General features: G+C 35.9%; 1 protein-coding gene across 2 annotated transcripts; it reads left to right on the top strand.

The window, feature by feature from the left end:
• The first annotated feature begins 41,714 nt into the window (after window positions 1–41,714).
• Window positions 41,715–59,974, top strand: LOC141719894 (uncharacterized). 2 transcript variants are annotated; one of them, XM_074522264.1, is made up of 4 exons: window positions 41,715–41,880; window positions 41,985–42,047; window positions 59,019–59,496; window positions 59,587–59,974. In XM_074522264.1, the coding sequence occupies exons 3-4, from the start codon at window positions 59,026–59,028 to the stop codon at window positions 59,866–59,868; spliced, it is 753 nt and encodes a 250-aa protein (XP_074378365.1). In that variant the 5' UTR covers window positions 41,715–41,880; window positions 41,985–42,047; window positions 59,019–59,025; the 3' UTR covers window positions 59,869–59,974. The 2 variants fall into 2 exon arrangements, with proteins under 2 accessions (XP_074378365.1, XP_074378360.1); XM_074522259.1 differs by lacking the exons at window positions 59,019–59,496; window positions 59,587–59,974 and adding exons at window positions 57,838–58,214; window positions 58,292–58,931.
• Window positions 59,975–72,089: the final 12,115 nt, after the last annotated feature.

Below are 72,089 nucleotides of genomic sequence, written 5' to 3'. Positions count from 1 at the left end.
TTTCCAACCATAGTTCATAGGATATGAGTTAGAACCATGTGTCACAAGTTAATTCAAGTCAGGGCGTTTTCTGCCCAGAAAAATAGGGGAATCTTGGACTTTTAGCTTAGGCCCAAGAAGGCCCAAGCCAGACCCTTGAGCCACATCAAGTTTATGAGATGCCCTTAGGTCAGGAGAGTCTTGTGTAAAAGTTTTGAAGAAAAACTTGTAGTTTAAGAGTGCCTAATGCACTCAAGAAACTATAGTTGTCATTCTGAAATTTGCACCAGTGAGCAAAAGGCACAAGTGAGGGTCAATAGGTTTTGGATAATTTAGGAAAGGCACATCGAGTTAGGAAGCCAAAATTTGAAGACTTTGTCTAGTTTAGTGACCAAGTGACTTAAGATGTGAGTCGAGATCATCCAAGCCTAGTGTTGCATTATGGTATATATGGTGTTATTTGGTGTTAATATATGATATGTGAATATGTGGCTATGTGTGTACTTTTGTAATTTAAAAGTGAATAAAAAATTAAGTGCGTATAGGCCTAAGTGTCATCCGTGTTTAATTTCAAGTTGTAAATAGGTTAAGATGGTAAGAATATATTATAATGAGGATTATTATTATTATTATGTAGGATCTTGAGACGAGGGAAAACTTGTCATAAAGGTCGAGTGAAGCTCCAGTTGCTCCTACCAGTCAGACCAGACCAGCCTTTCTCAAGGCAAGTGATTCAACTTGACCTTCGTATTTACTATAAACAGTTCATATATATATATTGATGCAATTATCCTGAGTCATTTGATATGTTTTAAATCAAGCATATCTTTTGTTTATCTTTGAATTATATAGAAATGCCATGAACCCTCGAGTATGTATTGCAAGTAGTTCAAAAGCCTTTTCATGATAGTTAAATGCCATGATAAAATGAAGAGTTGATATATTACTTGATTGATCCTCTTGATTAACATGCTGATGATTCCTAAGTATTGATATCTCATCCTGATACTTGAATCCCTATAGAACCTTACCTTGAACCCTGAAAGTCAGAAACTTATCAAAGTGATCCCTCATTGATTGATACCCCTCTTTCTTATCCTAAAGCTTGACAACTCTGATATATCCTGAGCTAAAGAATCATTTCTTCATACCTTAACACCCATAATATTCATGAAGCTTATCTTCTTGATGATCCAACACCTATACCTTGACGAGAAACCATTGCTTTAAGCCCAGTTTGGCATTACCCCTTTATATTATCCATTAGTCTCACTAAATTTTCCTGTCCAAGTTCTGACATATGAAAACCTTTTGGTTACCCTAATAGAGTAAAATTTTGTAAATCATGGCCCTGAGATTTAGTACCATATTTCCCATGTTTCGAGTTGATCTATAATCCCTTAGTAAAAATGTTTACTGTTAAAAGAGATTTTGTTATAATTCGGCATCAGTTTTTGAAATAAATAAAATATGGGTTTTCAGTCCCAAAGGGGGATAAATGTTTTCTTTGAATGGTGGCTCTGGACTGAGACGCGAGTCCTTTCCACATTTATATTAGGCTTAAAAGTTGCCTAGGGATTCCCATTAATGTTTTAGAACCCAGCGAGGTTCAGGATTACTTCACGGCTGATCACCGGCTGTAATCCGTAGCGTCATAAAATGATTTTGATTAAGACATGATTTTGAAATTGTTTTGATACAAGTAAAAATGATGCCATCACTCATAGTTTTATCCCTCGTTATCATTAGTTATGTCTTTCCATTGTCATTCTTTAATGAATATCTCGATTTATGTTTTGTATCGTACTGTTAGCACTTGTTGAGCATTTGGCTCACTCCTTGCTTTACCCTGATATTACAGCTAGCAGCTATGGTTAGATTCAAGAAGACTGCCCGTAAGACCTGTGATGCTGATGCTTATGTTCGAGCTCAGGTAGAATAAGTGATAGTAGTTTGTGTGAGGACTCGGTATTTATAATCAGTTGTAATAGATGGTAGTGTTGGGCTGTTGCAAACCCTAAACTGTAAGATCTTGGATTTGGTTGTGTTATCTCTTTTAAAATTTTGTAATAGTTATATTTAATTTGCTGTTTAAGTTGGGGGCGTGACAGAAAATAACATTAAAATAATTAAAAAAAATCTTAATTACAGACACACGCACATAATGCACGTAACAGAAAATAGAATAAAAAATGCGGACTGAACTTGCAAAACACCAAAATCGACCTACAACATCACCTCAATAGTTCAACAGAAGCAACACACACATGATGCATACATACACACACGCGTGCGTGTATGGATACCGTAACCAAAACTGAATCAGGGCGGCAAAGTCACCGAAAGGAAGAAAAACGGCGACCAAGAAGCCGAAAACAGAACAGGTGATCGGAAAATGCCAAGGCAGCGGCCGGAAAAAGAAAAGGCAGCAATACAATGATTACCAGGGAAGCCACAGGCGAGGAAATAAAGAAGAGAAGTGGAGAGATTAGAGAGGGGTTAATAGAGATTTGTGAAGGAAATTAGCGAAAGAGACAATGAGATTTTGTGGGAAAGAAAGAACAGGGAGGGGTTTGTGCGTATCATCCTTCATTTTTTTAGCTAATCTGCAGCCAACACGTGGCTGTCCCAACACTATTTAACTGCCACGTGTCTCACAATTGGGACACGTATTAATAAAATCTATTGTAGCCTGCTTCCAATTTCGCTATCTCGCACTTTATTGAGCCAAGATGCATATAAAATAAAATTGGAAAATTATCAAAATATTCTTAAAATTTTCAAAAAATTCCGAAACTAATAAAATAAAATTTTCATAATTTCTAAACCATTTTTGAAATGCAACTCGTAACCGCATTTCACAAATAACGAATCGAGCTGCACTTAAAACAAATTCAGAAAATCACGAAAATAGTCTTAAGATGTTACAAATATCCCGAAGTTTATAGAAACATAAATTTTCTAATTTTAAAATAATTTTTGAAATGCAATCTATACCCGCTTTTATCAATTAAACGAATCAACGTGCGGGTGAAATTAATCCCAAAAATTTCTAAAATAATTTTAAAATTCTCGGAATATTCCAAACTTCAATAATACTAGTTTCATAATTTTTTAAGAATTCTGAAATTAAATACGGATTTTACCAATAAATAAAATCATAAAATCATACAGGGCTAAATAATTGATGAAATATTGGTTTCTAAATTTTATAAAATCTCAAAAATAATTATTGTAATTATAAAACCATAAAAAAAGTTTTAAAGATATTTCAAATATTTATGTAAATAAATTTGCATTAAATCCACTTTTTAAAGTAAAACAAAAATAATACATCTCAATAATTAGTTACGCGAACAACCCTGTACACAAAAAATCACACATAGATAATAATAAAACCACCCATAGCGGTCAAAACCAATACACGTATTTTATTTAATTAATTATTTAATAATTACACTTTTAAATAATATAAAAGTATACGAGTCTTTACATATGCACCCACATACATTCCTCGTTGGAAGAATCACCGAAATTTCTCATGGAACCAAGGTCAATACAATAAGTTTTATTAAAATTCTCAACCTGCTTTTAAAAAGCCCAATCCTGGTCCATACCCAACTCAAAATCCCAACCCATATCCTCCTCAAAATCTTGGTCTTTATCCTAACTCGGTCCCCTTAAATCCTCCTAGTTTTAATGAATATGATAAGAAATTGAATTCCATTGAAAAGAGTATGAAGGCATTACTCAAAACTAAAAAAAATTTTATGCAAGCTTTGACCCAAGATAGACACTTGCTAAATTCAAACACGTAGGCCATATCTAAGCTAGAGGTCCAAGTTAGTCAACTGGCAAACATAATGTGTCAGAGAGAGAGAGAGAAATCATTTTCCTAGTCAACTTGAGGTTAATCCTAACTTTCATCAAAACCAAAAGTCTCATAAAATGTGAACTCTGTCATCTCTCTACGTTCTAGTAATCAATTTAACAATCATGCCGGTGTTAATACTCACGAGAAATATAAGCTAACATCTGAACCAAATCCTCTACTCTTGAATCCTAGTCTTCCACAATATTCAAATTCTGAAAATGAATCTAATAAGTCATCACATCCAATGAACCACCTTCAAAACCCACTCTAATGTATTTAGTAAAAAAAGTCTTTAAGACGAAATCTTTGTTTCCTCAAAAACTTATCTCAAATAAACAATCTACTCAGTTAAATAAGATTTTGGAAGTCTTTAAGCAAGTCAAGATTAACATTACTCTTTTAAATGCAACTCGATAAATTCCCTCTTATGCTAAGTGTCTAAAAGATTTGTGTACTCATAAAAGAACCATTCATGTTCCTAAGAAGGCTTTCCTTACATCTCATGTTAGTTCTATCTTGTCAAATTAAATCCTTGTGAAGTATAAGGATCTTGGTTGTCCTACCATTTCTTGTGTCATATGTAATACCTTCATTAATAAAGCTTTACTCGATCTAGGAGCTAACATGAATCTTCTTCCATTATCTATCTATGAAGCCTTGGGTTTAGGTGAACTTAAAAATTCTAATATCACTCTTCATTTAGCTGACCGTTCTATAAAAACTCCAAATGGTTAGTGGTTTTATTTTTCTCGTTGGTTTCTTTGTTCTAAAAACCGAACCAGTAAAAAATCTCAAAAACCAAATCCTTATCATTTTAGGAAGGCTTTTTCTTGCCACCTCTAATGCTTTGATTAACTTAGAAATGGTTCGATGAAACTAACATTTAGAAATATGCAGATAGATATTAATTTCTTTAATGTAGGAAATCAATTTAATGATCTTTTTGAACAATTTGTAGGAGTTAATTTGATAAATGAGATTGTGTCTTGGTCAAATTTTGAGGATATTGCAATTGAGTCTCTGTTTGAGGAGATGTATCCTAGAGTCGTTGTTAATACTTTTATTGGTGAACCACCCACACTTGACCCTATTCAATCATTTTCCACTTTTAATCATCCCTTGGTAGTTGATAATAAAACTCATGATATCGTTACTTTTAGTAGCATAGTCCACGACCGAGAGTTTCAAGTCATTAATCTGCTTAAATAACATAATGAAACATCTAATTGGCCTATGGATTAAGTTATTACTATGAGTTTTATTTTGATGCATGATCTTATCTCTCTGGTGAATACTGTCTTTTATGAGGAAAGGTTTCACATATGTGTTTATTGTGTTACGAAGGTGGTTTTACCACGGTCTGGTATTGGTTAACAAATATTTTTGTGCGTGTCTGTAATAACCCCAATTTTTGGAAATTTTTGAAACCCTTATGAATAGTGTTTTTGTTGAATGAGAAAACTTTTCATGCCACACTATGTAGGGGTTCTGTTATGGATATTCTGAGATTTTATTAGTACTCTATATGGTATATAAGTGTATGTAAAGATCGTCATAATCCAATTCCGAACACTTTGATTTTTCCCGAAAATCTACCAGATACAGAAAGAATTGAGTATAAGGTAACAGAATAAAAAGGATTTAAATTCAAGGATTATAAGAGAGGATCATGAAAGGAATATAATGTATTGAGAAAGGTTAAAGAAACCTAAGTAATAAGATCCCGGGTATGATCCCTCAAACGATAAATGAAAACGAAAGTTAAGTGAACCGTATAACAGATCAGCGGTCATTAGGCAAGCAATTAGGAGTTAATCAAGGAGGTTAGGGATGATGATGTCATCAAACCAACAAGGTGTGGACAAGTGGAAGCATTATGACATGTGCAAGATGACATAAGCATGACAAGGGGTTTTGTTTTGTTGGTTGATTTTGGGCCATGTAAAATTTACCATGGTAAAAAGCTAAAACATTATCCAAGGCCAAAAAGGAGAAGCAACCAAGCAAATATCATAAAACACAAAAATTAGAAGTTGACTTTCCCATTTCAAGAAGAAAGCTCTCGGCTAAAACAAACCCAGCAACTTCAAACTGCCATATCTCCTTCAATACTCACTCAAATGTTGTGTTCTATAGCTCGTTGGAAAGGTATTGAGATATCCTACAACTCTTGTTCACAAGTCTCTTCCAAATAAGCATGGTAAGACCCTCATTTTTACAGTTATTTAAATCGGACTTTTAGAAACTTCAAAGCCTAACTTTTTGTTCTTGATTTCTTTGGAAAGATCAAGCTTGTAGGAGGCTCCCTAAGGCTTCCTAGCAACTTAACACCTCCCAAGGAAGGTATAAATCTTCACACCCTTTAGTAATAAGTTTGAATGTTGAAGTTTGGAGATGGTTTGGATGGATGAGTAGTAATTTGAATGATAAGCATGATTCGAGCTTAATTGTTAAGTAGTTTAGTTAAAGTTGGAGATGTTATAATATATGATTGGATTGAGATCCTTGAGCTTATTATGACTAAAATCAGTAGCATTGATGTGTATCTTGAGTTGTTGTTGATTGGTAGTTGGATTGATATGATTTGGAATGGTAAAAATTTGGGAAATCGCGTAAACATAGCTGTCGTAATGTCCGATTTACTTTAGACTGCTTTTGTTCATAACATTAGGACCCGAGAACTCCCTGCTAGGTTTTTACCATTGCCATGTTTAGATAGTTCATGTTATGAGCTTCGTTTTGATATGTGGTTCGTTTGATTCCGATGAACGGTTTAGGAGAAACGGCCGTTTTAAATAACGACGTTTCGCGAACGAACCCTTACCCGTCGCCTTACTTTGAAACATAGGTTAAAGATCTTAAATAACTAATTTAAGTATAAAACATTTATTTAAGGTGTAATAGGCAGTTGGTAAGACACTCGCGAAGGAATCGCCTTAAAACTCGTAATGGTTAAATTATTAAAAAATGGTGGAGCCGAGGGTACTCGAGTGACTTAAGAGAATCAGTAATCGCAAAACGAGCGTTAGAGTCTGAGTTGGTTAGAGTATAGATTTACAAGTGACTTTGGTTTAATTCCAACTTACTTGTTGTTTATAGGTTACCAGACTCGTCCCGAGCCATTCGTAACCCCCAGTCGCTCAGGCAAGTTTTCTACCCGATATACTGTTGTTGTGATGTAAATATATGTATATGCATTATCTTGTGATAGTGCATGATTGTTATTAGCAAATTTTGCGATATATTGGAGTATGCTGATATGGTATATATGCATGTCTGTTTCGTAATCTGGTTATCTATCTGTTGATTTCAATGCTTATAGTTGCATAATACCTATGCTAGAAATAAGCAAGTAGTTGCGTATACCCTTAGTATAGGGGATAAAAGGTGACCATATTTCTAAACCGGGAGTCGATGTTCCCGAGTATATTATATATATATATATATATATTTATATATATGGATATAGTTTTTAAAACTATGGATCGAATAAGGTTTATTCGATACCTTTATTTTACTTAATTGAATATTAATTTGAGTATTCATTCGAGGGCTTATGACTCAGTTTATTTTATTATTTGAATATTCATTCGAGGGCTTATGACTCAGTTTATATTATTATTGAATATTACTTGGATATTCATTTGAGGATGTATGACTCCTTTATTTTATGAATATTATTTATAGTATTCATTCGAGGTATTATGACTCCGCTTATTACTTAATAATATTCTTTATTGTATTAAAGAATAAGGTGTCGATAATCAAACTTACTTTTGATTATTCAAATAAAGATATTACTTTCGTATAAGTATATCTTTGATTATTTGCTATTCATTTCAAGTATAAGTTTTAATACTTCTACTTCAATTATTTTATAAAGATTATTCTTTATGGGAATATTATTTAAATAATAATATTCAGACATTTTCTAAATATTCTGGGGACTGATTTACTTCATAAAATCAGCTTCACTCCAAACATTCTTAAAAATGTTTTGCGAGTCTTCAAAATGATTTTTTTTAAAAGTTAGAGCGGATCCCAAAACTCATTTTTTTTTAAGATCCTCCTTTCGAAGGGGATTTAAATACTCGCTCAAAACCTGAGGGATCCGGCTCTGTGGTGTGTTTTATATTCGCAACAAGGTTGCTGTTTTGATAAATGAATTGATTACTTACCCAACACTCGGGAAGTAAAATTCTTGGAACAAGTTAATCCATTAACAGGCATCGCCTGGGAAATATCGGTGAGTTCTCCTTTCCAAATAGATACAACTTCTTGGTGGAGCCGTATCAACAAGTTTCTACTTGGGGAAAGTGGGGACAAGCTTTACGTTTCAGAGTCATGGATTTCATCTGAACTAGGAGTGGCGTAAGTGGCCGAGTAGCGCCGGCCCAGCCTTATTATATTGGCCCAAATGGCCTGGAAGTTCCGCTAAGGCGGTCCATTCCTTAGGAGTTCAGTGTTCGGTTGACAAGTAAATCCGACAGGTTCTCCTCTATATGTAGAAAATGGTGGGGTTGTACTACTACGACTGATCATCGTAAGTGGTCTTCCTGGCGCGGAAAACTCCCGTAATGAGTTCATCATCCAATTGGATAATTTCTGCAACACTACCCAGAGCACTTCGATAGAAAGGCTACGGTTGGGCGATTGTTGAGTGTTGGCAGGGTCAAGTTTTCAAAATGATGTTTACATCAAATAAAGTATCTCGTAACTTCATTTTATTTTGATAATATTTTAAAGATTTAATCTATTCAAATCTTGCCTTATAGTCTCATCTATGTGATGAACTTTTGAAGCTAATTATAACTTGAACGGTGGTAGTTCAAGTAGTATTTGGGAAAGATATAAGTATATTGGGGTATCTTGTAACTTCATCTTTTAAACTTATATCTAATTAATAATTGTCTTATGAATGACAAAGATTTTCAGAAAAACGTTGAGACAAGGTTAGATATATGAGATCACCTTGCAACGATATTTTTTTATACAGTTATACACTGGGACTTTGTGTATATTGTGCATGGAAGAGGACTTCCAATATTTTGAAAAGTATATATGTATATATATATATATATACTGAATATTTTGCGACTTCATCGCATTAAGATATCAACTTGGTTCATTTCTTTTGACCAAGACTTTCATGAGTACTATGAGAAGGCTCATATATTATTAATCATTATACATATTATTTTGGTGGGCTTGCTGCTCACCCTTGTTTTCTTCTTTCATCACACAACATCAGATAGACAAGATGAACCGGACCAAGCTCCCGATTCGCAAGAGGTTAGGAGACGTTCCACAGTTTTCTAGAAGCACTGATGCCGCCATAGCTGAGGTAGGAACTACCAATAGGCTAGGCTTTCAACTTTTGATGTATCAGATTATGTATATTTATGAATTGTAATAATGGCAAAGAAATGTAAATTTATTCAGAAACCTGTTTAAGGTGTATTGGCATATAATTGTGGAATAAAACGACTTGTGATTATTTTTGGATATTCATCTCTGAGACTATAACTTGTGGTGTGTGTGTTTATTGTGGGGTCACAGTACAGAGTAGTTGATTATTTATTAAGATTGGGTGTTGTTAAGGGAAATGGAACTCGTGACAACCCGGATCCCCGACCCCAGATTTGGGGGTGTTACAGAAATGGTATCAGAGCCAAGCGTTATAAACCTCAGAGATGATGGGACGTTAAGATAATAAGTTCACTAAGATAATAAGAACTCTTGCCAAGTTCATAGTCGGACTACCTAACGTAGTACTGACAGTTAAAACCCTTATGGGAACCCTTATAAATGTAGCGATAGAAGCGTAGTTCGTTATCGTATATGGTAGCGGGACTCCGAACCCTGAAGTTGAGGAACATCAACGCAATGATGTTTTATTACTAATTGGAGATCAGATTGTGGATCCAATAGAGCGTCCTAACGCAGGACCGGATGATGTTGATATTGAGGATGTAGCAGTTGAGGATGTTGTCCTAGAAGGGATAGTTGCTGAGGAGGATCCCATGGAGGATCCTGACGAGATTGGATAAAGGACCACTGATGAATTGATGACCCTGGTTGGGTCGACTACCAGAGGTAGGATTGGCCGGTCACTACCAGAGGTTCGTTCAAGTTTGTAAAGATAGTAGCCCCTTTAACGCGGCTTACTCGTAAGACTGAGAAGTTCGAATGGACAGAAAAATGCGAGAACAACTTTTAAGAACCGAAGCAAAGGTTGGTGACGTTCCCTATGTTGGCATTGCCGGATGGAAAATGAGATTTTGTGATTTGTAAGTGACGCTTCGCATAAGGAATTAGGGTGCTTCTTATATAGCACAGCAAGATAATCGCGTCTGCGTCAAGACAATTAAGGGAATTTAAAATTCGATATCCCCACCCATGAGCTTGGGCTCGTGGCAATAGTTTTGCCCTAAAGATTTGAGGCACTACTTGTATGGAGAGAAGTGTGAGATTCACAAACCATAGGAGCTCTAGTACATTCTTACGTAGAAAGAGCTCAACATACGCCAGAGGAGGCGGTTAGAGCTAATCAAGAATTATGATTGGGAGATTCTTTATCATTCGGGGAAAGCCAATATGGTGGCTGATGCCCTTAGTAAAAAGGAGAGACTCAAGATGATAATGTCTTTTGGAGAGTTTATAAGAGATTTTGAGAAAATGGAAATAGTAGTGAAGGTAACCGGAGCCGGTACCGAAAAGCTGTTTGAGATAGCAATATAGCCTGAAGTATTGGAAAAGAACATATTGTGCCAGTAAAAGTGATGAATGAAGGCAGAGAGCCAACAAATAGGTATGAGATTAATATCGAGAGTGATGATAAGGGAATAATGAGGTATTCCTATAGAATTTGGGTTCCAAAGGTTTAAGAGCTTAAAGATGAAATCTTAGATGAAAGCTAGTTTGAGGAATAAGAGTTAGAGCAAACCCTGAACGTGATAGTCAGAGAGGTTGCCACCAAGACAAAAGGAACCCATAACATGATGAAGTGGAAAATGAGGATTTAAATTATGTAAGATGACCCCAATTATGGGGAGTAGGAAGAAATATTTAGACTGAGGAAACAAAAGTCGAGTAAGGACAGGAGACCCGAGATGGTACCCCTATACGGCAATTCTTGGACCTGTCTAAAGAGAACTTAGACTATTATCCCCAACCACCACCCTGAGGAGACAGTGCGGTGGGAAATTCTTTCATGACCTTTAAGTCGCTAAGCTCTCAGAGTTCCAAGGAACAAGCTGACCCAGTCGAGGCAAGAGCCTGGCTAAAGGAAATAGATGAATCATTTGAGATTCTAAATGATTGACGAACCACAAAAGACTGTTTTGTCACTTACCCTCCTAAGAGAGAGACCACCCGCTGGTGAAAGGCCAAGGAAGGCACGGAGCAAGAGATTATAATAAACTGATTTAAGTTCAGTCAATTGTTTTCAGGAAAGTACTTCCCAAGGTTATGGAGATAGTGTAAAAGCTTTAGAGCCAGAACAAAGGCAGACGAGTATGATGAATCATGAATCTAAGTTGTAAAAGTTGTCAAGATTCGTTCTGCGGACACGAATCCAGAATGACGGGATGTTTGAAATCAATACTTATGTTGTGCTAGTTCATGAAATAATGATAAGAGAAAGGAAAATAAAAAGAAACTGAAGTGGAAAGGAATATAAGGGCAGTAGAGTTTGAGGAATGATAAGGGAGTTGGGTATGAGGAAACCCTAAAGACTCGTAGAAATAGAAATAGAAAAGTAGGTAATCGTCCGGATGAGAGTGATTCACCATGAGTTAAATTGATGGTTGAAGGTATAAGAGATACATATATTTTATCCCCTGTAAGTTGGGAAGATTCGAGGAAACCTTGAGATAATTCGAAGGATAAATAATGAGACGCGGATAGACTGAGGAGACATGAAAGTAAGAAATTAAGAAAATTGGGTGAAGGAAGTGACCTTCAAGAAGGTAAAGTGTAAGACCGGTGGCATGATACCCAGAAAGGGAGACGCCAGATATGAAAGATATCCCAACATTGAGATGACTGTTGAGATAAACAACAAAAGTAAATAAGGAATTATTAAGAAGAAGTTCACGTTGAACATGACCAATATCTTCCAGAACATCCATGTTATCATTACCAAATCAAGAAAGAAAAGTGGATGACCATTGTTATCTTTTGGAGGCCATATGGATTGACCTCAATTTGAATAAGGATGTTATTGTGAAATTCGGCATATACTATCGAGGTGGGAATGATTGAATAAGACACCCTTATCAGGGATATATGACTTGATTTATCCATGGAAAGATGCATGTACCTTTTAAAGGTGGAATTAAGGATAGAACATCGGTAACTTAAAATGAATCCTAGGGGAATGCATAAAGGTTGGCATTTCACCCTTAATAGGGATAGTATGAGTTTTGACAGTATGAGTTGGAAAGGATTAAGGTAACAACAACCTTTAAAGAATCAGTGGAGAAATTTTTTCAAAAGTATATAGACAATGATTCTAGTATTAGTATATGGTATTTTGATATGCCCTGTATCTAGGGAATACAGGAGGAATGATTCAAGGATAAACTTAGAGGTTTTACAAGGAGAAAGGTAATATTCAAAATTCTCAAGAATAGAAATGTTGATAAAGGAAATATGACGTAATTATAATGATGCCAAGTGGGGCACGTGTTAAACCACGAGAAGGTATGGATCGAACCAGTAATGGTCGAAGTTGTTCAGGGCAATTAGGACTTGAGATAAAAAGATGTTCTAATTATGATTGAGAGTCAGTCGTGATAGTGATTAACCTCTAAAGACTGAGGCAATAACTTATGGAAAAATGGTGATATTTTTTTTTACTCATCATATTTTAAGGAAAACATCTTCACATAAGCTGTGATTGAAATGAGGTAGAAAATTTATTTGGAGGTGGTTAAAATGACATTGACTGTAAGGAAATTTTACTATCAGGAAAGGCCAAAGAGGTGGCCGACACTTTAAAGGTAAGAGGATAATTATAGGCGCTTGTGCCAAAGGAATACAGTGATGATGGTTAAAGCTATGAAGGTTGTATTATGGTTTGGAAGATTGACATTCCTTCTGATGACTGTGCAATACCCAACCGTAATAGTAGTTGGTAAAGGTTTAATTCGTGTAATCGCCATGAGCGGGCTATCTATCTCAGGAGATACTATCTTGAGATAAGCCAGGACCATGTTTCAAAAAGGACTAGACGAACCATTGAGTTAAGTCTTCTATTTAAGGCATACGAGTAAGAATGGTATTAACCTGCTATCGTTGCTTTGACTGAAACTCTTCTGCAATTTTATCTACTTCATGTCATGAAAGTACGTCAAGTTCAGGAGTGTTCTTCATGAATCATGAACGGTGATCATGTTACCTCCTTAGAAGAATTAGATACGAGATATATGGACTCCGTATGGTTAGCTATTAAGACTTCATGGAAAATGAATGACTATAGTAGGTCAGTGGTGGACCATAGTAATGCAGCAATGATTCTGCGAGTAATGAGCTGATTACAACCGTGAGAGTTGTATTAGAATGGATGTTGAGATTGAGTACCACTAATCGGGTCGTGGTAGTGTATAAGTTATCATTGATAGACTAATTAAGTAGAGTATCTACCTATTGAATATTTATTCCCTCTTATCAATAGAGAGTCGTATTACTATAGGAGGAAGGTTGCGGTGCGAGCATAGAATCCTAGTAACAGTGATATATAGAATGAGATCCCAGATTCGATTTTCGATGTCGAGGGAGTTTCAAAGGTGATTGTGTATAAGCTCGAGGAAGAGCATGGGTCCATAGAATGATGGACGGGATAGCGAAAATATTTAGGAATGTGAAATACGATGCTATAATACTTGATGTTGATATAAATACATATATGTTTTATTCTCCTATGACAAACCTCTATAGTTCAGGGGTAGATTCCAAGCCAGATATTTTGTGGCAGTATATTTTTATATATATTTACAATTCTCTTCAATTTGTTCTTTTCTCTTCTTTTCATTTCATATAAACTGAGAAGAATAACCCTTCTAGAAGGGGAGGTATTGCCGAATGACTATCTATCTGTGTGATAGAAGCCGAGTAGGATACCAACTATTGTTTAATTGTTTGTCAAGTACTAAAGGCTGGCCACCTTCTGTACTAACTATGCAATGTAACAAGTGTTCATGATCATAGTGATCTCTCAATGAATTCTTTTACTTCTATATGATCAAGCTTTCAAAAATAGAAACAGCTGAAAAATGAGTAGTAAAGATATGGTGGTATTCGGAATGGAAACACATTCGTGATACTAAGGTTGACGTGGTTACTAAAAGGTTATAGAACGCTAACGAGCAAAGGTATAACCAGTATAATATTAGGAACGGAAGGTAGTAGCGATTACGAACTGGAAAAGAATGGGTATTGAGAAGCAAAAGCTCTAATGCTAAAAGCTATAATGAGAGTTTGTGCAATAGACTTGAAAGAAATTGGAATGATCACTTAACACGGATTGAGTTTTCTTACGACAATAGATCGTATGTCAGGTATCGAGATGTCGTCTTATGAGATCCTTGAGGGAAGACAACGTCGATCTCCCTTATGTTAGGATGAAGTTGTAGAGCGCAAGATGCTCGGACCAGCAGTGGTCCAAAGGACCAAGGATTTAATAGATTTAATCAGAGGACGGCTGGTAGTAGCCCAAGATGGACATAAGAAGTATGTTGATTTGATACGAAAGGACAAAGAATAGGAAGTAGGGGACCTAGTGTTGTTAAAGGTATCCCCTTGGAAACCATTGGAAAGGATTGATGAGATTTGGAAAGAAAGGAAAGCTAAGTCCACAATTTGTCGGACCCTTGGATATATTAAGAAGTATTGGGAAGTTAGCATATGAGCTAGCCTTACCCCAGAACATGTAGCAAGTCATAACGTGTTCCACGTATCAATGTTAAGAAAATGTAATTCGGATGCCAGATAAATAAGGGCATATGAGCGCATAGACATGCAACCCGATGTAACCTATATGGAGCAACCAGGAAGGGTTATAGATTGAAAAAAAGAACAATTACTTAGGAAAAGGGTTATCAAACTAGTCAGAGTTTGATGGTAGAACCACAATGTGGGAAAATTTACTCGAGAGTTAGAAAGTGCAATGCTAAGAGAGTATCCCTATTTATTTTCTATTTGATTCCGGGACGGAATCCTTTTAAGGAGGGGAGACTGTAATAACCCCAATTTTTGGAAATTTTTGAAACCCTTATGAATAGTGTTTTTGTTGAATGAGAAAACTTTTCATGCCACACTATGTAGGGGTTCTGTTATGGATATTCTGAGATTTTATTAGTACTCTATATGGTATATAAGTGTATGTAAAGATCGTCAGAATCCAATTCCGAACACTTTGATTTTTCCCGAAAATCTACCAGATACAGAAAGAATTGAGTATAAGGTAACAGAATAAAAAGGATTTAAATTCAAGGATTATAAGAGAGGATCATGAAAGGAATATAATGTATTGAGAAAGGTTAAAGAAACCTAAGTAATAAGATCACGGGTATGATCCCTCAAACGATAAATGAAAACGAAAGTTAAGTGAACCGTATAACAGATCAGCGGTCATTAGGCAAGCAATTAGGAGTTAATCAAGGAGGTTAGGGATGATGATGTCATCAAACCAACAAGGTGTGGACAAGTGGAAGCATTATGACATGTGCAAGATGACATAAGCATGACAAGGGGTTTTGTTTTGTTGGTTGATTTTGGGCCATGTAAAATTTACCATGGTAAAAAGCTAAAACATTATCCAAGGCCAAAAAGGAGAGGCAACCAAGCAAATATCATAAAACACAAAAATTAGAAGTTGACTTTCCCATTTCAAGAAGAAAGCTCTCGGCTAAAACAAACCCAGCAACTTCAAACTGCCATATCTCCTTCAATACTCACTCAAATGTTGTGTTCTATAGCTCGTTGGAAAGGTATTGAGATATCCTACAACTCTTGTTCACAAGTCTCTTCCAAATAAGCATGGTAAGACCCTCATTTTTACAGTTATTTAAATCGGACTTTTAGAAACTTCAAAGCCTAACTTTTTGTTCTTGATTTCTTTGGAAAGATCAAGCTTGTAGGAGGCTCCCTAAGGCTTCCTAGCAACTTAACACCTCCCAAGGAAGGTATAAATCTTCACACCCTTTAGTAATAAGTTTGAATGTTGAAGTTTGGAGATGGTTTGGATGGATGAGTAGTAATTTGAATGATAAGCATGATTCGAGCTTAATTGTTAAGTAGTTTAGTTAAAGTTGGAGATGTTATAATATATGATTGGATTGAGATCCTTGAGCTTATTATGACTAAAATCAGTAGCATTGATGTGTATCTTGAGTTGTTGTTGATTGGTAGTTGGATTGATATGATTTGGAATGGTAAAAATTTGGGAAATCGCGTAAACATAGCTGTCGTAATGTCCGATTTACTTTAGACTGCTTTTGTTCATAACATTAGGACCCGAGAACTCCCTGCTAGGTTTTTACCATTGCCATGTTTAGATAGTTCATGTTATGAGCTTCGTTTTGATATGTGGTTCGTTTGATTCCGATGAACGGTTTAGGAGAAACGGCCGTTTTAAATAACGACGTTTCGCGAACGAACCCTTACCCCTCGCCTTACTTTGAAACATAGGTTAAAGATCTTAAATGACTAATTTAAGTATAAAACATTTATTTAAGGTGTAATAGGCAGTTGGTAAGACACTCGCGAAGGAATCGCCTTAAAACTCGTAATGGTTAAATTATTAAAAAATGGTGGAGCCGAGGGTACTCGAGTGACTTAAGAGAATCAGTAAGCGCAAAACGAGCGTTAGAGTCTGAGTTGGTTAGAGTATAGATTTACAAGTGACTTTGGTTTAATTCCAACTTACTTGTTGTTTATAGGTTACCAGACTCGTCCCGAGCCATTCGTAACTCCCAGTCGCTCAGGCAAGTTTTCTACCCGATATACTGTTGTTGTGATGTAAATATATGTATATGCATTATCTTGTGATAGTGCATGATTGTTATTAGCAAATTTTGCGATATATTGGAGTATGCTGATATGGTATATATGCATGTCTGTTTCGTAATCTGGTTATCTATCTGTTGATTTCAATGCTTATAGTTGCATAATACCTATGCTAGAAATAAGCAAGTAGTTGCGTATACCCTTAGTATAGGGGATAAAAGGTGAACATATTTCTAAACCGGGAGTCGATGTTCCCGAGTATATTATATATATATATATATATTTATATATATGGATATAGTTTTTAAAACTATGGATCGAATAAGGTTTATTCGATACCTTTATTTTACTTAATTGAATATTAATTTGAGTATTCATTCGAGGGCTTATGACTCAGTTTATTTTATTATTTGAATATTCATTCGAGGGCTTATGACTCAGTTTATATTATTATTGAATATTACTTGGATATTCATTTGAGGATGTATGACTCCTTTATTTTATGAATATTATTTATAGTATTCATTCGAGGTATTATGACTCCGCTTATTACTTAATAATATTCTTTATTGTATTAAAGAATAAGGTGTCGATAATCAAACTTACTTTTGATTATTCAAATAAAGATATTACTTTCGTATAAGTATATCTTTGATTATTTGCTATTCATTTCAAGTATAAGTTTTAATACTTCTACTTCAATTATTTTATAAAGATTATTCTTTATGGGAATATTATTTAAATAATAATATTCAGACATTTTCTAAATATTCTGGGGACTGATTTACTTCATAAAATCAGCTTCACTCCAAACATTCTTAAAAATGTTTTGCGAGTCTTCAAAATGATTTTTTTTAAAAGTTAGAGCGGATCCCAAAACTCATTTTTTTTTAAGATCCTCCTTTCGAAGGGGATTTAAATACTCGCTCAAAACCTGAGGGATCCGGCTCTGTGGTGTGTTTTATATTCGCAACAAGGTTGCTGTTTTGATAAATGAATTGATTACTTACCCAACACTCGGGAAGTAAAATTCTTGGAATAAGTTAATCCATTAACAGGCATCGCCTGGGAAATATCGGTGAGTTCTCCTTTCCAAATAGATACAACTTCTTGGTGGAACCGTATCAACAAGTTTCTACTTGGGGAAAGTGGGGACAAGCTTTACGTTTCAGAGTCATGGATTTCATCTGAACTAGGAGTGGCGTAAGTGGCCGAGTAGCGCCGGCCCAGCCTTATTATATTGGCCCAAATGGCCTGGAAGTTCCGCTAAGGCGGTCCATTCCTTAGGAGTTCAGTGTTCGGTTGACAAGTAAATCCGACAGGTTCTCCTCTACATGTAGAAAATGGTGGGGTTGTACTACTACGACTGATCATCGTAAGTGGTCTTCCTGGCGCGGAAAACTCCCGTAATGAGTTCATCATCCAATTGGATAATTTCTGCAACACTACCCAGAGCACTTCGATAGAAAGGCTACGGTTGGGCGATTGTTGAGTGTTGGCAGGGTCAAGTTTTCAAAATGATGTTTACATCAAATGAAGTATCTCGTAACTTCATTTTATTTTGATAATATTTTAAAGATTTAATCTATTCAAATCTTGCCTTATAGTCTCATCTATGTGATGAACTTTTGAAGCTAATTATAACTTGAACGGTGGTAGTTCAAGTAGTATTTGGGAAAGATATAAGTATATTGGGGTATCTTGTAACTTCATCTTTTAAACTTATATCTAATTAATAATTGTCTTATGAATGACAAAGATTTTCAGAAAAACGTTGAGACAAGGTTAGATATATGAGATCACCTTGCAACGATATTTTTTTTATACAGTTATACACTGGGACTTTGTGTATATTGTGCATGGAAGAGGACTTCCAATATTTTGAAAAGTATATATGTATATATATATATATACTGAATATTTTGCGACTTCATCACATTAAGATATCAACTTGGTTCATTTCTTTTGACCAAGACTTTCATGAGTACTATGAGAAGGCTCATATATTGTTAATCATTATACATATTATTTTGGTGGGCTTGCTGCTCACCCTTGTTTTCTTCTTTCATCACACAACATCAGATAGACAAGATGAACCGGACCAAGCTCCCGATTCGCAAGAGGTTAGGAGACGTTCCGCAGTTTTCTAGAAGCACTGATTCCGCCATAGCTGAGGTAGGAACTACCAATAGGCTAGGCTTTCAACTTTTGATGTATCAGATTATGTATATTTATGAATTGTAATAATGGCAAAGAAATGTAAATTTATTCAGAAACCTGTTTAAGGTGTATTGGCATATAATTGTGGAATAAAACGACTTGTGATTATTTTTGGATATTCATCTCTGAGACTATAACTTGTGGTGTGTGTGTTTATTGTGGGGTCAAAGTACAGAGTAGTTGATTATTTATTAAGATTGGGTGTTGTTAAGGGAAATGGAACTCGTGACAACCCGGATCCCCGACCCCAGATTTGGGGGTGTTACAGTGTCTTTCATAATAAAGTGTAGGTATGGGGGAATAACTATGTGTGTATGAATGAGAGTGTGTGTGATAGGTAATTGTGATTTTCCGTCATGCCCTTATCAGGTATTTTCATCCTTTTACTTTGTCATTTCTCTATCAATTGCATGCATTGATGAAAATGCATGATTTAGGTATGGGGGAGGAGTTTAGTAGTACTTAAAAAAATCCAAAAAAATTGAAAAAATGAAAAAATCCAAAAAAATCAGAGATATTTTAGCTAAGTTGTCCAGTCCACTCTTGTACTTTAGTACTAGTTAGTGTTAGCAGTTTTTCAAAACTTATATATATGCAATTCCTTGAGATGATTTGAATGTAGTTGAGTTAGGTTATCTTCATGAAACTAGTGTCAAACAGATATTTCCTTAAGAGTCCAAGATGACACATTTGCACAAGGTCTTTGTAGGAAATATTGTTTAGGGAAGTTTTCGATATCTGAGACAGAGCTCACATGTTGAAACAATGTCGACTCAATTTTTTTATGAAAAAAAGCAAAAAAAAAGATGCTTGAATAAACTACTTTAATACTCAATATTCCTCATAAATAAAAAAAAGAATGAGATAATGGGTACAAGTAGTATAGTTGACTAGTATTGTTTTGTGGTCTATGTTACTCGAGTAATTAAGTCCGTAAGAGTATTTTAAAATCTAGTGCCTTAAGACCAACTAGTTTGAGAGATTGACCTAAAGCTCGCTACATGGGTAACATATAAACCCCCAAAAAAATGAGATATCACAGTCGGTTAAAAAAATAAAGAAAAAAACTGTGAATTTTGGTCAGATACTTGTTTTTATAGAGATTGGGTCCATTCAATATTGGTTGAAAAAGAGGAAACGTACTTACTCAATTGATTCTTCAGAGACCTATTTTCACGATATACCTTGGGATTTTGTGTAAACGTTCAGAGTTGATATAAGTGGATTGTTGACACCTACATCCTGGTTATTATTAAAAGAGTTTTAAAGACATGTATTTTCCTATTTATTCTTGTGCTGACATATATATTATTGTTGATAGAGTTTGGACATTTTCTAGTGTATTTCACCAATTTTATGGGCATATATTTCGTAAACCCTTAGGAGACCACAATTCTCTTGTAGAGATCGTCTAAGAGTTTAATGAGTTGGTAAACCTAAACTTTCCCGTCACGCCTATGAAAAGGAGCATAGAAATTTTCTTACTTTGCATTTTTCTTTTTAATTTTTATTTTTAATTTTTCTCGAGGATGAGCAAAAGATAGGTATGGGGGCATTTGATAGATCCATAATATAAGATCTTTTTAATACCTATTTTATGTTTATTTTTGTAATTTTATTAATAAATAAATTATTCTACTTTGTTTTATAGGAAAATAAAAAAAATTATAATTTGAGCAGGAAAAGGTGAGAAAGGCAAGGAGGTGGAGAATACTTGAAGCTAAATGTTGTGAAAGACATGCCTGAACATAACAAGATTAAGTCATATTGACAGCCCTAAGGATTAGTTGTATGATAATCTAATTTTTTTATTCTGCAATTGCATTTCTTGAGTTTGTAAAAATGTTAAGTAGATTAGACTAGAGGATTTTTCTATGAAAAACCTTCAAGCTAAGGAATAAACTTTGGAAGAAGATCAAATCCTGATCATGCCTCAGAGAGATGTGTAGCATCTTGGATTTGAATAATGTTGTTCTAAGAAAAAAAATTAAGTCAGATATCAACAAGTCACAGATCAATGGATATCGAGAAGTATGTGGAAAAGTCTAAAATGACTTGTAGATAAGTCCCATGAGATATCGGTAAGTCAATCTGCATGTAGAGATATCAGATATCGACAATTAAAAAGTCCATGTAGATAACTGGAGATATCGACAAGAAATTTCTTCATGTAGAGATCTAGAAATATCGACAAGTCAACTTCTTCATGTAGAGAAAGAAAGACATCAATAAGTCAAAAGCATGTTTAGAGAATTGGAGTTATCGACAAGTCATCCTACATATTAAGAACTAGAGACCTCGACAAGTCATTAACACACATAGAGAACTTAAGATATTAATAAGTCATTATACTTATCGATATGTAACATTTCTATAGAATAAAAAGAGATCTCGACAGATATCCATATAATTTAGAATGTAGACAATTTGAAGATTCAAGATTATCACTCAATAAACAATTCTATCACTGAATTGGAAAGTCTATAAATGCAGCTTGACGAATACAAGATCAAGGGCTAAAATTTACTGGACAAAGGATGGTCACTAACCTAATAGATTATGCACAAATTTCCTAACACTGGAAATGGAAATAGACAAACTAGCTTTAGAAACTATTTTAATACATTTTGGTGCAAGTTTTGTAAACCCGTGTTGTTGGTTTATAAAGCATGCACAGGTCCTTTTTTTAGAAAATATAATAGATCTAGAAAAAATCATGTATTCTCTCTCAAGAATTGTAGCTGAGTTCTTATCTTTAAGAACACAGATTTGTAGCAAAACAAATTTGATTAATACAATCAAGTAAGTTTTTGATAATTTGTTTGTGTGTTTGCAGTTAAACATTTTATCACTACAAGTTCATATCTACTTTGTTTAAATATAATCCAAACACTTTTACAAGTAATTAAAATCAAAGAAAACATATTCACCCCCTATGTTGTATTTCACTGGAGAATAAAAAGAAAAAGAAGAAAATATATCCTAAGCAGGATTTTATATTCCAAGACACCCAACACCTAGAACGCCAATCTAGAGCTAGAATTTTGTTAGTTATTTTTTTTGCTTATCATTTTATCATGTATAGCTAAATTTGTTCCCTAGGATGAAGATAAAGTTAATTTAATTATTTTGATATTTTCTCATTTGTATTATTTGATTATCGTGATTTTTCTTGGTGCTTAATTGTTCAATTGAACTGATTTTGATTTATTATTGTTACCGAATTTATTTTCATAGCCTATCCTTGCTCGATGACGTTTTGATGGGTTATTGTTAGATAACAATTTTCATAGTATATGCTTGTCTCGTTAATTGATTTATGTTATTTTTGTGAATAAAAGAGAAGTGATTTTAGGGCGAGTTGATATTAATTGTGATTGATTAACGGATTCGGATTCCTAGGTTTTTCATATTAGTTGATATTTTCTAATTAGGTTAAACAAATCTCATCTTAAATATATTTTTCTAGTTCGCATAATTTTAATTATTAGGATTTTAAAAATTTGTTTCTCTGTAGATCGACCTGTAAGTGTTAAAACTGAACACTGTGCGCTTGCAGTTCTTATTATTTTACACATCACTAGTATTGTAGTAATTTCATTTTGTACGATAATTTTTTTAAAGTTTTTGTATTCCGAGATGAAATGAAGTTTGGTAAGGTATAAATGAAGTTTCGTAAGGTAAAATTTTACGCAGATATGATATTCTTTCAACATGCAAGTTCCTTGATTTAGTCACATATCTTCTCAACATATTGTTTGTAGGATATCAAAGATTCATATGTTTTCTTTTTCTTTCTAAGAGTAATGATAGTCCCTTTTTACGCAAAATCCCACTTATTTAGATCTAATTATAAAGCTAGTTATCGATATTCATTTTCAGAAGTTCATCTTTTTATTGAAGTCCTCAGACTATACTTATGTTTGCAAATATAATATCTTGTAAAATGTGTAATCTTACAAAACATGTTTCACAAATATCATTATTTCAATAAAATCATGCAAATCTCATATATTTACAAGTACAACATGTATGTTCTGCAACTAAACATGCATGTTTTGCAAACTAAGCATATTTTGTAGAATAATGTAAGAGTACTGCTGAATATACCGAATTAGTTATCAAAAATTTTACTAAGTAACGGGACAAGACACTTGATATATTTCAATTCGTGTGCGTATATGTATGTCTGCAGGTTATATATTATTATTTGGAAGGCCGCCAACTGTATATGTTACACATAAGCAGAAATGATTTTAGAGACAATTTGACTTACCTAGGTTTTTCCATTATATAATATTCTGACATTGCACATACTATGTTTTAGAAATTATCTATGTCAGGAATCAGGATCTGCTAAAAAGTCAGGATCTGACAGAGGTATCAGGATGTGTAGCCAATCAGGATTTGACTGAAAGTCAGAATTTGTCAAGCCCTCAGGATTTGATGCAGTCAGGATATGCATCATGAATTAAATATTGTCAGGATATGATTGGATAAGTCATAACTACAGGATAAATCAGAATCTGCTGATTTATAAGATCATAGTTGTTGATTTAGATATGTACAGAAACTAGATAAAATCATATTGTAACATATCTTGTAATTGATATGAATTGATTGTAGATGTGTGATATATAAACACAGATTAGTTTATCAATTTTCGTGTGCACAACTTGAGTATTTTTATAACCTAGAAGCTCTTTAGAATATTGTTCTTGACAGAGTTTTGTAACAGTTTATTAAAGATCAATATAAACTGTTATTTGCTTAAACTTTTTATTGTTATTCTTACTTTACTTCTTTAATCAATCGATTTGCTTGATTATTGTATCAAACCCCCTTAAACAATTATCATTACTGGGAAATAAGTGGTATCTGAGCAGTCAAAATAACTATTAATTTGAAAAGATCTAATATCTCTGAAAGTAAGTATGAAAGCATGAAAATTCCTATCCAGAAGAAAGTTGATTACCCTACATGGAGAGTAAAAATGTTGATATTCCTGGAAGCTATTGATGATGCATATGTTGATATTATCAATACAGGACCTCCTTATCCTAAGAAGGTTGTTTCCATGACACCAGATGTTCCTGAACACTATATCAAGAAAGAAAAATCAGAATGGTCAGATCCTTATAAGGCTTCAATGCTTAAGGATGCAAAAGTCGGGAATATTCTGCACAATAGTTTGGAAAATGTGATGTTCAACAAGGTGATTGCCTGCAAGACTACAAAAGAGATATGGGATGCTTTGGAGACACAGTGCCAAGGTAAAATGGAAATAAAGAAGAATAGAAGAGCTGTTCTTGTGCAAGAGTATGAGCAATTGGATGCCAAGGCTGATTAAGTCAATTATTGAAATGTGTTATAGATTCTTGACACTGCTGAATGATCTATCATTGGTTGGAAAAGAGTATGATTAAAAAGACTCAAATACCAAATTTCTGAGAGCTCTTCCTGAAGAATGTAATACTCAAGCATCTATAATCAGGCATTAATATGATCTTAATTTACTAACACTGGATAAAGTCTATGGAATGCTAAAAACCCATGACTTGGAGATTCAACAGAGGAAAAATAGGAAGGATCGGAAGATGAAGGATGTAGCTCTAAATGCCGAGACTCATAAAGGCAAGGAAAAGATGAGTGAGGGGTCAAGAAGAAGGAACTTAGTGGAAGAGTCAGATACTGATGAATCATCATATCCCGACACAAATACTGGTGAGGATTCTGAGATTGAGTTAGATGATCCTCAAATGGTTTAAATGGTTACTATGCTTGTTAAAGGCTTTAGAAGGATGAGGTTTATAAAGCCACAAAGAAAAGGTGGGTTTAACAAGTACTCTGGTGATGGGAAAGGTAAATTCAGAAAGAATGAAGGACAATACACTAAGGGAAGGAAGTTTGATAAAGCCAAGGTGACTTGTTACAACTGCAATGAAAGGGGACATCTGGCTACTGAGTGTCCCAAGTCAACTGGAAAGACTTTGTTCACATCAAACTCCAACAAAGACTGGATGGACTAATCAAAAACTGACAATGATGATGAATGCTATGCACTCATGATAACTCATGGAGAGAATATGTTAGGAACCAATAAGGCACCTTCAGTTGTTTTCCCTATTGATACTAATAATATATCTGAATTGAAAACATTCTTATATTCTCTGCATGTTAATTTCAAAGATAAGTCAATTGAAAATGACAGTTTAATTGTTGAGAATAAGAAGCTTAAGGTAAGAAATGATCACTTAGAAGCTGAGCTTGTATGTATGCATGAAACTGAAAAAGAATGTAAAAAGGCCACACACAATGAAGCTCAGATGCGCATTGAATATGCCATGCTAGAGGAAGTTCTTGCAAAAAGAAAGGGAAATGTTTAAAACCTGGATGAGTTCAGGTAGAAAGGTTCATAACATCATAAATAACAAAAACTGGAAAGAGTGTTTGGGATATAATAAATACACTAATAAAAATAAAAATAAGATTATAACCAACACTATTCCTTTTACTTTTTTAGTACTGATAAAAAGGCATTAAATCAGTTTATAAAGTAGGGTCTACCTCCAAAGTTCCTGATAAGAAGAAAGCTGAACTTAAAGTTCTTGACAAGAAGAAAGTTGAATTTAGAGTGAAAGAAAAGAAAGATAAAAATATAGGTCATCTCACTAAGCATCAACTTTATAAGAAAATTTGTGAAGTGACTGCTAGAACTCACAAATCTAGTGTTAAAAGAGGTATAAATGGAAAACATGGAATAAACAATGCTAGCAATTATAAATACATTCCTGATGCTCCTAGAAGAGCTTGTTTTAACTGTGGTAATATTAATCCTATTTCTATTCATTGCAGGAAGCCTAAAAAGAAAGTCACTAAGATTTTTGAGTCTGACATTAGTGGTAGATCAGTGTTTTACAAACCACAAAATCTTTGTTTTCACTGTGGTAGCATTTGGCATTCTATTTACACATGTAAGGATTATCATAGATTGTATACCAACAATTATGATCCTTTATAGAACTGCTAAATTGAATATGTGTACATAATATAGATTTCAATCTGTCAAGACAAATCCTGATGGATCAAATCCTGATGGGTCAAATCCTGTTGGGAAAATTCTTGACAAGAAGTCTTCTATTGCAAAAATACATAAGATGTCAAAAAGGACCCAACAAGTGTGGGTTCTTAAAAATGCTAACTGATTTCCATATTTCTGATTACAAGGAAACAAGAAGAATGTGCTTGTACTGGATAGTGTTTCTTCTGCACATATGACTAGAAGTAAATCCCTGTTGTCAAAGTATGAGGAGAAGGTCGGCCCAATGGTTTATTATTGTGATGGCAATATAGGAAAAGCACTGGAATATGGAAATATAATCATTGAAGATATCATAATCTCAAATGTAGCTCTGGTAGAAAGACTGAAGCATAATCTGTTGAGCATCATCCAAATTACTGACAGAGGTTTCTATGTTGTGTTCTATGATGCTCACTGTGAAATATTTCATAAGGTCTCAAAGAAAGTTGTTCTCAAATGATACAGACATGGAAACATCTATGAAGCCAAACTTCATACAAATACTGATGGAGCTGAAACCTACTTAATAAGCAAAGCATCAGTAAATGAAAGTTGGAACTGGCACAAGAAGCTTTCTCACCTCAACTTCAATAATTTAAATGAATTGGTGGAAAGAGATTTAGTGAGAGGTCTACCAAACAAGTTTTATTCCCATGATGGTTTGTGCGATACATGTCAACAAGCCAAACAAAGAAGGACCTCATTTAAAAGAAAGTCAGAATCATCCATCAAAAAGCCCTAAAAATTGCTACATCTAGATCTCTTTGGCCTTGTAAATGTCATGTCAATCAACAAGAAAAGGTACACTCTAGTTGTTGTTAATGAATATACTAGATTTACAAGGGTATTTTTCTTGCACAGTAAGGATGAAACAGCAAATGTTCTTTTGGATCATTTGAGACTAATTGAAAATGGCAGAAAGTACAAAGTACAAATTCTGAGGAGTGACAATGGGACTAAGTTCAAAAATAACAAGATGGATGAGTTATGCAGATACAAGGGAATTTCTCAACAATTTTCAACACCTGGCACATCTCAATAATATGGAGTTGTGGAAAGGAAGAATAGAACACCGATTGAAGCTGAAAGGACTATGCTTGTGGAAGCTAATCTACCAACATATTTTTGGGATGAAGCTGTCAATACTTCCTGTTATACTCATAACCTGACACTGATTGACAGACATGGATTAAATTATAATCAGATGATCAAGGAAAAGAATCCAAGCTTAAAGCATCTTCATATCTTTGGATATAAGTGTTTTATTTTTAGGACACATCCTGAAATGCTTGGAAAATTTGACAAAAAAGCTGATGAGGGTATTTTTGTTGGATATCCTGCTTCAAAAGCCTATAAAGTTTTCAATCTGAGAACAAGAACAATTGTTGAATCAATTCATGTCTCTTTTGACGATAAGAAGATTACAGGAATTGAAGAAAACACTCATAAAGAACTTGTGTTTTCAAACAAAAGGCTCAAGTCAGGATATGATCTAAATCCTGATGACTTGTCAATTCCTGATGATAAGTCAAATTCTGACAAGTGAAATCCTGACACTGAGTCAGATCCTGATCTAGAGTTCATTATTAAAGATACAAATGTTGAGGGGGAGCAACCACAAGATAATCACAACTCTAGTGAATTAAATCCTGATGACACTAGTGAATTAGGAACACTAGATCAACCGGAAATTTTTCTAGTACAACAAATGATAGCTCATCAGGAAATAAACATGCAACTAAGAATTAGGATCAATTTGGTGAACAGTCCTCTAATAGAAGTTTTTCTCAATCAGGAACTAACAACACTGATACAGGAGGAGCTTCACATGAAAATGATGCATCCGATTCAGAGGAGGCATCAAGAAATGGGACTGAACAGTCAAAAGCTGTTAAATGGAAAAAAAATCACACACCTGATCTTATTATTGGAGATCCTCATACCGATGTTCAAATAAGGAGTGCAACTGAACATGAATGTGTTTATGACTACTTTCTTTCTAAGGAGGAACCAAAGAAAGTAGAGGATGCACTCAAAGATGCTGACTGGATTCAAGCTATGCAGGAAGAGTTGAATGAGTTTAAAAGGAATGAAGTATGGAAACTGGTTCCAAGGCCAAAGAACAAATCAGTTGTTGGCATAAAATGGGTTCTAAAAACAAGGTAGATTCATATGGCACAATAATCAGGAACAAAGCTAGACTTATTGGAAAGGGATATTCATAACAAGAAGGCATTGACTATGAAGAGACATTTTCTCTCGTGGCAAGACTGGAAGCTATTAGGATTTTCTTGGCATATCTTGCTCACAAGAAATTCAAAGTCTTTCAGATGGATGTCAAAACTGCTATTCTGAATGGAGAGTTAGAAGAAGAGGTGTATGTTGAGCAACCACCTGGTTTCATAGATGCAAAGTTTTCAAATCATGTGTACATACTTGACAAAGCTCTATACGGACTAAAATAAGCACCAAGAGCCTGACATGAAACACTTCCAAAATTCCTGACTGAAAGTGGTTTCAAAAGAGATACTATTGATAAAAACTTTTTTACATAAATAAAGGTAAGGATCTGCATTTGGTGCAAATTTATGTTGATGACATTATTTTTGGGTCTACTAACAACAAGTTGTGCAAGAAATTTTCTGATCTTATGAAGTCAAGGTACCAAATGAGTATGATGGGAGAGTTGAGTTACTTTCTTGGAATGCAAGTTACATAAACTGATGAAGGAATTTTCATTAATCAGTCTAAGTACATTAAGAATCTATTGATAGATTTAATATGCAGGAAAGTACAATTGCTGCAACTCTAATGGCCACTGCTATAGAGTTAGATCTTTACCAAGGTAAAGAAATTGATGTTACTGCCTATAGGGGTATGATTGGATCATTATTCTATCTAACTGCTAGTAGACCAAATATTATGTATACCACTTGTTTGAGCGCAAGATTTCAGACCAAGCCTAGGGAACCTCATTTGGTTGTTGTTTAAAGAATTCTGAGATACTTGAAGGGAACTCAATCTCTTGGTTTGTCGTATACATGATAATCATATTTCAGTCTAGTTGGCTATTCTGATGCAGATTTTGCAGGATGCAAAATTGACAGAAAGAATACCTAAGGTGTCTATCAGTATTTGGGTGGTAGATTGGTTACTTGGCAAAGCAAGAAACATAAATCAATATCTACATCTACAGCTGAAACTGAATATATTGCAACTAATAGTTGCTGTGCTCAGATTCTTTTTATGAGAAATCAACTTTTGGACTATGGATTGTCTTACACTAAAATTCTAATCTACTGTTACAATAAAAGGGCAATTGCTATGACAGGTAATCCGGTGCAACACTCTCTTACCAAACACATCAGTATCATATACCATTTTATCAAGGAGCATGTTATGGAAGGAACAATTGAGCTTCACTTTATTCCAACTGATCAATAGGTAGCTAATATCTTGACCAAGCCATTACCAGAAGCAACCTTTGTAAAGTTAATAAATGAGCTTGGAATGATCAACTATTAGAGGAAATGATTTGTCAGATGTTGACTATTTCATTCAAATCCTGACACACTAGGTCAATTCCTGACAGAGTTTGTCAAATCCTGACGTGTCAAATCCTGATGAAGTCCTATCAAATCCTGATGGTGTAAAATACTGGCTGTGAGTATTTTTTATCCTGTTCAATTATTTTCTTGATTAATAATTGATTTAATTAAGTATATTTGAGAGTAATTCTTGAGCATGATTAAAGAGTCGTTTGTAATTTGGAATAATGTGGATATATAATTGCTAGTAATTAGACGCAGTAACACACGTTATTTTCCTTAAAAGTCATACATCATCAACTAGTATTACACATTGTCTGTTCCACTAATAATGTCATCCAATTAAATTATGCCATGTGTATTATTATCTCACTGTCAATTGCTGATACTATCAATTTTTGATAAACTATTCAAATTCATATTATACACATTACACACAATTGCTCATCTTCTCCAAATTCTCTGAAAGTTTTCAAACTCAAGTTTTTCTCCAAATTTTCACAAATGGAAAACATTGATTCTGTCTCAGAATTCACCTTCAATAAGTATGTTTTCAATAAGGTCACTTTTCCACCAACTAATGCTGATAATGTTCCAATTGATTCCCGAATGATTCAAGATTATTTGACCCAAAGCCGCATTGGGTATGCTCTAACTGCCCCTGCCAAGGTATGGTTTAAACAAGTCATGCAGATCCGAAATACTGCTACTGTGGATGCTGAACAAGGAATAATCTTATTCACTTATGACAATAGAGAGTATGAAATCAATGCAACTGTGGTAGTGAATGCCTTGTAGCTTCCTTCTCTGAATAAAAGGGTCCCTGTTGTGACTCCCAATGCTACAATGTTTGATTGGTTCAGAGAAATTGGCCACAGTACTGAATTTAGTAAGGTGAGGGAGATGTTTCGAACCAAGCTCAGGAAGGAGTGGAATTTTTATCTTGATTGCATAAGCAGGGCTTTTCTGAATAAGGTATCAAATTTTGATGCTCTACCTTTATCTTCACTGCAGATAGGGTATTCATTATTATATGGTCATGCTTTTGATTATGGAATACTTTAATGTAATTCCTGATAGCTAGGCTTAATGATAAGGATGGTAGTGTTGGTTACACTAGGTTTTTACAATTGATTTTTACTTATCTTTTACCTAATATAACTTTTGATGATGATGAGCTGCTAAAGATTTTTCAAATCAATTAAAAGTCTTTAATTGGTTTGTCAAAAAGGAAGGATACTTTGAGAAGAGACACAACTTTACCAAAGAAAATGTGGGTGTTTTTGTCTAATAAAATTTCTCACAAATACTCAAATTCTTACAATTTGGAACAAGACACATCCCACCCTATTCCTGACCCAATTGTTTCTTCTTCACCCACCAAATATAAACACAATATCACCTCTAATTTTTCTCAAAAGGAGTCAGTTGTAAAATTAAAACAAATAGCTAAGACTGATGTGTCTGAGAGACAACCCAGGTCCAAAGGTTGGTTCACATTCACCACAAAAATTGGAGAAATAAGGTGGAGGAAGGAAGAAGCATGTACCACCACCAACAAGCACTAAAAATGGTGTATCTTAAAAGAGAAGGAGGGCCATAGCTAGTATTAAGTTAATGGATGAGCCATTAGATACTGATAGTGATGGACCCATTATTTTTAAATTGCCTGTTAGATCAGTGGAGGTTACTTGTGCTAGTATAGAGAAAGAAAAAGCTTATACTAAAGCTGCTAGCTCTGTGCCAAAGAAAAGGAGGCTATCTAATGCGGGTGACAGGGCTCAAGCTAAGCAACAGAAAGAAAAAAATCTATAAGTTCTAGTAAAAGTTTCTTTTGATTAGGAAGCTTCAAATCCTGACATCACATCATCAGTTCCAAGCAAGGCTCAATCAAATCCTGATAAATTAATAACATTTTCTGATCAGTCAATTCATGATTCCTCACCAGAAAAATTTATTGAAGTTTCTTATGAAAAGGTGACGGAATTGGCTAAGGAAGTTGGACTAGATACTTCTCTTTAATCAAAAGCTGATGACACAACTGTTTATGTCAGAAAATAGTCCAGGCTGTAGTCTTCATAAAAGGGGTATAGTACTCAAGAACCATATTTTCAAAGTAAAGATGGAACTACTGTTAATGCCTCAGTCAGACAAGAACCACCCACTCAAAGTGTGGGTGCAGGCACTGATCGTCCACAGACTATTCCTGACATTGCTGAAGGAATTCAAATTTATGTTGATGCTGAGATTCTAGTTATAGTACAAGATAGAGAAGCTCATCAGGATCACATTGCTAAACTGGATGTTGTCATCAATGATCCCATCTTCGAGGAAAGCACACAAGAACCTTCAGTTCAAAGGATTGAAGAAGCTTCTACACCTCAAGTCCCACAAGAACCAACAGTTCAAAGTATTGTTACAGACTTATTATCAAATCCTGACATGAGATTTGTTCCTTACAAGTAACCGATTCCTTACACAAGGTCAGTTCCTGATGAAGCCGTTCCTGACTCTGAAAATCCCGATATGCTGATAACTGCTAAGGATAGCACTAGAGCTATCCTAGTACCTCCACTTAAAGCAATACCAATGGCCCCTAACACTCAAGGTACAATTCTTTCTACATCTAATTTATCTTCTAGAATGATTATAAATAGACCTGTTACTAGGGATTCCTTTATTTATATGACTACAAACCACTCATATTTTCTTCTTTTCCTAGTGAGTTATGCCTTTTTAGTGAGATTGTGAGAAAAGATCAAGAGAAAAATAGAATTGCTGACAGGAAGTCTCCTGTACTGGAAAAATGAGAGGTAGTAAAGAGTGATAAAAGTGAGCAAATATTACTATAGAAAGTAATATATGTGTGAGAAGTGATGAGATCACTATAAAATAAAGGAGAGATCTAGGTGTTAGTTGTTCTTCATTTCAGGTGCTACTCAGGGAACTGGCCCTTCTAAGAAAATTCCTGGTTTAAAGCTTAAGGGTAAAGAAACGGATGAATTAGTTCCTGATGCAGTTGATGATGCTAATGATGCTCTTAGCTCAAAATCATACTCAAATTCTAATGATTCTGAAACTGCCAATCTTAAAGTTGCTATAGATGTTTTAAAAATGTCTACTTATGGATCTTCTTCTGGACTTGCATACTATAGAGCACATGAATGGACTCATGCATGGAATAAACCTACTGAGAAGATTCCTCTTGAAGCTGCTCAAGCTCTGGCTGGTCATGTTGTTGACACTACTATAAATCCTAATCTCAAGAATGTCATTAAGTCATCTAGAATCTTGACCAAGGGACTGCATTCTTCCATGTCTATATTGAATGATACTAATCTTTTTTTCAAAAAGAAGTCACAGAGCTCTCACAGGCTGTTGAGGTACTAATCATTAATTAAGATTATTAAAAAGGATGAAGCAAGTTGAGGCTAATCAGGAGATTATCAAAACTAAACTTGATGAACTTGCTGCAACACAAAAAGCTACAGATCAAAAATTGGATACTATTTTCTCTTTTATACAGGGTATAGTTTCCAAAAAGGAGGAGATAGTGATTCTAAAGACAAAATGTGCACCTTAGTCCGTATTGAGGAAAAATTCCAATCCTAATGAGGATGGTGATAAGCAAGCAAAGAAAATGAAGACCTCTGATGCTCTGATGGTTCAAACTAGAAAGGGAGTTCAAACTCAAATTCAAACCACCCAGAAACTCATGTCTCTCTAGATGGTTCTAAAACTGTCAATACAAAGACAATTATTCACTCTCAAATCCTAACGGAAAAGCACGAGTCAGGATCTGGTAATCCTAATAGAGATGAGTTGATAATTGATAACCCTGAAGATGCACAGAGATTTTATAAAGCCTACAAGACAAAAGATGGAGATATTATGACTCTCTATCATAAAGATAAAAGTGTAAAAGAATTGTTTGATAGGAAAGCTCTTACATACTTGGCTGAAGAATTTTCTGATATGACACAAGATGAAATGATAAAATGTTGTTGAGTGGCATTTATGACACTTTATAATACTCTATTAAGCTTTGAATTGGTGCATTTGTACTCAAGTTGTTGGTGTTTTAATGTGTTTTCTAGTGTTTTTGCATTTCAGGCATTAATCCGAAAATCAGGTGAATTAGCATTATTTTTGTGCTAATATGGTGTTAGGATGGTGTCCATGGAATAAAGCTCGGGAAACCAACTCATTGCAGCAAGAATTGAAGAAAACCAGAATTTTCTCCAAGAGCACGGTGCGCCCGCGCTGTCATAGCGCATGCCCGCGCCCAAACTATACAGATGCAGCACGCCCGCGGTGATCAAGCGCGCGGCTACGCCGGGTCGGGATGTTAAAATCCTGATTCTACTTGGCTTCTAATTGGAGGACTTCTACTTTGTATGGGCTGCTATATATACTTAAATAAAGACGTTTTTCAAGAGAGAGACGTAACAGAGTTTAAGGAGAAGACGAAAAAAAAGACCTATAGCACAATTCAACGAAGGCGAAGAAGATCTAGTGTGAATCTTTTTTCTAAGTTGTAATCTTGGATGCTTGTTTCTTGTTCCGTTGAACCTAATACTGTGGATTTCGTACTTTGTTTATTATTTGTTTATAAAGACTACATTTATTATACCATGCTTTCATCAGAACCCACGTTGATGATGAGTCTGATTATGGGATAATCGGTATCGTGGCGTTCTAGCAGATTGATTTATGGATTTCTTTACTTGATTTGTTTCAATGCCTTAGTGTGTGGTGACTGTATGATAACCTAGTATTGGTTGTGCTTATTCATCCTACGAGCGTTGTTAGTCGCTAAACACGTGCTAATAATACGCGCAAGTATACGCGTTCGCAAGTAATATAGAATTATTTCTAGTTCGTTCCCACAGAGACTGACTTTGGTTAACTAATTAATTTATGCACTTATACACCAATGATATGGCTATTATTCAATGCTAAGACGAATAACAAATTGGGATTGTTTTATAACTAAGAATTTAACTAACAATTATAACTAAGAGAATAAGAATGGTTGAATTAATATATATAACAAACATGGGATTCTAACTTCATTAAATACTTCATTCAATAGCTTTATTATTCTTAACCTTAGCATGTAATGGTGATGACACTAATCAGATAACACGAAACTGATAAACGCCAACTTTCGTTGCACGAATACCATACTACCAGACATTCACAAAATAGATAGAAGCTGAATAGAAACCAATTATATTGAGACCCTATATGTCTATAGAATTTGACAACATAAAGGTTTAATGCACAAGTTATCTATCGTGATTACATAGGGAGAGTAGGATGGTTAAAATTACCTATGAATCATGCATAACAATAACACATGAACCTATGCTAGCATGGCAAGTTCTAAATCCTTAAATTCACTGTCGCTTCATTAAAGATTAACACGCTATCTTATAAGTTCGCGACGCTCATAAGACGAATAAGCACAACCAATACTAGGTTATCATACAATCACCACACACTAAGGTATCGAAACAAATTAACTAAAGAAATTCATAAATAAATCCACTAGAACGCCATGATAATGATTAGCCCATAATCGGACTAATCAGCAATGTGGGTTTCGATGAAAGCATGGTATAATAAACATAGACTTTATTTCTTAATAAACTAATAAAACCAAGTATGAAACAAGAGTAAGGTTCACGAATAAGAAAACTAGCATCCAAGTTACAACTTAGAACAAGAATTCACAATTAAAAACAAGATCTTCTTCGTCTTCGTTGAATCGTGCTACACCGGTCTTCTTACGGCTCTCCTTATGCTTTGCTATATCCGTCTCTCTAGAAACGTCCTTTATTTAAGTATATATAGCAGCCCAGGCAAGATAGAAGTCCTCCAATTGTAAATCAATTAGAATTAGGATTTTGGAATCCCGACCCGGCGCGGGCGCGCGCTTCATTAGCGCGGGCGCGCTAGCTCTCTGACAAACGGGCACGGCCGCGCGCTAGACCAGCGCGGGCGCGCCGTGCTTCTGGAAAAACTTCTGAATTTCTTTAATTCCTGCTGCAATCGAGTTGACTTCCGGAGCTTTATTCTTTGGACATCATCCTAACACCATATTAGCACCAAAACAATGCTAATTCACCTGATTCTTAGAATAATGCCTGAAATGCAAAAACACTAGAAACACATTAAAACACCAACAACTTGAGTACATTTACACCAATTCAAAGCTTTACGGAGCGTAATAAAGTGTCATAAATGCCACTCAACATACCCCCAAACTTGAATTGATGTTTGTCCTCAGGCATAAACAGACTCAAAGAATAATAAATAAAAATGCATGAGTTCAACTAAATGAATGCAATCGATCCCCAATAGAATAACTAAACCAATCAACAAGCAACATTTTGACAAATATAGTTATTCGCATAAGATCAATCAAACCTCACAAATCAATATACAAACTAAAGACGTGTGTGTGTAGAACTGCTTATAGATATACTATCGCCACTAGATCAATAATCATGACTCACTATTCATCAAAGCAATCACAAGGTTATAAAAAGAATAAAAGCTAGACTCAAAATAACTTATAACACTTCAATTCTTATATTGGAGTTTTATGTGGATTCATGCTTTTATTCAAACAAAACAACACACTTATGCTTATTTGATCGTCCAATGAGTGAGGTCCACAAAAGATTTATACAATAGTACCCATGTAGCGAGCGATAGGTTAGCGGATCCCAGACTATAAAAGCCTTAGGTCACTAGGCACAAAGTCCCCTAAGAACTTAATAACTCGAGTACTAAAGAGCCCACTCGTGATTAATTATACATAAAACTTATTTTTTTTCTTTTTCCCTTTTTTTCTTTTTTCTTATTTTTTCTTTTTTTTTCATAATTTCTGAATGAGTGTGTTTCGCTCAATCTCGTTCAACCCTAGACTACTCATATAAATATGAGCCGACTACTAGCCATTTGACACCTAGCCAACATAACTAGCAATGAAATCCAATTTTTCTTCAATTTCTAAAAATCCATGCTAATTTATATTAAGAGAATATCCTAAATTCTAAATATAAAAAAGTGATTAAACCTCGACAAACAAACAAACCATGACCATGATCTAGTACTTTAGCAAACTATAAGACTTAGTGAAATACAGTTGTCTCTAGCATTCAAACCAATTCGATAAGACTTAACATCACTAAATACGACATCACTACACTAACATCAATATCACAAGTCAATCGGAAAAATTATATATGGGATCATGTTATTATGCAAATGCATGAACTATATGAACAAACTAACATAAAAACTACCAAAAATATAAAAAACTACATGGAAAAATATGCAACTATATGAACTAACTATCATGAATATGCAAATTATATGCGACTCTTACAAAATATAGTCCTTCAACTACTACCCTCAAACTTAAAATATTTATTATCCTCAGTGAAGGTAATAGTAAGGAATCAGGCATACCTTATCCAAATCAGGATCGTCACCCTCGACGGGTGGAGTGTCAGGCGTGTCTGGAGGTGGATACACAGAGTCCTCACCAAATACTGACCACTGGATGTCAACACCGGTGGCTCTGAAAGCTATCCCCAATGCCTGGGTAAGATCACGTGCAAACCTGTTATAGATGTCATGCATCGCATCTATCCTCCTAGCCAGGCGCCATTATTGCGCACTACCCTTCTTCGATGGTTCCCGTAACTGTGACATCTCTATCTCCTCACCCAACTGAGCTCTCCAACCCGCTTCACGGGCAAACTTTGACCCACCAACATAATACTGATCAGCTGGTCGCTTGCCCGGAAGCATATCAAACGAATAACCAAGACCCTTAGGATCGGGCTTACCACCATGCCACTTCACCATGTTCAATATAATCGAACTATCAATAGCCGAACTAGGGAGCTGAAGCTGCTCATGTGCGGCCAAACAAACACGAACTGCCGCACTCAACTTCGTCACTATGGACGCATAGGGTATAGAACTCGTAGTGATCCCTCTCAAAAATCTTAGAATACCATAGTGAATAATCCTACCAATGTCCACATAATCACCCGTCAGAATACCCCACAATAAGCATGATGGCTCCACAGTAACCTCATGCATATGAGAAGATGGCAAGATATTAGCATAAATAAAGGCATTCCAAGCGCGTGCAAACCTGTTCATATAAGAAGCAGGAAATCTAGCATAATCAATTTTGCCCCTCTTGAGCTTCCAATGATCTTCGGCACACATAGAGTAGCAACAATCAAATCCAAATCAAAATCCTCTGGAGTCTTATCGTTCCAAATGTCCAGATCGGGCTTTCTCGCGGGCTGATTAATCACCCTCCTTATCGCTCCTACACTATACTTCACCTTCATCCCCCTAACCACCATGAAGCCATTCTTCTCAGCATTCGCGTTCGCATAGAACTCGCGAACAACACTAATGGGCACAACAGCGGGTGTCTCACAAAAAAGAACCCAGCCCATCTCCAGAATCATCTCCAACAGCTTACCATCCTTTCCCGATGGCAGAAAACCTCTCTCCTTGATGATAGGATTCTAGAGAAGCCTCGTATACTACGCTTCAGCCTCTAGAGTAGAAAACCTCGGCCTGACACCACCCGCACTAGAAGAATCGGTGGTACTGCTGCTTACTTGTGTTCTTTATCTCTTGGGTGACATTGGAATTGAGTAGAGAGAATAAGAGTTTATGTATGAGAGTGAATTTGTGTTTGAGAAATTTATGAAGTGGTGAAGATGTTTGGGTATAGGTGTATGTATTTATAGGAGGTGCAAAGAGAATTATATATGGAATAGAAGTGGGATTTGATTATGGGAATATTGGGAAAATGGGTTTGATTTAGAGAGGGAAATTTGGGATGTGGGAGAGTAAAATTCGGGTAGGAATTGATTTTGTAACAAAAATCCCATTTTCCTCTTCAAAACTGCTATTTTTATTTTTCTGGGTCGGGACCTCGGTGCGGGCGCGCGCTAGAACAATGTGGGCGCGCCCTACTTCTGCCAAATCGGCACGGCCGCGCACTAGATTAGCATGGGCGCGCCGTGTCTCTGTAATTTCAGCGCGGTCGTGCGCTAGATCAGCGCGGCTGCGCCTGGCTTCTGAAGTTGGCACTGGGTTTTTCTGTTTTTCTGATTTTTTTGTGATTTTCTCTTTTCTTCTTGCTTCCTATAACACTCCCAGATCCGGGGTCGGGAATCCGGGTCATCACGGTCTTTCTTTCCATAATTATCACTTAACTCAATTAAAATAAATAACCTCATGCTGTGACCCCATAATAACACACACCACAACACGTTATAGTCTCAGAGATGAAATTGAAATAAGTACAAGTCCTTGAATCCATAAATTAAAAATGATTACAACCCAAAATGGTTACTTAATAAGTTTACAGTTAATTGCCATTATCCTTCACCAGTTATAATTATACATAATTGATTCCCAAAAGTAGAATGCCTGGTCTACAGATAGATCTATCTCTGCAGCTATAGCAACTATGATATCAACGGGAAGACGCGGGACGCTTCCCACGCTCTTGCGCTGGGTCTACTTGAGTCTGGCCATCCTTCATAACTGTTGTTGTGTGATGAAGAAATGAAGCAAGAGTGAGCATTATAGCTTGCAAGATAATATATAGTGTAATCAATAATGCAAGTATCTAAAAGGACAACTTACTGGAAATCTTTATCAAGTGTAAGATAATTACTTACTGGATATAAGATTAAAGGGAGATGAAGTTACCAAATACTTCACTATACTTATATCATTTTAGAAAACTACTTGAACTACCACTGTTCAAAGTATAATAAGTTTTTGAAGTTCGTCACATAGATGGGACTACAAGATAAGACCTGAATAGATTCAATCTTTGAAATATCAGTTGAAAGAATGAAGTTACGAGATACTTCACTAGTCCTGATATATATATATACCTGTACATATATACATCTCATACACTCTTCTGCTCTAAAAAGTATAAGCAGAATTGTCATTCCCAACAAATTTGGAAAGAAGAAACTTTGGCATAAACCTGATATCTTGCTGATCAGGTAAAGATACCAATTAAGTCACCTTTTATACTAGTAGATGGATGAATCCCCTACTGTTCATCACCCTGGCCGCATTAGGACCTTATGCTGGACTGCCACTCCGCCACTTACGCATTGATGGACTCCCACTGAGCCACTTACACTTTCATGGACCCCCACTGAGCCCATGTTGCTTATGCTAATGCATTTCGATTGGGCTTACTTCCCGAATATTGGGCAAGTAATCAAACTCTTTTATCAAGTTAGCAACTTCGTTGCTCCAAAAATACACCACGGAGTCGGATCCCTTAGGTTTTGAGTGAGTATTTAAATCTCCTTCGAAAGGAAGATCTTAAAACTGAAAATAAGTTTTGGGATCCGCTCTAACTTTTAAAATCATTTTGAAGACTCGAAAACATTTTAAATAATGTTTAGAGTAATGATGATTTAATAAAATAAATCATTCCCGATATGTTAGAAAATATCTGAATATTCTTATTTAAATAATATTCCTATAAGGATAATCTTTATAAAAATAATTGAACTAGAAGTTTTAAAACTCATACTTGAAATGAATAATAAATAACAAAAGATTATACTTATACGAAAGTACGATCTTTATTTAAATAATCGAAAATAAGTTTGATTATTATTCAAAACTATCGAATATACCTTATCTGATTAGTAGTTATAGAAACTATATATATATATATAAATATATATATATATATATATTATACTCGGGAACATCGACTCCCGGTTTAGAAAAATGTTCACCTTCGGGTCCCCTATACTAAGGGTATACACAACTACTACTTATCTCTAGCATAGGTATTATGCAGCTTATAAGCATTTGAATTGATAATAGAATATCAAGATTACAAAGCAGGCATGCATATATATCATATTAACATGCTCCAATATATCGCAAGATTTGCTAATAACAATCATGCATTTATCACAAGATAATGCATATACACATATATATCAGAATAACAGTATAACGGGTAAAAAACTTGCCTGAGCGACTGGGGGTGGTAAAAGGCCTGGGGCGAGTCTGGTAACCTATAAATAACATATAATTTTGAACTAAACCACAGTCACTTAAGAAAAACTAGACTTTAGCCAATTAGACCCTAACGTTCGCTTTTGCGCTTAACGATTCATATAAGTCGCTCAAGTACCCTTAGGTCCACCATTTTTAACAAATTAACCGTTATGAATTTTAAGGCGACTCCTTCGCGAATACTCTACCAACTGACCAATTAATCTTACATAATTGTTTCATACTCCAATTAGTCATTTAAAGGCTTTAATCAAGGTTTCAAAGTAAGGCAAGGTTCGTTCGCGAAGTGCCGTTACTTAAAACGGTCGTTTCTCCTAAACTGTACATCGGATTCAAGCGAACCATATATCAAAACGAAGCTTACGACACGATATAACTAAAAATGGAAAAGTTACAGATTAGTCAGATAGCTTTCTTTCTCGAACACTAAAATAAGAAGTTGAATGAAAACGAGCATTACGACGGCTATGTTTACGCGATTACCAAAGTTTAAACTACTCCAATCAACCACAAATAAACTCATAACCACCAATACAACCAAACTTCATCCAAACCGTACTAAATAAGTCCATAACCTCATGATTTTTCCAACTCATTCAATCACAAACAAGAGCTACTAATTATACTTAAGGTTCATTAACCAATAACCAATATTTATAACTCAAAATCATTACAAATCCTACCAAACTCTAAACATACAAGAATCATGCTTCTCATGAACTATATTAATCAAAACCACTCCTAAATACTCAAAGTAAAGCTTAGGGAATGAGGTTTTACCTTCCTTGGTGAGTAGAAGTAACTAAGAAGCTTGGCCCTTGAAAGTCCTTACCAAAGCTAAATCTAAACAAAAACACAAGATCAAACAATTTAAGGGCCCATTTGATAACAACTGAATGACACAAGTTATGGGCTCATTCAGATTGGGCCTCATTAAGATTGCTTGATAACAGTTTAGAAGATTTGGACGATAAGAATTTGCTGGACGACCACGAAAAAACCACTGGACGACTCATCCTTAATTTTCTGGCTCAATCGTCCAGGTAGCTCTCCTCTACATCATATTCGCGGAATTTTTAGATTTTTAGCGCCTGTTCTTATCCCTTCTTGTTCTTATCACTACTTCTTGTTCTTATCAACTATTTAGGTATTTAATCGGCTATCTAGTTTCTTCTCGTCTGTCAATTCTCTTCGCTTCTAGTTTTATCAGGTACGAGCCTTTCTCCATTCTTTTATATTTTTATGGATAAATTTTTTATCTGATACCCTGTATCAGTTTTTGTAACACCCCCAGATCCGGGGTCGGGGATCCGGGTTGTCACGAGTTCCATTTCCCTTATTAACACCCAATCTTAATAATTTCTCAACTACTCTGTACTGTGACCCCACAATAAACACACACACCACACGTTATAGTCTCAGAGATGAACATCCAAAAATAATCACAAGTCGTTTTTATTCCACAATTATATGTCAATACACCTTAAAAAGGTTCTGAATAAATTTACATTTCATTGCCATTATTACAATTCATAAATATACATAAATCTGGTACATCAAAAGTTGAAGCCTAGTCTATTGGTAGTTCCCTACCTCAGCTACAGTGACTTCAATGCCTATAGGAAGCTGCGAAACGCTTCCTATCCGATCGCGAATTGGGAGCTTGGTCCTGTTCATCTTATCTATCTGATGTTGTGTGATGAAAGAAGAAAGCAAGGGTGAGCAGCAAGCCCACCAAAATAATATGTATAATGATTAATAGTATATGAGTCTACTCATAATACTCATGAAAATCTTGGTCAAACGAAATGAACCAAGTTTGATATCTTAATGCGATGAAGTCGCAAAATATTCAGTATATATACATATATACTTTTCAAAGTAATGGAAGTCCTCTTCCATGCATAATATACACAAAGTCCCATTGTATAACTGTATAAAAATATCGTTGCAAGGTGATCTCATATATCTAACCTTGTCTCAACGTTTTTCTGAAAATCTTTGTCATTCATAAGACAATTATTAATTAGATATAAGTTTAAAAGATGAGGTTACCAAATACCCCAATATACTTATATCTTTCCCAATACTACTTGAACTACCACCGTTCAAGTTATAATCAGTTTCAAAAGTTCATCACATAGATGAGACTACAAGACAAGATTTGAATAGATTCAATCTTTGAAATATTATTGAATGAAATAAAGTTACGAGATACTTTATTTAGTCCCGATATATATATATATATCCACATATATATATCTCTTAAACATTTCCTGGAACCTCTGTTATGTAAAGTATGAACAGAGTTTAAAACATCCAATGAATTTTGGAAAGGAAAAGAATTTTGGCATAAACCCGATATCTCGCTGATCAGGCAAAGATACCAATAAGTAACCTTTTCTACTGTAGATGGATGAATTCCTCACCGGTCATCACCCTGGCCGCATTAGGACCTCGCGCTAGACCGTACCCCGGCCCCTCACGCGTTGATGGACTGCCACCCAGCCACTTACACAATAATAGACCGTACCCCGGCCTGTCGCTTATGCCGACTCAATCAAATGGACTTACTTCCCGAACATTGGGCAAGTAATCAAATTGTTTTCTCAAAACAGCAACCTCGTTGCGAATATAAAATACACCACAGAGCCGGATTCCCCAGGTTTTGAGCGAGTATTTAAATCCCCTTAAAAGGAAGATCTTAAATATAAAAAAAAGAGTTTTGGGATCCGCTCTGACTTTTAAAAATCATTTTGAAGACTCGAAAACACTTTAAAGAGTGTTTGGAGTAAAGCTGATTTAATGAAGTAAATCAGTCCCCAGAATATTTAGAAAATGACTGAATATTATTATTTAAATAATATTCCCATAAAGAATAGTCTTTATAAAAATAATTGAAGTAGAAGTATTAAAACTTATACTTGAAACGAGTATTAAATAACCAAAGCTATACTTATATGAAAGTATTATCTTTATTTGAATAATCGAAAATAAGTTTGATTATTGACATCTTATTCTTTAATAAAATAATGAATATATTTCAGCAAATAATCGGAGTCATAGATCCTCAAATGAATATTCAAATAATATTCATTAAATAATATAAACTGAGTCATAAGCCTTCGAATAAATATTCAAATAATATTCAATAAATAATATAAAAGAGTCATAAGCCCTCGAATGAATATTCAAATAATATTCAATAAATAATATAAAAGAGTCATAAGCCCTCGAATGAATATTCAAATAATATTCAAATAAATAAATAAATAAAAGGAGTCATACGCCTTTGAATAATATTCGAAATAATATTCAATAATAAAATAAAGTTAAAGTTATCGAATAAACCTTATTCGATTAATAGTTTTGAAAACTATGACCATATATATATATATATAAATATATATATATATATATATCCATATCCATATATACAAAATCTACTCGGGATCCTCGACTCCCGGTTTTAGAAAATATTTTCACCTTTGGGTCCCTATACTAAGGGTATAAGCAAGTTACCGCTATCCTCTAGCATAGGTATTATCAAATGAACCAACAGATATATATTTCAAGAATATGAAACAGGCATGCATATATACCATATCACATGCTACAATATATCGCAAGAATTTGCTAAATAACCAACATGCATCTATCGCAAGATAATGCATATACAAGTGTATTCATCACAACAACAGTATAACGGATAGAATACTTGCCTGAGCGACTTGGGTTACGAATGGCTCGGGACGAGTCTGGTAACCTATAAACAACAAGTAAGTTGGAATTAAACCAAAGTCACTTGTAAATCTATACTTTAACTAACTTAGACTCTAACGCTTGTTTTGCGCTCACTGATTCGCTTAAGTCACTCGGGTACCCTCGGCTCCACCATTTTTAATAATTTAACCTTTACGAGTTTTTAAAGCGATTCCTTCGCGAGTGACTTACCAACTGCCTAAAACACTTACCATAAATGTTTCATGCATTAATTAACCCTTTTCGGTCTTTAACCTACATTTCAAAGTAAGGCGAGGGGAAAAAGTTTCGTTCGCGAAACGCCGTTACTTGAAACGGTCGTTTCTCCTAAACCGTTCATCGGAATCAAACGAACCACATATCAAAACGAAGCTCGTAACATGAACTATCTAAACATGACAATGGTCAAAACCTAGCAGTGAGTTAAAGGGTTCTGATCTTAAGAACAAAAACAGTCTACGGTAAATCGGGCATTACGACGGCTATGTTTACGCGATTTCCCAATTTTATACCAACTCAAAACAACCACAATCCAACCTCAATTCATAACCCAATCCAAACTCCATCCAAAATACATTACAACAGCCCCAAACCAACTCATTATAATCCATTTACTTACTCCTAAAACTTGAATTTAAACTATACTACATTCTTTAACCAAATCTTAAGATTTCAACAAATCAATCACCACCATTCCAACCCAAACTCTTAAACAAACAAGTTTCATGCTTCACATATACTATACTACTCATAACCATTCCTAAATACTCAAAAGTAAAGCTAGGGTTTGAAGTTTTATACCTTCTTGAAGCTTTTAATCAATGAAAGATCCTTGGAAAGCCCATGGAAGCCTTGATCTATGCTTAAGCTACCTTGTCCTTACAAATAAAATCAAGAATCAAAAATTTGTTCTTGAAAGTTACTATTCACCCTAAACTTTTAGGAATTGATTAACTAGGTAAACCTTGGATTCTTGGATCCAAACTTATAGCATAACTAAGTTATGAATTATGGAAGCTAAAGAAACAAACCTTATAATTTTTGAAGGTGTGTAGCTTGAGTTTTTGAAAACTCCTCCTTGTTTTTCTTGAAAAGGCCGAGAGCAAGATGAAGAAGAAAGAGAGATTTTTGTGGTTTTGCTTTGATTTGATTTTTGGTTGGTTGTTTTTGTTTTGTTTTAGGTCAATTACCGATTTACCCTTGATTTTGTGTGGCTAATATTCCACCACATTTCCTTCCCTCTTATGTCATGCTTACATCACATTGCTATGTCATCCTCCCTTCCTTGTCCTCTTCTCATTGGTTGGGTGACATCACTTCCTCTAATCCCTTTGCTTAACTTCCTAATTGTTTGCCTAATGACCGCTGATCTGTTATATGGTTCGCTTAACTTTCATTTTCATTTATCGTTTGAAGGATCATACCCGGGATCTTATTACTTAGGTTCCCTTAACCTTTCTCAATACATTGTATTCCTTTTATGATCCTCTCTTATAATCCTTTAATTTAAATCCTTTTTATCCTGTTACCTTATACTCAATTCTCTCCGTATCTAGTGGATTTCCGGGAAAAATCAAAGTGTTCGGAATTGGATTCTGACGATCTTTACATACACTTATATCCCATATAAAGTACTAATAAAATCTCAGAATATCCATATCAGAACCCCTACATAGTGTGGCATGAAAAGTTTTCTCGTTCAGCAAAAACACTATTCATAAGGGTTTCAAAATTTCTCAAAAATTGGGGTTATTACAGTCTCCCCTCCTTAAAAGGATTCCGTCCCGGAATCAGATAGAAAACAAATGGGGATACTTTCTTAGCATTACATTTTCTAACTCTCAAGTAAATTTTCCCACATTGTGGTTCTACCATCAAACTCTTACTAGTTTGATAACCCTTCTCCTAAGCACTCGTTCCTTTTCACTCTATAACCCTTCCTGGTTGCTCCATATAGGTTACGTCGGGTTGCATATCTATGCGCTCATATGCCTCTATTTATCTGGCATCTGAATTACACTTCCTTAACATTGATACGTGAAACACGTTATGAACTTGCTACAGGTTCGGGGGTAGGGCTAGCTCATATGCTAACTTCCTAAACGTCTTAATATATCCAAGGGTCCAACAAATTGTAGACTTAGCTTTCCTTTCTTTCCGAACCTCATCAATCCTTTCCAAGGGATACCTATAACATTACTAGGTCCCCTATTTCATACTCTTTATCCTTTCGTGTCAAATCAACATACTTATCATGACCATCTTGGGCTACTACCAGCCGTCCTCTGATTAGATCTATCATATCCTTGGTCCTTTGGACTACTGCGGGTCCGAGCATCTTGCGCTCTACACTTCATCCTAACATAAGGGAGATCGACATTGTCTTCCCTCAAGGATCTTATAAGGCGATATCTCGATAATGACATATGATCTATTGTCGTAAGATAACTCAATCCGAATTAAGTGATCATTCCAAATTCTTTCAAGTCTATTGCACAGACTCTCATTACAGCTTTCAATCATTAGAGCTCTTGCTTCTCAATACCCATTCTTTTCCAGTTCGTAATCGCTATCACCTTCCGTTCCTAATATTATACTGGTTATACTTTTGCTCGTTAGCGTTCTGTAACCTTTTAATAACCACGTCAACCTTAGTATCACGAACGTGTTCCCATTCCGCATACTACCACCACTTTATTACTCCTTTTTCAGTTGTTTCTATTTTCCGGAATTCGATCAATCAAATAGAAGTAAAGGAATTTGTTGAGAGATCACTATGATCACGAACACTTGTCCTATTGCATAGTTAGTACAGAAGGTGGCCAGCCTTTAGTACTTGACAAGCAATTAAACAATAGATGGTATCCTACTAGGCTTCTATCACACAGATAGATAGTCATTCGGCAATACCTCCCCTTTCTGGAAGGGTTGTTCTTCTCAGATTACATGAAATGAAAAGAAGAGAAAAGAACGAACTGAAGAGAATTGTATATTCATAAAAAAATTTATTGCCATAAAATATCTGGCTTGGAATCTACCTCTGAACTATAGAGGTTTGTCATAGAAGAACAAAACATATATGTATTTATATCAACATCAAGTATTATAGCATCGCATTTCACGTGCCTAAATATTTTCGCTATCCCGTCCATCATTCTATGGACCCATGCTCTTCCTCGAGCTTATACACAATTACCTTTGAAACTCCCTCGACCTCGAAAATCGAATCTGGGATCTCATTCTAGACATCATTGTTACTTGAATTCTATGCTTGCACCGCAACCTTCCTCGTATAATAATACGACTCTCTATTGATAAGAAAGAATAATAATTCACTAGGTAGATACTCTACTTAATTAGTCTATCAATGATAACTTATACACTACCACGACCCGATTAGTGGTGCTCAATCTCAACACCCATTCCAATACAACTCTCATGGTTGTAATCAGCTCATTACTCGCAGAATCATTGCTGCCTTACTATGGTCCACCACTGACCTACTGTCATCATTCACTTTCCATGAAATCTTAATATCTAACCATACGGAGTCCATATATGTCGTATCTAATTCTTCTAAGGAGTTAACATAATCACCATTCTTGATTCATGGAGTACACTCCTGATTCTGACATACATACATGACATGAAGCAGATAAAATTGCAGAAGAGTTTCGCTCAAAGCAACGATAGCAGGTTAATACCATTCTAAATCATATGCCTTAAATAGAAGACTTACTCAAAGGTTCGTCTAGTCCTTTTTGAAACATGGTCCTGGCTTATTCTCAAGATAGTATCTTCTAAGATAGATAGCCCGTTCATGGCGATTACACGAATTATACCTTTACCAACTACTATTACGGTTGGGTATTGCACAGTCATCAGAAGGAATGTCAATCATCCAAACCATAATTCAACCTTCACATTTTTAACCATCATCACTGTTTTCTTTTGGCACACGCGCCTATAATTATCCACTTACCTTTAGAGTGTCGGCCACCTCTTTGGCCTTTCCTGATAGTAAAATTTCCTTACAGTCAATGTCATTTTAACCACCTCCAAATAAATTTTCTACCTTATTTCCGATCACTGCTTGAGTGAAGATGTTTCCCTTAAAATCTGATGAGTAAAAAAAAAATATCACCATTTTTCCATAAGTTATTGCCTCAGTCTTTAGAGGTTAATCACTGTCACGACTGACTCTCAATCATACTTAGAACATCTTTTATCTTAAGTCCTAATTGCCCTGAACAATTTCGACCATTACTGGTTCGATCCATCCTTTCTCGTGGTTTAACATGTGCCCCACTTGGCATCACTATAATTACGTCATATTTCTTTTATCAACATTTTTATTCTTGAGAATTTCGAATATTTCCTTTCTCCTTGTAAAACCTCTAAGGTTATCCTTCAATCGTTCCTCCTGTATTCCCTATATACATGGCATATCAAAATACCATTTACTGATACTAGAACCATTGTCTATATACTTCTGAAAAATTTCTCCACTGATCCTTAAAGGTTATTATTACCTCAATCCTTTCCCAATCATACTGTCAAAACTCATACTGTCCCTATTAAGGGTGACATGCCAACCTTTATGCAGTCCCCTAGGATTCATTTTAAGTTACCAATGTTCTATCCTTAATTCCACCTTTAAAAAGGTACAAGCATCCTTTCATGGATAAATAAAGTCATATATCCCTGATAAGGGTATCTTATTCAATCATTTCCACCTCGATAGTCTATACCGAATTTCACAATAGCATCCTTATTCAAGTTAAGGTCAATCCACATGGCCTCCAAAAGATAAAAATGGTTATCCGCTTTTCTTTCCTGATTTGGTAATGATCACATGGATGATCTGGAAGATATTGGTCGTGTTCAACGTGAACTTCTTCTTAATAAATCCTTATTTACTTTTCTTGTTTATCTCAACAGTCATCTCAATGTTGGGATATCTTTCATACCTGGCGTCTCCCTTCCTGGGTATCAAGCCACCGGTCTTACACTTCACATTCTTGAAGGTCACTTCCTTCATCCAATTTTCTTAATTTCTTACTTTCTTGTCTCCTCAGTCTATCCGCGTCTCATTATTTATCCTTCGAACTATCTCAAGGTTTCTTCGAATCCTCCCAACTTACAGGGGATAATATATATGTATCTCGTATACCTTCAACCATCAATTTAACTCATGGTATATCACCCTCATCCTGACGATTACATACTTTTCTATGTCTATTGTTACGAGTCTTTAGGGCTTCCTCATACCCAACTCCCTTATCATTCCTCAACTCTATTGCCTTTATATTCCTTTCCACTTCAGTTTCTTTTTTTTTATTTTCCTTTCTCTTATCATTATTTCATGAACCAACACCACATAAGCATTGATTTCAAACATCCCGTCATTCTGGATTCGTGTTCTCAGAACGAATCTTGATAACTTTTACAACTTAGATTCATAATTCATCATACTCGTCCGCCTTTGTTCTGGCTCTAAAGCTTTTACACTATCTCCTTATCTTTGGGGAATTACTTTCCCGAAACAATTGACTGAACTTAAATCAGTTTATTCTAACCTCTGGCTCCGTGCCTTTCTTGGTCTTTCACCAGCGGGTGGTCTCTCTCTTAGGAGGGTAAGTGACAAAAATAGTCTTTTGTGGTTCGTCAATCATTCAGAATCTCAAATGATTCCTCTATTTCCTTTAGCCAGGCTCTTGCCTCGACTAGATCAACCTGTTCCTTGGAACTCTGAGAGCTTAGCGACTTAGAGGTCCTGAAAGAATTTCACACCACATTGTTTCCTCAAGGTGGTGGTTGGGGATAATAGTCTAAGTTCTGTCTAGACAGGTCCATGAATTGCCGTATAGGAGTACCGTCTCGGGTCTCCTTTCCTTACTCGACTTTCTGTTTCCTTAGTATGAAATGTTTCATCCTACTCCCCATAATTGGGGTCATCTTTTAATTTAAAATCCTCATTTTCCATTCCATTATGTCATGGGTTCCTTCTATCTTGATGGCGACCTCCCTGACTATCACGTTCAGGGTTTGCTCTAAATCTTATTCCTCAAACTAGCTGTCATCTAAGATCTAATCCTTAAGCTCTTGAACATTTGGAACCCAAATTCTGTAGGAATACCTCATTATTCCCTTATCATCTTTCTCGGTATTAATCTCATATTTATTTGTTGGCTCTCTGCCTTCATTCATCACCTTTACTGGCACAATATGTTCTTTTCCAATAATTCGGGCTGTATTGCTATCTCAAACAGCTTTTCGGTACCGGCTCCGGTTACCTTCACTACTATTTCCATTTTCTCAAAATCTCTTATAAACTCTCCAAAAGACATTATCATCTTGAGTCTCTCCTTTTTTTACTAAGGGCATCAGCCACCATATTGGCTTTCCCCGAATGATAAAGAATCTCCCAATCATAATTCTTGATTAGCTCTAACCGCCTCCTCTGGCGTATGTTGAGCTCTTTCTACGCAAAATGTACTAGAGCTCCTATGGTTTGTGTAAATCTCGCACTTCTATCCATACAAGTAGTGCCTCCAATATTTAGGGCAAACCTATTGCCACGAGCCCAAGCTCATGGGTGGGGATATCGAATTTTATATTCCCTTAATTGTCTTCACGCGTACGCGATTACCTTGATGTGCTGTATAAGAAGCACCCTAATTCCTTATGCGAAGCGTCACTTACAAATCACAAAATCTCCTTTTCCATCCGGCAACGCCAGCATAGGGGCCATCACCAACCTCTGCTTCAGTTCTTGAAAGCTGTTCTCGCATTTCTCTGTCCATTCGAACTTCTCAGTCTTACGAGTAAGCCGCGTTAAAGGGGCTACTATCTTTACAAACTTGAACGAACCTCTGGTAGTGACCGGCCAATCCTACCTCTGGTAGTCGACCCAACCAGGGTCATCAATTCATCAGTGGTCCTTTATCCAATCTCGTCAGGATCCTCCATGGGATCCTCCTCAGCAACTATCCCTTCTAGGACAACATCCTCAACCGCTACATCCTCAATATCAACATCATCCGGTCCTGCGTTAGGACGCTCTATTGGATCCACAATCTGATCTCCAATTAGTAATAAAACATCATTGCGTTGATGTTCCTCAACTTCAGGGTTCGGAGTCCCGCTACCATATACGATAACGAACTACGCTTCTATCGCTACATTTATAAGGGTTCCCATAAGGGTTTTAACTGTCAGTACTACGTTAGGTAGTCCGACTATGAACTTGGCAAGAGTTCTTATTATCTTAGTGAACTTATTATCTTAACGTCCCATCATCTCTGAGGTTTATAACGCTTAGCTCTGATACCATTTCTGTAACACCCCCAGATCCGGGGTCGGGGATCCGGGTTGTCACGAGTTCCATTTCCCTTATTAACACCCAATCTTAATAATTTCTCAACTACTCTGTACTGTGACCCCACAATAAACACACACACCACACGTTATAGTCTCAGAGATGAACATCCAAAAATAATCACAAGTCGTTTTTATTCCACAATTATATGTCAATACACCTTAAAAAGGTTCTGAATAAATTTACATTTCATTGCCATTATTACAATTCATAAATATACATAAATCTGGTACATCAAAAGTTGAAGCCTAGTCTATTGGTAGTTCCCTACCTCAGCTACAGTGACTTCAATGCCTATAGGAAGCTGCGAAACGCTTCCTATCCGATCGCGAATTGGGAGCTTGGTCCTGTTCATCTTATCTATCTGATGTTGTGTGATGAAAGAAGAAAGCAAGGGTGAGCAGCAAGCCCACCAAAATAATATGTATAATGATTAATAGTATATGAGTCTACTCATAATACTCATGAAAATCTTGGTCAAACGAAATGAACCAAGTTTGATATCTTAATGCGATGAAGTCGCAAAATATTCAGTATATATACATATATACTTTTCAAAGTAATGGAAGTCCTCTTCCATGCATAATATACACAAAGTCCCATTGTATAACTGTATAAAAATATCGTTGCAAGGTGATCTCATATATCTAACCTTGTCTCAACGTTTTTCTGAAAATCTTTGTCATTCATAAGACAATTATTAATTAGATATAAGTTTAAAAGATGAGGTTACCAAATACCCCAATATACTTATATCTTTCCCAATACTACTTGAACTACCACCGTTCAAGTTATAATCAGTTTCAAAAGTTCATCACATAGATGAGACTACAAGACAAGATTTGAATAGATTCAATCTTTGAAATATTATTGAATGAAATAAAGTTACGAGATACTTTATTTAGTCCCGATATATATATATATCCACATATATATATCTCTTAAACATTTCCTGGAACCTCTGTTATGTAAAGTATGAACAGAGTTTAAAACATCCAATGAATTTTGGAAAGGAAAAGAATTTTGGCATAAACCCGATATCTCGCTGATCAGGCAAAGATACCAATAAGTAACCTTTTCTACTGTAGATGGATGAATTCCTCACCGGTCATCACCCTGGCCGCATTAGGACCTCGCGCTAGACCGTACCCCGGCCCCTCACGCATTGATGGACTGCCACCCAGCCACTTACACAATAATAGACCGTACCCCGGCCTGTCGCTTATGCCGACTCAATCAAATGGACTTACTTCCCGAACATTGGGCAAGTAATCAAATTGTTTTCTCAAAACAGCAACCTCGTTGCGAATATAAAATACACCACAGAGCCGGATTCCCCAGGTTTTGAGCGAGTATTTAAATCCCCTTAAAAGGAAGATCTTAAATATAAAAAAAAAGAGTTTTGGGATCCGCTCTGACTTTTAAAAATCATTTTGAAGACTCGAAAACACTTTAAAGAGTGTTTGGAGTAAAGCTGATTTAATGAAGTAAATCAGTCCCCAGAATATTTAGAAAATGACTGAATATTATTATTTAAATAATATTCCCATAAAGAATAGTCTTTATAAAAATAATTGAAGTAGAAGTATTAAAACTTATACTTGAAACGAGTATTAAATAACCAAAGCTATACTTATATGAAAGTATTATCTTTATTTGAATAATCGAAAATAAGTTTGATTATTGACATCTTATTCTTTAATAAAATAAAGAATATATTTCAGCAAATAATCGGAGTCATAGATCCTCAAATGAATATTCAAATAATATTCATTAAATAATATAAACTGAGTCATAAGCCTTCGAATGAATATTCAAATAATATTCAATAAATAATATAAAAGAGTCATAAGCCCTCGAATGAATATTCAAATAATATTCAATAAATAATATAAAAGAGTCATAAGCCCTCGAATGAATATTCAAATAATATTCAAATAAATAAATAAAAGGAGTCATACGCCTTTGAATAATATTCGAAATAATATTCAATAATAAAATAAAGTTAAAGTTATCGAATAAACCTTATTCGATTAATAGTTTTGAAAACTATGACCATATATATATATAAATATATATATATATATATATCCATATCCATATATACAAAATCTACTCGGGATCCTCGACTCCCGGTTTTAGAAAATATTTTCACCTTTGGGTCCCTATACTAAGGGTATAAGCAAGTTACCGCTATCCTCTAGCATAGGTATTATCAAATGAACCAACAGATATATATTTCAAGAATATGAAACAGGCATGCATATATACCATATCACATGCTACAATATATCGCAAGAATTTGCTAAATAACCAACATGCATCTATCGCAAGATAATGCATATACAAGTGTATTCATCACAACAACAGTATAACGGATAGAATACTTGCCTGAGCGACTTGGGTTACGAATGGCTCGGGACGAGTCTGGTAACCTATAAACAACAAGTAAGTTGGAATTAAACCAAAGTCACTTGTAAATCTATACTTTAACTAACTTAGACTCTAACGCTTGTTTTGCGCTCACTGATTCGCTTAAGTCACTCGGGTACCCTCGGCTCCACCATTTTTAATAATTTAACCTTTACGAGTTTTTAAAGCGATTCCTTCGCGAGTGACTTACCAACTGCCTAAAACACTTACCATAAATGTTTCATGCATTAATTAACCCTTTTCGGTCTTTAACCTACATTTCAAAGTAAGGCGAGGGGAAAAAGTTTCGTTCGCGAAACGCCGTTACTTGAAACGGTCGTTTCTCCTAAACCGTTCATCGGAATCAAACAAACCACATATCAAAACGAAGCTCGTAACATGAACTATCTAAACATGACAATGGTCAAAACCTAGCAGTGAGTTCAAGGGTTCTGATCTTAAGAACAAAAACAGTCTACGGTAAATCGGGCATTACGACGGCTATGTTTACGCGATTTCCCAATTTTATACCAACTCAAAACAACCACAATCCAACCTCAATTCATAACCCAATCCAAACTCCATCCAAAATACATTACAACAGCCCCAAACCAACTCATTATAATCCATTTACTTACTCCTAAAACTTGAATTTAAACTATACTACATTCTTTAACCAAATCTTAAGATTTCAACAAATCAATCACCACCATTCCAACCCAAACTCTTAAACAAACAAGTTTCATGCTTCACATATACTATACTACTCATAACCATTCCTAAATACTCAAAAGTAAAGCTAGGGTTTGAAGTTTTATACCTTCTTGAAGCTTTTAATCAATGAAAGATCCTTGGAAAGCCCATGGAAGCCTTGATCTATGCTTAAGCTACCTTGTCCTTACAAATAAAATCAAGAATCAAAAATTTGTTCTTGAAAGTTACTATTCACCCTAAACTTTTAGGAATTGATTAACTAGGTAAACCTTGGATTCTTGGATCCAAACTTATAGCATAACTAAGTTATGAATTATGGAAGCTAAAGAAACAAACCTTATAATTTTTGAAGGTGTGTAGCTTGAGTTTTTGAAAACTCCTCCTTGTTTTTCTTGAAAAGGCCGAGAGCAAGATGAAGAAGAAAGAGAGATTTTGTGGTTTTGCTTTGATTTGATTTTTGGTTGGTTGTTTTTGTTTTGTTTTAGGTCAATTACCCGTTTACCCTTGATTTTGTGTGGCTAATATTCCACCACATTTCCTTCCCTCTTATGTCATGCTTACATCACATTGCTATGTCATCCTCCCTTCCTTGTCCTCTTCTCATTGGTTGGGTGACATCACTTCCTCTAATCCCTTTGCTTAACTTCCTAATTGTTTGCCTAATGACCGCTGATCTGTTATATGGTTCGCTTAACTTTCGTTTTCATTTATCGTTTGAAGGATCATACCCGGGATCTTATTACTTAGGTTCCCTTAACCTTTCTCAATACATTGTATTCCTTTTATGATCCTCTCTTATAATCCTTTAATTTAAATCCTTTTTATCCTGTTACCTTATACTCAATTCTCTCCGTATCTAGTGGATTTCCGGGAAAAATCAAAGTGTTCGGAATTGGATTCTGACGATCTTTACATACACTTATATCCCATATAAAGTACTAATAAAATCTCAGAATATCCATATCAGAACCCCTACATAGTGTGGCATGAAAAGTTTTCTCGTTCAGCAAAAACACTATTCATAAGGGTTTCAAAATTTCTCAAAAATTGGGGTTATTACAGTTTTGCTGAGTACAATCATAAGCTTTTAAAGCGGTATTTAATTGCTTCCCGTGAAGGTTGATTTATTTTTATGAATCTTAGATATAATTCTAAAGTAATAGGTTTATTTGGACGACAATTGATTCAGATGTTCTTAGGTTAAGTGTATGCAATTGATGCATAAAAGTGTTGATGAATATATAATTATTGTGATCCTTTATTGTGGATTGTATATGTGTATTGAATATAATGTAAAAATTTTGAATTGTCATGGAAGAAGGTCGCATACTGGTACTTTCCTAATGTAGTTATTAGCAAGAAAAATATGGTTTCCGTAATGGAGTCTAGCTATGAAGTTAGAATGAGATAATATAACAAATTATATTTTGTTATGATATTAATTTTGTAATGACATTGCATATCTAGGATTAGGATATGAGGATAGATGTAGGAAGCAAGTACATGAAAATGGGGAAGCTATTAATATTAAACCACAAGGCCATAGAGAGATGTAGAGAAGAGTTGAGAACAAAATCTCGTTCCTTAATTTGATAAAGAGTAACAGGAACAAATGAAACTAGTTGCAGTGTTAAAAAGCAAGATGTCCTCAAGTTACATCCTAATTACGCTATCTTGTTTACATTTTAAAATAGCTTTCATTTTCTTGGTACAACACAAACTTGTTTAATTCCTTTATTATGACCAGGTGAACACAACTGAATAACTGATCAGCTTCTTTACTCTTATATCTTTATTGCTAATTTGTTTGGAGGTGAATGACATGTTATTGTTAGTATCAAAGAGGACTTAGTTTTGCGAGCCTCTCTTTTCTTTTCTTTCACTTTCTTCTTGTTCTCTTTTCTCGCTTTATCTGCAGGGAGTGTTTTCTGTGTACCTTTCCTCATAGTACCGTAAGGAGTTACCCCTTATGAATCACTAAAATCATCATTACCCCGCCTCATTTTCTCCTGTTCTGGATTCTGTTTTAAGGTTATTTATGTGTTTAGGAGAGATGCAACTTGTGTCCAATACCTCTGAATGCTTTGATGGCAGGTTTTTATCTGCTAAAATACATAAGATAGATTTCTAAGTTTTCAAAATTTAAATTCACTGGCATGTTTTTTGATTTACGAGCTTAGAGTCCTTACATATTGTCTACTGCACTTAGTTATTCATACTGCTCGATATGGTGCCACTTTGTCTATTAAAGTTAAGGTCTCTGCAAGTGAAAATTAATACAAAGTATTATGGAATCATTACATGATAATAGTATTTTACTAAATATGGTGGACCTGAACAGATAAAAAGCACCTGTTAATATTCCTCTCCTGTTTGAGTGGTGATGTCTATAGATACTTTTACATTTGGTTGATTACCTTCTATTTTGTTCTGTTTGTTTTTGTTACGCTACATTTCTGTTGGCTTCCATAGTTTGAGCAGCTTTTCTTCCTGCCCTCAAAATTATTTTGTATTTCTTTTTATGTGATATCTGCAGACATTTTTGCATTCACAGTTGAAAATTGTTTCTTGGTCTTTTGAGCAGTCTAAGCATATTTTCTTGCCACACAAGTCTTTGCCATTAATAAACATAGGACTGTTAATGAAGCTAATGGGGCATCTCTCTGTATAGCTTGAATTGCCGAAATAATATATTAATATTACTTAATTTTCAATTAAATCTGATTTTTAGGTATGGACAAAGCTAGTGAAACCAAAACTCAAGCAAGTGATAGCCAAAATCAAGGTAGCGAAACTCAGAAAAAGAAAAAAGTATTGTGGAGGTGTGAACTTATAACTAAAACATTTTTGGAAGCATGCATTGAGGAAGTTACCGCTAGTGGTAGGCTAGGTAGTAGCCTTAAGCCGCATTCATGGATAAAAGTGGGAGAAATTCTTAAGAAAACCCACAACTTTGAGGTTGACGCTAGACAAATGAGAAACCGATATGATTATCTAAGATCCCGATATGTTGCTTGGTGTCGACTCAAATCCAAAACTGGGAATCATTATGATCCGACAACTAATACATTCAACTTCACAGAAGAAGAATGGGATCAACTTAAAAAGGTAACTTTTTAATTTATATTCAATTAAATTTAAGAACCACAGCATAATGGAAATTTACTCTATTTTGTTATCCACAGGGAAATAAGATCGTGGACACATTGAAAACCACACCTTTGAGCTATCCTGAACTTTGCACCCAACTTTATGATGGAACTGCTGCCACCGGAGTTAGTGGATGGGGGCCTAGCTCTAAGAAGAATAGGACTATTGATCTAAATGATGACATAGAGATTCCAATAACCGAAGAAAGTCAGTCAAATACTTCGAATCCAGTTGTCAAAGAAAATCCAAAGAAAAAACCTAAAATATCACCAAAACTTACAAAAACTACAAAGTTTGAAGATGAGATGACCAATGCACTAAAATTGATGGTTCAGACCAATAGTGGACCATCACTTAAAGAATGCAAAGAGAAATTGAATAGTCTTGGATGGGGAGCAACAAATCCCTTGCATCGAAAGGCTCTTGGAATTTTTTGTGAGAGTGCAAAGTATAGAGAACAATGGATGCTCCTTGATGCAGAGGAGAATGAGCATTGGGTTAAAATGGTGTCAACTAAATTAGGATTTGATATTTAATTTTTCATCTAGTTATATTCATTTCCTACTTTTTCTGTTTCGTATTTTAATTTGGCTTAGGACTTCGTATTTCTTCAGTTTTGTTAAACTTAGAAATTGGTTTGGTTTCAAATTTCGTACTTTTCAAATATAAGGCATATTTAATGGTTTTAACTAATGTTTTTTAGTTGTTATGATTTTTTATTAGTTTCTTTCTATCTATTTATAATTTGAAAGTACTTTACAGGGTGATAATGGAAATTCAGGATCAGTTACTATGCTTGATGATTATGTATTGTTATCTGAAAAAACTTCGTCCAAGAACTGTGCCAAGAATAAGAGATAATAATTCAGCATTGCCCGGATTTGCTTATACATTAGAGTTGTTGGAAGGTTCTAACACTCAATGTCAAGAAATGATGCGTCTCTGTCATGTTGCATATATTCAACTCTGTAAACACTTTAAACAACGTGGTTGGCTGGAAGATAGTCGATATTCAACAGTTGAAGAAAAAATGGCTATATTTTTACATGTTATAAGCCATAATGATCGTTTTATAAAGGTGAAACGTAGGTTTCAACATTCTACACAAACAATACACAAATATTTTCATGAGGTCTTGGACGGGATGATGGAGTTTGCAAAAGAAATGATAGTTCCTACACCTTCCAATAAGAATTCAAATGTTTCAAGGAAACAAAGAGAGCTGCTAAAAATATTTCCTGTAAGTAATGACAATTTTTTTAGTTTGCATGTCGATGTAATATTAACATTCTTTAATATGCTTTCATATGTTTTAATTATTGTGCTACAGGGAGCAATTGGTGCACTTGATGGTACACTTGTTCATGCTGTTATTCCAGTGGGCCAACAAGCTCGATATAGAGGACCGGGAAGGGGCGAGTGTTACCAAAATGTTTTAGGGATATGTGATTTTAATATGATATTCACATTTGTCTGGGCTGGATGGGAGGGAGTAGCACATGATTCAAGAATATTGACAGAGGTCGCCCTTGATCCTGATTCCGGATTTCCGATTCCTCCACCAAGTATATATCTCTTACTATTTTTAAACGAGAATACTGTAATAAGGTAAAGTAAAGAATAATTTTTTCTAACTTTGTATTGCAGATAAATATTATCTTTGTGATGCGGCATATACAAACACTCGCGGTTATTTAACCCCGTACCGTAACACAAGATATTGGTTAGCAGATTTTGATCGTCAACTTGCCTTGACTAAGGAGGAAAAATTTAATCATGCCCACACAAAATTAAGAAATGTTATCGAGCGTGCTTATGGTGTGCTAAAAGCAAGATTTCCAATCTTAAAACAGATGGCTCCATATTCATTTTCTACGCAACGAGATATTGTGATTGCTTGTATTGTTGTTCACAATTTTATAAGAAAAAAGAAATTAGAAGATGAATTATTTGATTGGTGCGATCAAACCAGTGATGGAGAAGAAAATGACGAAGACTTGGAAGGACCAATAAATGAAACACAATGGGGATCTCAAGCCACTCAATACATGTAACACCCCCAGATTCGGGGTCGGGAATCCGGGTTGTCACGGTCTTTCTTTCCATAATATCACTTTACTTAATTAATAATAAATACCCTCATGCTGTGACCCCACACTAACACACACCACAACTCGTTATAGTCTCAGAGATGAAATTGAAATAAGTACAAGTCTTTGAATCCACAATTTAAAATTATTACAACCCAAAATGATTACTTGATAATTTACAGTTAATTGCCATTATCTGCCACAAGTTATAATTATACATAATTGGATTCTCAAAAGTAGATGGTCTAAACTACAATGGATCTACCTCTGCAGCTATAGCAGCTACAATATCAGCGGGAAGACGCGGGACGCTTCCCACGCGCTTGCGCTGGGTCTGCTGGAGTCTGGCCATCTCTCCTAACTGTTGTTGTGTGATGAAGAAATAAAGCAAGAGTGAGCCTTACAGCTCGCAAGATAATATATATAGTGGTAACAATAACATAAGTATCTAAATGGATACTTAATAGCATCTCTATCATATGCAAGATAATTACTTGCTAGATATAAGTAAAAACAAGGAATGAAGTTACCAATACTACATCACACTTATATCATATAAAGTTACTTGAACTGCCACCGTTCAAAGTATTATAAGTTTTAAGAAAACATCCCATTGATGAGATCACAAGTTAAGACTTGAATAGATTCAATCTTTGAAATATTATTGAATGAAAAAGTTATGAGATACTTTATTTAGTCCCGATATATATATATATCCACATACATATATATCCCGAAAACATTTCCTGGAACCTCTGTTATGTGAAGTATGAACAGAGTTCGAAACATCCAATGAATTTTGGAAAGGAAAAGAATTTTGGCATAAACCCGATATCTCGCTGATCAGGCAAAGATACCAATAAGTAACCTTTTCTACTGTAGATGGATGAATTCCTCACCGGTCATCACCCTGGTCATAATTAAGACCTCGCGCTCGACCGTACCCCGGCCCCTCACGCGTTGATGGACTGCCACCCAGCCACTTACACAATAATAGACCGTACCCCGGCCTGTCGCTTATGCCGACTCAATGAGATGGGCTTACTTCCCGAACGTTGGGCAAGTAATCAATTCATTTACCAAATCTGCAACCTCGTTGCGAATATAAAATACACCACAGAGCCGGATTCCCCAGGTTTTGAGCGAGTATTTAAATCCCCTTTAAAAAGGAAGATCTTAAATATAAAAATGAGTTTTGGGATCCGCTCTGACTTTTAAAAATCATTTTGAAGACTCGAAAACACTTTAAAGAGTGTTTGGAGTAAGGCTGATTTAATGAAGTAAATCAGTCCCCAGAATATTAGAAAATATCTGAATATTATTAATTAAATAATATTCCCATAAAGAATAGTCTTTATAAAAATAATTGAAGTAGAAGTATTAAAATTTATACTTGAAACGAGTATTAATAACCAAAGCTATACTTATATGAAAGTATTATCTTTATTTGAATAATCGAAAATAAGTTTGATTATTGACATCTTATTCTTTAATAAAATAAAGAATATATTTCAGCAAATAATCGGAGTCATAGATCCTCAAATGAATATTCAAATAATATTCAATAAATAAAATAAGCTGAGTCATAATACCTCGAATGAATATTATAAATAATATTCATTAAATAAAATAAAGGAGTCATACATCCTCAAATGAATATTCAAATAATATTCAATAAATAATATAAAAGAGTCATAAGTCCTCGAATGAATATTCAAGATAATATTCAAATAATAAAATAAACTGAGTCATAAACCCTCGAATGAATACTCAAATAATATTCAATAATAAATAAAGTTTAAAGTTATCGAATAAACCTTATTCGATTAATAGTTTGGAAAACTATAACCATATATATATAAATATATATATATATGTATATATCCATATCCATATATATACAAAATCTACTCGGGATCCTCGACTCCCGGTTTTAGAAAATATTTTCACCTTTGGGTCCCTATACTAAGGGTATATGCAAGATACCGCTATCCTCTAGCATAGGTATTATCAACTGAACCAACAGATATATATTTCAAGAATATGAAACAGGCATGCATATATACCATATCACATGCTACAATATATCGCAAGAATTTGCTAAATAACCAACATGCATCTATCGCAAGATAATGCATATACAAGTGTATACATCACAACAACAGTATAACGGATAGAATACTTGCCTGAGCGACTTGGGGGTGAGAAAGGCTCGGGACGAGTCTGATAACCTATAAACAACAAGTAAGTTGGAATTAAACCAAAATCACTTGTAAATCTATGCTTTAACTAACTTAGACTCTAATGCTAGTTTTGCGCTCACCGATTCGCTTAAGTCACTCGGGTACCCTCGGCTCCACCATTTTTAATAATTTAACCTTTACGAGTTTTAAAGCGATTCCTTCGCGAATGACTCACCAACTGCCTAACACACTTACCATAAATGTTTCATACATTAATTAACCCTTTTTGGTCTTTAACCTATGTTTCAAAGTGAGGCGAGGGAAAAAAGTTTCGTTCGCGAAATGCCGTTACTTGAAACGGTCGTTTCTCCTAAACCGTAAATCGGAATCGGACGAACTACATATCAAAACGAAGCTCGTAACATGAGCTATCTAAACATGGCAGTGGTCACAATTTAGTAGGGGGTTCTCGGGTCCTAATGCTATGCACAAAAACAGTCCAAAGAAAATCGGACATTACGACGGCTATGTTTACGCGATTTCCCATTTTTAAACTATCCACAATCAACACAAACCATCCTTAAATCCAACACACAACAAACACCCATCCTTATCACATCATAACAATCCCAACCAATTCAATTTTAATCAATCATACATATGCTTAAACTTTACTTTAATCATACTTAAGTTTCTTTAAATCAAAACCACAAAATTACCATCTCATTTCACTACCATACCAAACCTCAACTCTAATCATATCAACAAGATACCATAACATCCTACTCATCAAAATCACCTTATAACATATAAGAACCTAGGGTTTGAAAATGGTATACCTTCCTTGAAGTGGTGGGTTGAGCTAGGAAGCCTTAAGAAGCTTGGAGAAGCCTTAGGTAAGCTTGGATCTTCAAGAAAACAAGAAAAGTTCAAGTTAAAAAAACTTGAAAACACTATTCATTGTCTTCTTCATTGTTTAAATGAAGAAGCTAGAGAAAGAATTAATGGCTCAAACTCATGATATAGCCATTACTAAGCATAAGGATGGTTAGGGAATTTTCTTACCAATTAAGGATGCTTTGATCTTGATTTTGGAAATTCTAAGCCTTGAAAAAAACAAAAAGCCGAGAGCTAAAAGATGAAGAACAAGGCCTTGGTTGATTTTTGATCTTTTGATGAAATGATTTGCTAGTTGGTTGACTTGGTTTTGTATTTGATTTAGCAAATTACCACCTTGCCCTTGAATTTGTGTGGTCCTTAATCAACCACACCTCCCTTCTTCCATGTCATGCTTACCTCATCCACATGATGTCATCCTTCCTTCCTTGTCTTCTTTTTATTGGTGGGATGACATCATTCCTACTAATCCCTTTTGATTAACTTCCTAATCGTTTGCCTAATGACCGCTGATCTGTTATGCGGTTCGCTTAACTTTCGTTCTCGTTTATCGTTTGAAGGATCATACCCGGGATCTTATTACTTAGGTTCCCTTAACCTTTCTCAATACATTATATTCCTTTTTATGATCCTCTATTATAATCCTTTAATTTAAATCCTTTTTATCCTGTTACCTTATACTCAATTCTCTCCGTACCTTGTGGATTTCCGGGAAAAACCAAAGTGTTCGGAATTGGATTCTGACGATCTTTACATACACTTATATACTTCATAGAGTACTAATAATATCCCAGAATATCCATAACAGATCCCTACATAGTGTGGCGCGAAAAGTTTTCTCATTCAGCTAAAACACTATTCATAAGGGTTACAAAAAGTTGAAAATTTTGGGGTTATTACAGTCTCCCCTCCTTAAAAGGATTCCGTCCCGGAATCAAACAGAAAATAAATGGGGGTACTTTTCTAGCATTGCGCTCTCTAGTTCCCAAGTCGATTCTTCCACATTATGATTCTGCCATAGTACTCTGACTAGCTTGATCACCTTGTTCCGAAGCACCTACTCCTTCTTATCTATAATCCTTACTGGCTCCTCCACGTAAGTTAGATCTGGCTGCATATCCACCTGCTCGTACTCCACTATGTGCCTGGCATCCCGATGATACCTCCTTAGCATTGACACATGGAACACATTATGAACTTGTTGCAAATTAGGGGGTAGGGCTAGCTCGTAAGCTAACTTCCCAATCCGTCTTAATATCTCAAAGGGTCCAATGTATCTTGGGCTTAGTTTTCCCTTCTTTCCGAACCTCATTAATCCCTTCCAAGGGGATACTTTCAACAGTACTAAGTCCCCTACTTCATATTCCTTGTCCTTTCGGGCTAGGTCTGCATATTTCTTTTGTCTGTCTTGGGCTGCTATAAGTCGCCCTCTGATAAGATCCACTATATCTTTGGTCCTTTGGACCACTTCGGGTCCGAGCATCTTCCGCTCTCCTACTTCATCCCAGTATAAGGGAGATCGACACCTTCTTCCGTACAGGGCCTCATAAGGCGGCATTCCGATGCTAGCATGAAAGCTATTGTTATAAGAAAACTCGATCAACGGCAAGTGATCATCCCAACTTCCTTTAAGGTCTATTGCACAGACTCTCAACATATCCTCTAGTGTCTGGATGGTCCTTTCACTCTGCCCATCTGTCTGGGGATGATACGCGGTACTCATATTTAACTTGGTCCCCGCACATTCCTGAAAGCTCCTCCAAAATCTGGAGTTAAACCTAGGGTCTCGGTCTGAGACAATGGACGCTGGGACTCCATGTCGCGTCACTATTTCCTTAAGGTAAATGTCCACCAGTCTATCGACTGTGTATCTCTCATTGATAGGAATGAAATGAGCTGACTTTGTCAGTCGGTCTATAATTACCCAAATGGCGTCGTGATTGGCTTTCGTCCTTGGCAAGCCTACAACAAAATCCATCGCTATCTGTTCCCATTTCCATTCGGGAATCTCCAGGGGTCGCAAAAGTCCACTGGGTCTCTGGTGCTCTGCCTTTACTCTTTGGCAAGTCAAACACTTGTTTACCCATTCTGCTACGTCCCTCTTCATGTTGGGCCACCAGTAATATTCCTTCAAATCCCTATACATCTTGGTACTTCCTGGGTGAATGGAATACCTTGAACTATGGCTTTCATCCAAAATCTCATCTTTAAGTTCTTGAACATTCGGAACCCAAATTCGGTAGGAGTACCTCATTATCCCTTTATCATCTTTCTCAGTATGGATCTCTTCTCCAGTCATTGACTCTCTGTCTTCATTCATTGTTTTCTCCTGGCACAATCTGATCTTTTCCAATAATTCTGGCTGCATTGAGATCTCGAAAAGCTTTTCAGTTCCGGTTCCGGTTACCTTTACCTCTATTTCCATTCTCTCAAAATCCCTTATCAATTCTTCCGAAGTCGTTAACATTCTGAGTCTTTCCTTTCTACTAAGGGCATCAGCCACCACATTGGCTTTCCCTGGATGATAGAGAATCTCACAATCGTAGTCCTTGATTAATTCTAACCATCTCCTCTGGCGCATGTTGAGCTCTTTCTGCGTAAATATGTACTTGAGGCTCTTATGGTCTGTGAAAATCTCGCACTTCTCTCCATACAAGTAGTGCCTCCAAATTTTTAAAGCAAATACTATTGCTGCAAGCTCAAGGTCATGAGTAGGATATCTAACCTCGTATTCCTTCAATTGTCTTGACGCATACGCAATAACTTTTCCGTGCTGCATAAGCACACATCCTAATCCTTTGTGCGACGCGTCACTATATATCACAAAATCTCCTTTTCCATCCGGCAATGCCAATACCGGAGCCGTTATCAACCTTTTCTTTAATTCCTGAAAACTGTTCTCGCATTTCTCCGTCCATTCAAACTTCTCTGTCTTACGAGTAAGTCGTGTCAAAGGGGCTGCGATCTTCGCAAAGTCCTGTACAAATCTACGATAGTAGCCGGCCAATCCTATGAAACTTCTTACCTCTGTGGGTGTGGTTGGCCTTTCCCAATTTGAGACCGCCTCTATCTTGGAGGGGTCGACCAATACTCCTTCTTTATTGATCACATGTCCTAAAAACTGTACTTCCTTCCGCCAGAATTCACATTTCGAGAATTTGGCATATAACTGCTCCTCTCCGAGTATTCCTAGAGCTATCCTCAAATGCTCTGCATGTTCTGCCTCAGTCCTTGAATAGATCAAAATATCATCGATAAAAACTATCACACACTTGTCCAAGTACTTCTTAAATACTCTATTCATTAAATCCATGAAAGCTGCTGGGGCATTGGTTAATCCAAAGGACATTACCAAGAACTCATAATGCCCATACCTGGTACGGAACGCTGTCTTGGAAATATCTTCGGGTTTAATCTTTAGTTGGTGATATCCAGTTCTCAGGTCAATCTTGGAAAAATAAACAGCATCCTTTAGCTGGTCGAACAGATCGTCTATTCTAGGTAATGGGTACCTGTTCTTTATGGTTAGCTTGTTCAACTCTCGATAGTCTATGCACAACCTCATGCTCCCATCTTTCTTCTTAACAAATAAAACTGGTGCTCCCCACGGAGACACACTGGGTCTTATCATACCCTTATCCAAGAGTTCCTGCAATTGGATAGCTAATTCTTTCATTTCTAACGGGGCTAACCGGTAAGGTGCTTTTGAAACTGGCGCCGTCCCTGGGGCCAACTCAATAGCGAACTCAATCACTCTATCGGGTGGTAATCCCGGAAGGTCTTGGGGGAATACATCTTCAAATTCATTGACTACTGGAATATCTTGTAAGTTGGGCACCTCCTTCTGTGTGTCCACCACATAGGCTAGGTAGGCCTCACTTCCTTTTCGTAGCATCCTTTTGGCCTGAGCCATAGTCAAAAATTTCTGCGTCTGCCTCTTTCCTCTAAATATAACTTCTTTCTTCCCGGGGATATTTAACTTAACTTTCTTCCCTTTACAGTCTATCTGAGCATTGTTGCTAGATAGCCAGTCCATTCCCAAAATCACATCAAACTCCCCTAATTTAAAAGGAATCAGATCAACACTGAAAGATTGCTCCCCTATGCCTATCTCGCAGGCGGGGTGAATCTGGTTAACAGGAATAATTTCATGATTGGCTATTTCCACTTGTAAGGGTTCTATCAAAGGTTTAGCCTTAAGTCTTAACTTACGAGCAAAGTCCTTAGATATAAAAGATTTAGTTGCTCCCGAATCAAATAAAACAATTGCACTGACTGAATTTAGAGAAAGGGTACCTGCTATCACATCTGAATCTTTCATAGCATCCTGGACTGTCATGTTGAAAGTCCTCGCAGTAGGTGGCTTATTAGAAGCAGCCCTGCTTGCTCCCGAAGCTGCTGGTTTGCTCATTGGGCAATCCTTCTTCCAATGACCTGGGCGTCCACACTGATGACAATTGGTGGTTGGAACGACGGCAGGGGTTGATGATGGGCACTTATTTGCATAGTGGCCCTCCCGACCGCATTTAAAACAGGTTACTGGCCTTCCTCTACACTCCCCAGTGTGATTCCTTCCACATATGTTACAGGCTGGCAATGGGGGTCGAGATTGGTTGGAATAGGACATTCTTGACTTCTGGCCGCCCTGGCTCACATTCACACTCATTGGCCGCTTAAACCCAGTGTTCCTTCCTGGTAGGGACACTGCTCCTCGATTAAATCTAGTTGGGAAGCTCCTTCCTGCGGAACCTCCACCCATGCTCATACTTTTCCTCTTTATTCCTTTCTCCTCTCTTTCCTTCTGTATCTGTTCACTTCCAACTTCTACAATCGTTGCCTTTTGCACCAGAGTGGCATAGTCCGTAAGCTCAAGGATTGCCACCCTATTCTGAATCCATGGTTTCAGTCCCTGCTGAAACCTCCTAGCTTTCTTTTCCTCGGTGCTCACAAACTCCGGCACAAACCTTGATAACTCAGTAAATTTCGCTTCGTACTCTGCTACAGACAAGTTATTCTGCTTTAGCTCTAAGAACTTGAGCTCCATCTGGTTTTCCATAAACCTCGGGAAATACTTCCCTAGAAACAACTGACTAAATCTCTCCCAGGTTATTATAGCATCTGTCTCCATGTTTTTCTTGGCCTCCCACCAGTAGTTAGCTTCTCCTTTCAGAAGGTAGGTAGCAAATACAGTTTTCTGTGCCTCATCGATACTCAAAATCTCAAAAGATTTATCCATTTCCTTTAACCATGCCCTTGCCTCAACTGGGTCGGCTGATCCGTGGAACTCAGGGGGCTTAAGGGACTTAAAAGCCCTGAAAGAGTTTGCCACTGCATTGTTATTTCCTTGAGGGGGTGGGTTGGGTTGACGTTCCAAATTCTGTCTTAGGAGTTGCATAAACTGATCCATGGGATCCATGCCTGGGTTTGGTACTGGTTGCTCAACCTCGGTTTCTCCTTCTTCAGCCTCTATCTCAAATCCCTCAACATCATATGTTTCCTCTTCCTCTTCATACAGGGAGTCATCCTGTTCCACATAATCCTCATCTTCCTCTTCACTGTGATCTTGGTTTCTATTGTCCTGATTATGGCTTCCCTGGTCCTCAGACCCAGGGTTCGCCCTAGTTCCAATCTTTCTTGGCGGCATGATTCTGATAATAATAAAAACAATTATTGGGAAAAATTCAACGTTAGGTCACAATCATATACAACATTGTGCCTTGCACAGCTCTTATAATGGGGAGAACGTATATCGCAATTCTATTATTTTAAGAAAGTTCTAATACGAAGTGCAGTAATAACAATAATAAAACAGTGATCCCGTCACTATGGAACTGAACTGAAAGGAAACAAATATATACATAATGCGAGAATACATAGTTCGATCTGGTCAAAAGTACAACAGTGCTACAGTCATCTGTCCCAAAAGTGATACACAAGAGTCTATCTGTCTAGTCAGAAAAAGGGATGCTATATACAAGTCAACTATCCCGGAAAATTGGCTCTTACTAAGGCCTCGGCTAACTAGACAACTAGACTATTCCATCATCAATCCTGAATCACACACCCGAACGGGTCAGCTCCCAAACCCTTTCCATCGCACGACGGAAGATATAGTCGGCCTGCCGCCTGGAGATCCTACCATGCCTGTCCCCCTGGAGAGATCTGAGTCTCGCTCGGGACGTGAGCTCTATCCCCGTAAGCTCCCTCCTCAAGGATCGGGGTATAGAAGCCCTGGTCTCATAAGCTCGGGCACGCCTACCCGCCCTCTCTGCATCCAACTCCCTCCTGGCCTCATCCAGTCGGGCCTCGGCAACAGCCACTCGGGTCCTCAAAACATCCTGAACATAACCATGAGCTAACGAAGACTGTCTCTGGGCAGGGTCAAGGGGTGGTGAATCCGGAGCCGCTGAGGGTGCCTCCTCGGTCTGCCTAGGCTCGGAAGTATGGGTCTCTGAGCTGTCATCATCAGGAATCCAAGATAGTGGTGGAGGGGTAGGGGCTCTGACCACCGGAAGTGTGGGTAAAGGGATACCATCATACACTACCATAGGTCCAACACACTCCTCAGCTACTGGGACCTCATCCGGGTCCTCCTCATCTGGAATAGCAATAACCTCTGTCTCTGACTCCTCTGAGGGGTCCTCCTCATCTGAAACAGCAATGACCTCCGTCTCAGGCTCCTCTGGGGGGTCCTCCTCATCCTCCTCCATCTCAGGCTCCTCCTGATCCTCAACATCTAATAATGCCTCATCATGCTCACGCTCGTACATCTCAGGGTCCTCCATCTCAGGCGCCTACACATTAAACGAGCTAAGTTACTATCATGATACTTATAAGGGTTCCCGTAAGGGTTTTAGCTGTCAGTACTACTTTAAGTAGTCCGACCATGAACTTGGCAAGAGTTCTTATTATCTTTGTGAGTTTATTAATTTATCGTCGCATCATCTCTGAGGTTTATAACGCTTAGCTCTGATACCATTTCTGTAACACCCCCAGATTCGGGGTCGGGAATCCGGGTTGTCACGGTCTTTCTTTCCACAATATCACTTTACTTAATTAATAATAAATACCCTCATGCTGTGACCCCACACTAACACACACCACAACTCGTTATAGTCTCAGAGATGAAATTGAAATAAGTACAAGTCTTTGAATCCACAATTTAAAATTATTACAACCCAAAATGATTACTTGATAATTTACAGTTAATTGCCATTATCTGCCACAAGTTATAATTATACATAATTGGATTCTCAAAAGTAGATGGTCTAAACTACAATGGATCTACCTCTGCAGCTATAGCAGCTACAATATCAGCGGGAAGACGCGGGACGCTTCCCACGCGCTTGCGCTGGGTCTGCTGGAGTCTGGCCATCTCTCCTAACTGTTGTTGTGTGATGAAGAAATAAAGCAAGAGTGAGCCTTACAGCTCGCAAGATAATATATATAGTGGTAACAATAACATAAGTATCTAAATGGATACTTAATAGCATCTCTATCATATGCAAGATAATTACTTGCTAGATATAAGTAAAAACAAGGAATGAAGTTACCAATACTACATCACACTTATATCATATAAAGTTACTTGAACTGCCACCGTTCAAAGTATTATAAGTTTTAAGAAAACATCCCATTGATGAGATCACAAGTTAAGACTTGAATAGATTCAATCTTTGAAATATTATTGAATGAAAAAGTTATGAGATACTTTATTTAGTCCCGATATATATATATATCCACATACATATATATCCCGAAAACATTTCCTGGAACCTCTGTTATGTGAAGTATGAACAGAGTTCGAAACATCCAATGAATTTTGGAAAGGAAAAGAATTTTGGCATAAACCCGATATCTCGCTGATCAGGCAAAGATACCAATAAGTAACCTTTTCTACTGTAGATGGATGAATTCCTCACCGGTCATCACCCTGGTCATAATTAAGACCTCGCGCTCGACCGTACCCCGGCCCCTCACGCGTTGATGGACTGCCACCCAGCCACTTACACAATAATAGACCGTACCCCGGCCTGTCGCTTATGCCGACTCAATGAGATGGGCTTACTTCCCGAACGTTGGGCAAGTAATCAATTCATTTACCAAATCTGCAACCTCGTTGCGAATATAAAATACACCACAGAGCCGGATTCCCCAGGTTTTGAGCGAGTATTTAAATCCCCTTTAAAAAGGAAGATCTTAAATATAAAAATGAGTTTTGGGATCCGCTCTGACTTTTAAAAATCATTTTGAAGACTCGAAAACACTTTAAAGAGTGTTTGGAGTAAGGCTGATTTAATGAAGTAAATCAGTCCCCAGAATATTAGAAAATATCTGAATATTATTAATTAAATAATATTCCCATAAAGAATAGTCTTTATAAAAATAATTGAAGTAGAAGTATTAAAATTTATACTTGAAACGAGTATTAATAACCAAAGCTATACTTATATGAAAGTATTATCTTTATTTGAATAATCGAAAATAAGTTTGATTATTGACATCTTATTCTTTAATAAAATAAAGAATATATTTCAGCAAATAATCGGAGTCATAGATCCTCAAATGAATATTCAAATAATATTCAATAAATAAAATAAGCTGAGTCATAATACCTCGAATGAATATTATAAATAATATTCATTAAATAAAATAAAGGAGTC

The sequence above is a fragment of the Apium graveolens genome, chromosome 1, assembly GCF_009905375.1.
Source record: "Apium graveolens cultivar Ventura chromosome 1, ASM990537v1, whole genome shotgun sequence".
NCBI classification, from domain to species: Eukaryota; Viridiplantae; Streptophyta; class Magnoliopsida; order Apiales; family Apiaceae; genus Apium; species Apium graveolens.
Note: the sequence above shows the minus strand (reverse complement) of the source record. Positions and strands in the feature narration are given on the sequence as shown.

What these genes read in the sequence shown, in the direction of transcription:
- LOC141719894 (XM_074522259.1), top strand. Translation starts at nt 57,840, where the DNA reads ATGGACAAAGCTAGTGAAACCAAAACTCAAGCAAGTGATAGCCAAAAT. An exon ending in AATGGGATCAACTTAAAAAG is followed by an intron (nt 58,215 to 58,291) that starts GTAACTTTTTAA and finishes TGTTATCCACAG; the next exon opens with GGAAATAAGATCGTGGACAC.